Source organism: Colletes latitarsis, unplaced genomic scaffold (genome assembly GCF_051014445.1).
Source record: "Colletes latitarsis isolate SP2378_abdomen unplaced genomic scaffold, iyColLati1 scaffold0006, whole genome shotgun sequence".
NCBI lineage: Eukaryota > Metazoa > Arthropoda > Insecta > Hymenoptera > Colletidae > Colletes > Colletes latitarsis.
Window position 1 is genome coordinate 15,383,847 of NW_027488366.1, and position 72,089 is coordinate 15,455,935.

The window sequence follows — 72,089 nt, forward strand, 5'->3', positions numbered from 1 at the left end:
AAACTGCGAAAGTATGACCCTGATGAGGGCAAATCCCAGGCCTAACCTAGGCCTAACATGCGTTATCTTCTAAAATATTGAGCGAAACCAGGTTTAATTGACTGTTTCAGTGTGGTACCACATTACTACGTGATACAATCCAGAAATAGCCCAGGATCTAGCCATGAAGTATGAGAAAAATGCGAAAGTATGAGCCTGATGAGTGAAAATCCCAGACCTAACCTAGACCTAACATGCGTTATCCTCAAAAATATTGTTCGAAACCAGGTTTAATCGACTGTTTCAGTGTGGTACCACACTACTACGTGACCCAAACAGGAAAAAACCCAGGATCTGTTCAACAAGTATGTGAAAAACGCGAAAGTATGAGCCTGATGAGGGCAAATCCCAGACCTATCCCAGACCTAACTTGCGTTATCCTCAAAAATATTGATAGAAACCTGGTTAAATCGACTGTTTCAGTGTGGTACCACATTACTACGTGATCCAATCCAGAAATAGCCCAGGATCTAGCCATGAAGTATGAGAAATATGCGAAAGTATGAGCCTGACGAGGGCAAATCCTAGACCAAACCCAGACCTAACATGCGTTATCCTCTAAAATATTTATCAAGACCAGGTTTAATTGATTGTTTCAGTGTGGTCCCACATTACTACGTGATCCAAACCAGAAAAAACCCAGGATCCGTTCAACAAGTATGTGAAGAATGCGAAAGTATGAGTCTGAAGAGTGAAAATCCCAGGCCTAACCTAGACCTGACATGCGTTATCCTCAAAAATATTGATCGAAACCTGGTTTAATCGACTGTTTCAGTGTGGTACCACATTACTATGTGATCCAAACCAGAAAATAACCCAGGATCTGTTCAAGGAGTATGTGAGGCGTGCGAAAGTATGAGTCTGATGAATGCAAATCCCAGACCTATCCCAGACCTAACATGCGTTATCCTCTAAAATATTTATCAAGACCAGGTTTAATTGAATGTTTCAGTGTGGTACCACATTACTACGTGATCCAAACCAGTAAAAACCCAGCATCCGTTCGACAAGTATGTGAAGAGTGCGAAAGTATGAGTCTGATGAGTGAAAATCCCCGGCCTAACCTAGACCTAACATGCGTTATCCTAAAAAATATTGTTCGAAACCAGGTTTAATCGACTGTTTCAGTGTGGTACCACACTACTACGTGACCCAAACCGGAAGAAACCCAGGATCTAGCCATCAAGTATGAGAAATATGCGAAAGTATGAGCCTGATGAGGGCGAATCCCAGACCTATCCCAGACCTAACTTGCGTTATCCTCTAAAATATTGATCGAAATCAGGTTTAATTGACTGTTTCAGCGTGGTACCACATTACTACGTGATACAATCCAGAATCAGCCCAGGGTCTAGCCATGAAGTATGAGAGATATGCGAAAGTATGAGCCTGATGAGGGCAAATCCAAGACCTAACCCAAACCTAACATGCGTTATCCTCTAAAATATTTATCAAGACCAGGTTTAATTGAATGTTTCAGTGTGGTACCACATTACTACGTGATCCAAACCAGAAAAAACCCAGGATCCGTTCAACAAGTACGTGAAGAATGCGAAAGTATGAGTCTGAAGAGTGAAAATCCCAGGCCTAACCTAGACCTGACATGCGTTATCCTCAAAAATATTGATCCAAACCAGGTTTAATGGACTGTTTCAGTGTGGTACCACTTTACTGCGTGATCCAAAGCAGAAAAAACCCTCGATCAGGTCAACATGTATGTTAAAACTGCGAAAGTATGACCCTGATGAGGGCAAATCCCAGGCCTAACCTAGACCTAACATGCGTTATCTTCTAAAATATTGAGCGAAACCAGGTTTAACTGACTGTTTCAGTGTGGTACCACATTACTACGTGATCCAAACCAGAAAAAAACCAGGATCTGTTCAACAAGTATGTGAAAAACGCGAAAGTATGAGCCTGATGAGGGCAAATCCCAGACCTATCCCAGACCTAACTTGCATTGTCTTCTAAAATAGTGTTCGAAACCAGGTTTAATCGACAGTTTCAGTGTGGTACCACATTACTACGTGATCCAAACCAGAAAAAAACCCAGGATCTTGTCAACGAGTATGTGAAGTGTGCGAAAGTATGAGTCTGATGAGGGATAATCCCAGACCTATCCCAGACCTAACATGCGTTATCCTCTAAAATAGTGATCGAAACCTGGTTTAATTGACTGTTTTAGTTGTGGTACCACTTTACTACGTGATCCAAAGCAGAAAAAACCCTCGATCAGGTCAACATGCATGTTAAAACTGCGAAAGTATGACCCTGATGAGGGCAAATCCCAGGCCTAACCTAGACCTAACATGCGTTATCTTCTAAAATATTGAGCGAAACCAGGTTTAATTGACTGTTTCAGTGTAGTACCACATTACTACGTGATCCAATCCAGAAATAGCCCAGGATCTAGCCATGAAGTATGAGAAATATGCGAAAGTATGAGCCTGATGGGGGCAAATCCTAGACCTAACCCAGACCTAACATACGTTGTCCTCTAAAATATTTATCAAGACCAGGTTTAATTGATTGTTTCAGTGTGGTCCCACATTACTACGTGATCCAAACCAGAAAGAACCCAGGATCCGTTCAACAAGTATGTGAAGAATGCGAAAGTGTGAGTCTGATGAGTGAAAATCCCAGGCCTAACCTAGACCTAACATGCTTTATCCTCAAGAATATTGATCCAAACAAGGTTTAATGGACTGTTTCAATGTGGTACCACTTTACTACGTGATCCAAAGCAGAAAAAACCCTCGATCACGTCAACATGTATGTTAAAACTGCGAAAGTATGACCCTGATAAGGCAAATCCCAGGCCTAACCTAGGCCTAACATGCGTTATCTTCTAAAATATTGAGCGAAACCAGGTTTAATTGACTGTTTCAGTGTAGTACCACATTACTACGTGATCCAATCCAGAAATAGCCCAGGATCTAGCCATGAAGTATGAGAAATATGCGAAAGTATGAGCCTGATGGGGGCAAATCCTAGACCTATCCCAGACCTAACATACGTTGTCCTCTAAAATATTTATCAAGACCAGGTTTAATTGATTGTTTCAGTGTGGTCCCACATTACTACGTGATCCAAACCAGAAAGAACCCAGGATCCGTTCAACAAGTATGTGAAGAATGCGAAAGTGTGAGTCTGATGAGTGAAAATCTCGGGGCTAACCTAGACCTAACATTCGTTATCCTCTAAAATATTGATGCAAACCAGGTTTAATGGACTGTTTCAGTGTGGTACCACTTTACTACGTGATCCAAAGCAGAAATAGCCCAGGATCCAGCCATGAAGTGATGAGAAATATGAGAAAGTATGAGCCTGATGTGGGCAAATCCTAGACCTGACCTAGACCTAACATGCGTTATCCTCAATAATATTGATCGAAACCAGGTTTAATCGACTGTTTCAGTGTGTTACCACATTACTACGTGATCCAAACCAGAAAAAAACCCAGGATCTGTTCAACGAGTATGTGAAGTGTGCGAAAGTATGAGTCTGATGAGGGCTAATCCCAGACCTACCCCAGACCTAACTTGCGTTATCCTCTAAAATATTTATCCAGACCAGGTTTCATTGAATGTTTCAGTGTGGTACCACATTACTACGTGATCCAAACCAGAAAAAAACCCAGGATTTGATCAACGAGTATGTCAAGTGTGCGAAAGTATGAGTCTGATGAGGGCAAATCCCAGACCTATCCCAGACCTAACTTGCGATATCCTCTAAAATATTGATCAAAACCAGGTTTAATTGACTGTTTTATTGTGGTACCACACTACTACGGGATCAAAACCAGAAAAAACCCAGGATCTGTTCAACAAGTATGTGAAGAACGCGAAAGTATGAGCCTGATGAGGGCAAATCCCAGACCTATCCCAGACCTAACTTGCGTTATCCTCCAAAATATTTATCAAGGCCAGGTTCAATTGAATGTTTCAGTGTGGTACCACATTACTATGTGATCCAAAGCAGAAAAAACCCTCGATCAGGTCAACATGTATGTTAAAACTGCGAAAGTATGACCCTGATCAGGGCAAATCCCCGGCCTAACCTAGTCCTAACATGCGCTGTCCTCTAAAATATTGATGGAAACCAGGTTTAATTGACTGTTTCAGTGTTGTACTTCATTACTACGTGATCCACTCCAGAAAAAACCCAGGATCTGTTCAACGAGAATGTGAAGTGTGCGTAGGTATGAGTCTGATGAGTGAAAATCCCAGGCCTAACCTAGACCTAACATGCGTTGTCCTCAAAAATAGTGATCGAAACCTGGTTTAATCGACTGTTTCAGTGTGGTACCACATTACTATGTGATCCAAACCAGAAAATAACCCAGGATCTGTTCAACGAGTATGTGAAGTGTGCGAAAGTATGAGTCTGATGAGGGCAAATCCCAGACCTATCACAGACCTAACATGCGTTATCCTCTAAAATATTTATCAAGACCAGGTTTAATTGATTGTTTCAGTGTGGACCCACATTACTACGTGATCCAAACCAGAAAAAACCCAGGATCCGTTCAACAAGTATGTGAAGAATGCGAAAGTATGAGTCTGATGAGTGAAAATCCCAGGCCTAACCTAGACCTAACATGCGTTATCCTCAAAAATATTGATCGAAACCTGGTTTAATCGACTGTTTCAGTGTGGTACCACATTACTATGTGATCCAAACCAGAAAATAACCCAGGATCTGTTCAACGAGTATGTGAAGTGTGCGAAAGTATGAGTCTGATGAGGGCAAGTCCCAGACCTATCCCAGACCTAACACGCGTTATCCTCTAAAATATTTATCAAGACCAGGTTTAATTGATTGTTTCAGTGTGGACCCACATAACTACGTGATCCAAACCAGAAAAAACCCAGGATCCGTTCAACAAGTATGTGAAGAATGCGAATGTATGAGTCTGATCAGTGAAAATCTCAGGCCTTACCTAGACCTAACTTGCGTTGTCCTCTAAAATATTGATGGAAACCAGGTTTCATTGACTGTTTCAGTGTGGTACTACATTACTACGTGATGCAATCCAGAAAAAGCTCAGGATCTAGCCATCAAGTATGAGAAATATGCGAAAGAATGAGCCTGATGAGAGCAAATCCCAGACCTATCCCAGACCTAACTTGCGTTATCCTCCAAAATATTTATCAAGGCCAGGTTCAATTGAATGTTTCAGTGTGGTACCACATTACTATGTGATCCAAACCAGAAAATAATGCAGGATCTGTTCAACGAGTATGTGAAGTGTGCGAAAGTGTGAGTCTGATGAGGGCAAATCCCAGACCTATCACGGACCTAACATGCGTTATCCTCTAAAATATTTATCAAGACCAGGTTTAATTGATTGTTTCAGTGTGGACCCACATTACTACGTGAACCAAACCAGAAAAAACCTAGGATCCGTTCAACAAGTATGTGAAAAACGCGAAAGTATGAGCCTGATGAGGGCAAATCCCAGACCTGTCCCAGACCTAACTTGCGTTATCCTCTAAAATATTGATCGAAGCCAAGTTTAATCGACTGTTTCAGTGTGGAACCACATTACTACGTGATCCAAGCCAGAAAAAAACCCAGGATCTTGTCAACGAGTATGTGAAGTGTGCGAAAGTATGAGTCTGATGAGGGATAATCCCAGACCTATCCCAGACCTAACTTGCGTTATCCTCTAAAATAGTGATCGAAACCAGGTTTAATTGACTGTTTTAGTTGTAGTACCACTTTACTACGTGATCCAAAGCAGAAAAAACCCTCGATCAGGTCAACATGCATGTTAAAACTGCGAAAGTATGACCCTGATGAGGGCAAATCCCAGGCCTAACCTAGACCTAACATGCGTTATCTTCTAAAATATTGAGCGAAACCAGGTTTAATTGACTGTTTCAGTGTGGTACCACATTACTACGTGATCCAATCCAGAAATATCCCAGGATCTAGCCATGAAGTATGAGAAATATGCGAAAGTATGAGCCTGATGAGAGCAAATCCTAGACCTAACCCAGACCTAACATGGGTTGTCCTCTAAAATATTTATCAAGGTCAGGTTTAATTGATTGTTTCAGTGTGGTCCCACATTACTACGTGATCCAAACCAGAAAGAACCCAGGATCCGTTCAACAAGTATGTGAAGAATGCGAAAGTGTGAGTCTGATGAGTGAAAATCTCGGGGCTAACCTAGACCTAACATGCGTTATCCTCTAAAATATTGATGCAAACCAGGTTTAATGGACTGTCTCAGTGTGGTACCACTTTACTACGTGATCCAAAGCAGAAATAGCCCAGGATCCAGCCATGAAGTATGAGAAATATGAGAAAGTATGAGCCTGATGAGGGCAAATCCTAGACCTGACCTAGACCTAACATGCGTTATCCTCAATAATACTGATCGAAACCAGGTTTAATCGACTGTTTCAGTGTGTTACCACATTACTACGTGATCCAAACCAGAAAAAAACCCAGGATCTGTTCAACGAGTATGTGAAGTGTGCGAAAGTATGGGTCTGATGAGGGCTAATCCCAGACCTACCCCAGACCTAACTTGCGTTATCCTCTAAAATATTTATCCAGACCAGGTTTCATTGAATGTTTCAGTGTGGTACCACATTACTACGTGATCCAATCCAGAAAAAACCCAGGATCCGTTCAACAAGTATGTGAAGAATGCGAAAGTATGAGTCTGATGAGTGAAAATCCCAGACCAAACCTAGACCTAACATGCGTTATCCTCAAAAATATTGATCGAAACCTGGTTTAATCGACTGTTTCAGTGTGGTACCACATTACTATGTGATCCAAACCAGAAAATAACACAGGATCTGTTCAACGAGTATGTGAAGAAAGCGAAAGTATGAGTCTGATGAGGGCTAATCCCAGACCTATCCCAGACCTAACTTGCGTTATCCTCTAAAATATTTATCCAGACCTGGTTTCATTGAATGTTTCAGTGTGGTACCACATTACTACGTGATCCAAACCAGAAAAAAACCCAGGATTTGATCAGCGAGTATGTCAAGTGTGCAAAAGTATGAGTCTGATGAGGGCAAATCCCAGACCTATCCCAGACCTAACTTGCGATATCCTCTAAAATATTGATCGAAACCAGGTTTAATTGACTGTTTTATTGTGGTACCACACTACTACGGGATCAAAACCAGAAAAAACCCAGGATCTGTTCAACAAGTATGTGAAGTGTGCGAAAGTATGAGTCTGATGTGGGCAAATCCCAGACCTATCCCAGACCTAACACGCGTTATCCTCTAAAATATTTATCAAGGCCAGGTTCAATTGAATGTTTCAGTGTGGTACCACATTACTATGTGATCCAAAGCAGAAAAAACCCTCGATCAGGTCAACATGTATGTTAAAACTGCGAAAGTATGACCCTGATCAGGGCAAATCCCCGGCCTAACCTAGTCCTAACATGCGCTGTCCTCTAAAATATTGATGGAAACCAGGTTTAATTGACTGTTTCAGTGTTGTACTTCATTACTACGTGATCCACTCCAGAAAAAACCCAGGATCTGTTCAACGAGAATGTGAAGTGTGCGTAGGTATGAGTCTGATGAGTGAAAATCCCAGGCCTAACCTAGACCTAACATGCGTTGTCCTCAAAAATAGTGATCGAAACCTGGTTTAATCGACTGTTTCAGTGTGGTACCACATTACTATGTGATCCAAACCAGAAAATAACCCAGGATCTGTTCAACGAGTATGTGAAGTGTGCGAAAGTATGAGTCTGATGAGGGCAAATCCCAGACCTATCACAGACCTAACATGCGTTATCCTCTAAGATATTTATCAAGACCAGGTTTAATTGATTGTTTCAGTGTGGACCCTCATTACCACGTGATCCAAACCAGAAAAAACCCAGGATCCGTTCAACAAGTATGTGAAGAATGCGAAAGTATGAGTCTGATGAGTGAAATTCCCAGGCCTAACCTAGACCTAACATGCGTTATCCTCAAAAATATTGATCGAAACCTGGTTTAATCGACTGTTTCAGTGTGGTACCACATTACTATGTGATCCAAACCAGAAAATAACCCAGGATCTGTTCAACGAGTATGTGAAGTGTGCGAAAGTATGAGTCTGATGTGGGCAAATCCCAGACCTATCCCAGACCTAACACGCGTTATCCTCTAAAATATTTATCAACACCAGGTTTAATTGATTGTTTCAGTGTGGACCCACATAACTACGTGATCCAAACCAGAAAAAACCCAGGATCCGTTCAACAAGTATGTGAAGAATGCGAATGTATGAGTCTGATCAGTGAAAATCTCAGGCCTTACCTAAACCTAACTTGCGTTGTCCTCTAAAATATTGATGGAAACCAGGTTTCATTGACTGTTTCAGTGTGGTACTACATTACTACGTGATGCAATCCAGAAAAAGCTCAGGATCTAGCCATCAAGTATGAGAAATATGCGAAAGAATGAGCCTGATGAGAGCAAATCCCAGACCTATCCCAGACCTAACTTGCGTTATCCTCCAAAATATTTATCAAGGCCAGGTTCAATTGAATGTTTCAGTGTGGTACCACATTACTATGTGATCCAAACCAGAAAATAATGCAGGATCTGTTCAACGACTATGTGAAGTGTGCGAAAGTGTGAGTCTGATGAGGGCAAATCCCAGACCTATCACGGACCTAACACGCGTTATCCTCTAAAATATTTATCAACACCAGGTTTAATTGATTGTTTCAGTGTGGACCCACATAACTACGTGATCCAAACCAGAAAAAACCCAGGATCCGTTCAACAAGTATGTGAAGAATGCGAATGTATGAGTCTGATCAGTGAAAATCTCAGGCCTTACCTAAACCTAACTTGCGTTGTCCTCTAAAATATTGATGGAAACCAGGTTTCATTGACTGTTTCAGTGTGGTACTACATTACTACGTGATGCAATCCAGAAAAAGCTCAGGATCTAGCCATCAAGTATGAGAAATATGCGAAAGAATGAGCCTGATGAGAGCAAATCCCAGACCTATCCCAGACCTAACTTGCGTTATCCTCTAAAATATTTATCAAGACCAGGTTTAATTGATTGTTTCAGTGTGGACCCACATTACTACGTGAACCAAACCAGAAAAAACCTAGGATCCGTTCAACAAGTATGTGAAAAACGCGAAAGTATGAGTCTGATGAGGGCAAACCCCAGACCTGTCCCAGACCTAACTTGCGTTATCCTCTAAAATATTGATCGAAGCCAAGTTTAATCGACTGTTTCAGTGTGGAACCACATTACTACGTGATCCAAGCCAGAAAAAAACCCAGGATCTTGTCAACGAGTATGTGAAGTGTGCGAAAGTATGAGTCTGATGAGGGCTAATCCCAGACCTATCCCAGACCGAGCTTGCGTGATCCTGTAAAATATAGATCGAAACCAGGTTTAATTGACTGTTTTAGTGTGGTACCACATTACTACGTGATCCAATCCAGAAATAGCCCAGGATCTAGCCACGAAGTATGAGAAATATGCGATAGTAAGAGCCTGATGAGGGCAAATCCTAGACCTATCCCAGACCTAACTTGCGTTATCCTCTAAAATATTTATCAAGACCAGGTTTAATTGAATGTTTCAGTGAGGTACCACATTACTACGTGATCCAAACCAGAAAAAACCCAGGATCCGTTCAACAAGTATGTGAAGAATGCGAAAGTGTGAGTCTGATGAGTGAAAATCTCGGGGCTACCCTAGACCTAACATGCGTTATCCTCTAAAATATTGATGCAAACCAGGTTTAATGGACTGTTTCAGTGTGGACCCACATTACTACGTGATCCAAAGCAGAAATAGCCCAGGATCCAGCCATGAAGTATGAGAAATATGAGAAAGTATGAGCCTGATGTGGGCAAATCCTAGACCTGACCTAGACCTAACATGCGTTATCCTCAATAATATTGATCGAAACCAGGTTTAATCGACTGTTTCAGTGTGTTACCACATTACTACGTGATCCAAACCAGAAAAAAACCCAGGATCTGTTCAACGAGTATGTGAAGTGTGCGAAAGTATGAGTCTGATGAGGGCTAATCCCAGACCTACCCCAGACCTAACTTGCGTTATCCTCTAAAATATTTATCCAGACCAGGTTTCATTAAATGTTTCAGTGTGGTACCACATTACTACGTGATCCAATCCAGAAAAAGCCCAGGATCCGTTCAACAAGTATGTGAAGAATGCGAAAGTATGAGTCTGATGAGTGAAAATCCCAGACCAAACCTAGACCTAACATGCGCTATCCTCAAAAATATTGATCGAAACCTGGTTTAATCGACTGTTTCAGTGTGGTACCACATTACTATGTGATCCAAACCAGAAAATAACACAGGATCTGTTCAACGAGTATGTGAAGAAAGCGAAAGTATGAGTCTGATGAGGGCTAATCCCAGACCTATCCCAGACCTAACTTGCGTTATCCTCTAAAATATTTATCCAGACCTGGTTTCATTGAATGTTTCAGTGTGGTACCACATTACTACGTGATCCGAACCAGAAAAAAACCCAGGATTTGATCAACGAGTATGTCAAGTGTGCGAAAGTATGAGTCTGATGAGGGCAAATCCCAGACCTATCCCAGACCTAACTTGCGATATCCTCTAAAATATTGATCGAAACCAGGTTTAATTGACTGTTTTATTGTGGTACCACACTACTACGGGATCAAAACCAGAAAAAACCCAGGATCTGTTCAACAAGTATGTGAAGAACGCGAAAGTATGAGCCTGATGAGGGCAAATCCCAGACCTATCCCAGACCTAACTTGCGTTATCCTCCAAAATATTTATCAAGGCCAGATTCAATTGAATGTTTCAGTGTGGTACCACATTACTATGTGATCCAAAGCAGAAAAAACCCTCGATCAGGTCAACATGTATGTTAAAACTGCGAAAGTATGACCCTGATCAGGGCAAATCCCCGGCCTAACCTAGTCCTAACATGCGCTGTCCTCTAAAATATTGATGGAAACCAGGTTTAATTGACTGTTTCAGTGTTGTACTTCATTACTACGTGATCCACTCCAGAAAAAACCCAGGATCTGTTCAACGAGAATGTGAAGTGTGCGTAGGTATGAGTCTGATGAGTGAAAATCCCAGGCCTAACCTAGACCTAACATGCGTTGTCCTCAAAAATAGTGATCGAAACCTGGTTTAATCGACTGTTTCAGTGTGGTACCACATTACTATGTGATCCAAACCAGAAAATAACCCAGGATCTGTTCAACGAGTATGTGAAGTGTGCGAAAGTATGAGTCTGATGAGGGCAAATCCCAGACCTATCACAGACCTAACATGCGTTATCCTCTAAAATATTTATCAAGACCAGGTTTAATTGATTGTTTCAGTGTGGACCCACATTACTACGTGATCCAAACCAGAAAAAACCCAGGATCCGTTCAACAAGTATGTGAAGAATGCGAAAGTATGAGTCTGATGAGTGAAAATCCCAGGCCTAACCTAGACCTAACATGCGTTATCCTCAAAAATATTGATCGAAACCTGGTTTAATCGACTGTTTCAGTGTGGTACCACATTACTATGTGATCCAAACCAGAAAATAACCCAGGATCTGTTCAACGAGTATGTGAAGTGTGCGAAAGTATGAGTCTGATGAGGGCAAGTCCCAGACCTATCCCAGACCTAACACGCGTTATCCTCTAAAATATTTATCAAGACCAGGTTTAATTGATTGTTTCAGTGTGGACCCACATAACTACGTGATCCAAACCAGAAAAAACCCAGGATCCGTTCAACAAGTATGTGAAGAATGCGAATGTATGAGTCTGATCAGTGAAAATCTCAGGCCTTACCTAGACCTAACTTGCGTTGTCCTCTAAAATATTGATGGAAACCAGGTTTCATTGACTGTTTCAGTGTGGTACTACATTACTACGTGATGCAATCCAGAAAAAGCTCAGGATCTAGCCATCAAGTATGAGAAATATGCGAAAGAATGAGCCTGATGAGAGCAAATCCCAGACCTATCCCAGACCTAACTTGCGTTATCCTCCAAAATATTTATCAAGGCCAGGTTCAATTGAATGTTTCAGTGTGGTACCACATTACTATGTGATCCAAACCAGAAAATAATGCAGGATCTGTTCAACGAGTATGTGAAGTGTGCGAAAGTGTGAGTCTGATGAGGGCAAATCCCAGACCTATCACGGACCTAACATGCGTTATCCTCTAAAATATTTATCAAGACCAGGTTTAATTGATTGTTTCAGTGTGGACCCACATTACTACGTGAACCAAACCAGAAAAAACCTAGGATCCGTTCAACAAGTATGTGAAAAACGCGAAAGTATGAGCCTGATGAGGGCAAATCCCAGACCTGTCCCAGACCTAACTTGCGTTATCCTCTAAAATATTGATCGAAGCCAAGTTTAATCGACTGTTTCAGTGTGGAACCACATTACTACGTGATCCAAGCCAGAAAAAAACCCAGGATCTTGTCAACGAGTATGTGAAGTGTGCGAAAGTATGAGTCTGATGAGGGATAATCCCAGACCTATCCCAGACCTAACTTGCGTTATCCTCTAAAATAGTGATCGAAACCAGGTTTAATTGACTGTTTTAGTTGTGGTACCACTTTACTACGTGATCCAAAGCAGAAAAAACCCTCGATCAGGTCAACATGCATGTTAAAACTGCGAAAGTATGACCCTGATGAGGGCAAATCCCAGGCCTAACCTAGACCTAACATGCGTTATCTTCTAAAATATTGAGCGAAACCAGGTTTAATTGACTGTTTCAGTGTGGTACCACATTACTACGTGATCCAATCCAGAAATATCCCAGGATCTAGCCATGAAGTATGAGAAATATGCGAAAGTATGAGCCTGATGAGAGCAAATCCTAGACCTAACCCAGACCTAACATGGGTTGTCCTCTAAAATATTTATCAAGACCAGGTTTAATTGATTGTTTCAGTGTGGCCCCACATTACTACGTGATCGAAACCAGAAAAACCCAGGATCCGTTCAACAAGTATGTGAAGAATGCGAAAGTATGTGTCTGATGAGTGAAAATCCCAGGCCTAACCTAGACCTAACATGCTTTATCCTCAAGAATATTGATCCAAACAAGGTTTAATGGACTGTTTCAATGTGGTACCACTTTACTACGTGATCCAAAGCAGAAAAAACCCTCGATCACGTCAACATGTATGTTAAAACTGCGAAAGTATGACCCTGATAAGGCAAATCCCAGGCCTAACCTAGGCCTAACATGCGTTATCTTCTAAAATATTGAGCGAAACCAGGTTTAATTGACTGTTTCAGTGTAGTACCACATTACTACGTGATCCAATCCAGAAATAGCCCAGGATCTAGCCATGAAGTATGACAAATATGCGAAAGTATGAGCCTGATGGGGGCAAATCCTAGACCTAACCCAGACCTAACATACGTTGTCCTCTAAAATATTTATCAAGACCAGGTTTAATTGATTGTTTCAGTGTGGTCCCACATTACTACGTGATCCAAACCAGAAAGAACCCAGGATCCGTTCAACAAGTATGTGAAGAATGCGAAAGTGTGAGTCTGATGAGTGAAAATCTCGGGGCTAACCTAGACCTAACATGCGTTATCCTCTAAAATATTGATGCAAACCAGGTTTAATGGACTGTCTCAGTGTGGTACCACTTTACTACGTGATCCAAAGCAGAAATAGCCCAGGATCCAGCCATGAAGTATGAGAAATATGAGAAAGTATGAGCCTGATGAGGGCAAATCCTAGACCTGACCTAGACCTAACATGCGTTATCCTCAATAATACTGATCGAAACCAGGTTTAATCGACTGTTTCAGTGTGTTACCACATTACTACGTGATCCAAACCAGAAAAAAACCCAGGATCTGTTCAACGAGTATGTGAAGTGTGCGAAAGTATGGGTCTGATGAGGGCTAATCCCAGACCTACCCCAGACCTAACTTGCGTTATCCTCTAAAATATTTATCCAGACCAGGTTTCATTGAATGTTTCAGTGTGGTACCACATTACTACGTGATCCAATCCAGAAAAAACCCAGGATCCGTTCAACAAGTATGTGAAGAATGCGAGAGTATGAGTCTGATGAGTGAAAATCCCAGACCAAACCTAGACCTAACATGCGTTATCCTCAAAAATATTGATCGAAACCTGGTTTAATCGACTGTTTCAGTGTGGTACCACATTACTATGTGATACAAACCAGAAAATAACACAGGATCTGTTCAACGAGTATGTGAAGAAAGCGAAAGTATGAGTCTGATGAGGGCTAATCCCAGACCTATCCCAGACCTAACTTGCGTTATCCTCTAAAATATTTATCCAGACCTGGTTTCATTGAATGTTTCAGTGTGGTACCACATTACTACGTGAACCAAACCAGAAAAAAACCCAGGATTTGATCAACGAGTATGTCAAGTGTGCAAAAGTATGAGTCTGATGAGGGCAAATCCCAGACCTATCCCAGACCTAACTTGCGATATCCTCTAAAATATTGATCGAAACCAGGTTTAATTGACTGTTTTATTGTGGTACCACACTACTACGGGATCAAAACCAGAAAAAACCCAGGATCTGTTCAACAAGTATGTGAAGGACGCGAAAGTATGAGCCTGATGGGGGCAAATCCCAGACCTATCCCAGACCTAACTTGCGTTATCCTCCAAAATATTTATCAAGGCCAGGTTCAATTGAATGTTTCAGTGTGGTACCACATTACTATGTGATCCAAAGCAGAAAAAACCCTCGATCAGGTCAACATGTATGTTAAAACTGCGAAAGTATGACCCTGATCAGGGCAAATCCCCGGCCTAACCTAGTCCTGACATGCGCTGTCCTCTAAAATATTGATGGAAACCAGGTTTAATTGACTGTTTCAGTGTTGTACTTCATTACTACGTGATCCACTCCAGAAAAAACCCAGGATCTGTTCAACGAGAATGTGAAGTGTGCGTAGGTATGAGTCTGATGAGTGAAAATCCCAGGCCTAACCTAGACCTAACATGCGTTGTCCTCAAAAATAGTGATCGAAACCTGGTTTAATCGACTGTTTCAGTGTGGTACCACATTACTATGTGATCCAAACCAGAAAATAACCCAGGATCTGTTCAACGAGTATGTGAAGTGTGCGAAAGTATGAGTCTGATGAGGGCAAATCCCAGACCTATCACAGACCTAACATGCGTTATCCTCTAAGATATTTATCAAGACCAGGTTTAATTGATTGTTTCAGTGTGGACCCACATTACTACGTGATCCAAACCAGAAAAAACCCAGGATCCGTTCAACAAGTATGTGAAGAATGCGAAAGTATGAGTCTGATGAGTGAAAATCCCAGGCCTAACCTAGACCTAACATGCGTTATCCTCAAAAATATTGATCGAAACCTGGTTTAATCGACTGTTTCAGTGTGGTACCACATTACTATGTGATCCAAACCAGAAAATAACCCAGGATCTGTTCAACGAGAATGTGAAGTGTGCGTAGGTATGAGTCTGATGAGTGAAAATCCCAGACCAATCCCAGACTTAACTTGCGTTATCCTCTAAAATATTGATCGAAACCAGGTTTAATCGACTGTTTCAGTGTGGTACCACTTTACTACGTGATCCAAAGCAGAAAAAACCCTCGATCACGTCAACATGTATGTTAAAACTGCGAAAGTATGACCCTGATAAGGCAAATCCCAGGCCTAACCTAGGCCTAACATGCGTTATCTTCTAAAATATTGAGCGAAACCAGGTTTAATTGACTGTTTCAGTGTAGTACCACATTACTACGTGATCCAATCCAGAAATAGCCCAGGATCTAGCCATGAAGTATGACAAATATGCGAAAGTATGACCCTGATGGGGGCAAATCCTAGACCTAACCCAGACCTAACATACGTTGTCCTCTAAAATATTTATCAAGACCAGGTTTAATTGATTGTTTCAGTGTGGTCCCACATTACTACGTGATCCAAACCAGAAAGAACCCAGGATCCGTTCAACAAGTATGTGAAGAATGCGAAAGTGTGAGTCTGATGAGTGAAAATCTCGGGGCTAACCTAGACCTAACATGCGTTATCCTCTAAAATATTGATGCAAACCAGGTTTAATGGACTGTCTCAGTGTGGTACCACTTTACTACGTGATCCAAAGCAGAAATAGCCCAGGATCCAGCCATGAAGTATGAGAAATATGAGAAAGTATGAGCCTGATGAGGGCAAATCCTAGACCTGACCTAGACCTAACATGCGTTATCCTCAATAATACTGATCGAAACCAGGTTTAATCGACTGTTTCAGTGTGTTACCACATTACTACGTGATCCAAACCAGAAAAAAACCCAGGATCTGTTCAACGAGTATGTGAAGTGTGCGAAAGTATGGGTCTGATGAGGGCTAATCCCAGACCTACCCCAGACCTAACTTGCGATATCCTCTAAAATATTTATCCAGACCAGGTTTCATTGAATGTTTCAGTGTGGTACCACATTACTACGTGATCCAATCCAGAAAAAACCCAGGATCCGTTCAACAAGTATGTGAAGAATGCGAAAGTATGAGTCTGATGAGTGAAAATCCCAGACCAAACCTAGACCTAACATGCGTTATCCTCAAAAATATTGATCGAAACCTGGTTTAATCGACTGTTTCAGTGTGGTACCACATTACTATGTGATCCAAACCAGAAAATAACACAGGATCTGTTCAACGAGTATGTGAAGAAAGCGAAAGTATGAGTCTGATGAGGGCTAATCCCAGACCTATCCCAGACCTAACTTGCGTTATCCTCTAAAATATTTATCCAGACCTGGTTTCATTGAATGTTTCAGTGTGGTACCACATTACTACGTGATCCAAACCAGAAAAAAACCCAGGATTTGATCAACGAGTATGTCAAGTGTGCAAAAGTATGAGTCTGATGAGGGCAAATCCCAGACCTATCCCAGACCTAACTTGCGATATCCTCTAAAATATTGATCGAAACCAGGTTTAATTGACTGTTTTATTGTGGTACCACACTACTACGGGATCAAAACCAGAAAAAACCCAGGATCTGTTCAACAAGTATGTGAAGGACGCGAAAGTATGAGCCTGATGGGGGCAAATCCCAGACCTATCCCAGACCTAACTTGCGTTATCCTCCAAAATATTTATCAAGGCCAGGTTCAATTGAATGTTTCAGTGTGGTACCACATTACTATGTGATCCAAAGCAGAAAAAACCCTCGATCAGGTCAACATGTATGTTAAAACTGCGAAAGTATGACCCTGATCAGGGCAAATCCCCGGCCTAACCTAGTCCTAACATGCGCTGTCCTCTAAAATATTGATGGAAACCAGGTTTAATTGACTGTTTCAGTGTTGTACTTCATTACTACGTGATCCACTCCAGAAAAAACCCAGGATCTGTTCAACGAGAATGTGAAGTGTGCGTAGGTATGAGTCTGATGAGTGAAAATCCCAGGCCTAACCTAGACCTAACATGCGTTGTCCTCAAAAATAGTGATCGAAACCTGGTTTAATCGACTGTTTCAGTGTGGTACCACATTACTATGTGATCCAAACCAGAAAATAACCCAGGATCTGTTCAACGAGTATGTGAAGTGTGCGAAAGTATGAGTCTGATGAGGGCAAATCCCAGACCTATCACAGACCTAACATGCGTTATCCTCTAAGATATTTATCAAGACCAGGTTTAATTGATTGTTTCAGTGTGGACCCACATTACTACGTGATCCAAACCAGAAAAAACCCAGGATCCGTTCAACAAGTATGTGAAGAATGCGAAAGTATGAGTCTGATGAGTGAAAATCCCAGGCCTAACCTAGACCTAACATGCGTTATCCTCAAAAATATTGATCGAAACCTGGTTTAATCAACTGTTTCAGTGTGGTACCACATTACTATGTGATCCAAACCAGAAAATAACCCAGGATCTGTTCAACGAGTATGTGAAGTGTGCGAAAGTATGAGTCTGATGTGGGCAAATCCCAGACCTATCCCAGACCTAACACGCGTTATCCTCTAAAATATTTATCAACACCAGGTTTAATTGATTGTTTCAGTGTGGACCCACATAACTACGTGATCTAAACCAGAAAAAACCCAGGATCCGTTCAACAAGTATGTGAAGAATGCGAAAGTATGAGCAAGATGATTGCAAATACCAGAACTAACCCAGACATAGCCAGCGTTATCCTCTAAAACACTAATCGGAACCAGCTTTTATTGACTGTTTCAGTGAGGTACCTCATTACTACGTGGTACAAACTAGAAAAAACCCAGCATCTGGCCAACAAGTATGCGAAAACAGCGAAAGTATGAGCAAGATGATTGCAAATACCAGAACTAACCCAGACATAGCCAGCGTTATCCACTAAAATACTATTCGGAACCAGCTTCTATTGACTGTTTCAGTGTAGTACCACATTACTACGTGATACAAACCAGAAAAAGGCCAGGATCTGGCCAACAAGTATGCGAGAAATGCGAAGGTACGAGCCAGATGAGGGCAAATCCCAGACCTAACCAAGACAAAACCGGCGTTATCCTCTAAAATATTAATCGCAACCAGGTTTAATTGACTGTTTCGGTGTGGAACCTCATTACTACGGGATCCAAACCAGAAAAAACCCAGGATGTTGCCAACAAATATGCGAAAAACGCGAAAGTATGAGCCAGATGATTGCGAATACCAGAACTAACCCAGACATAACCAGCGTTATCCTCTAAAACACTAATCGGAACCAGCTTTTATTGACCGTTTCAGTGAGGTACCTCATTACTACGTGGTCCAAACCAGAAAAAACCCAGGATCTGGCCAACAAGTATGCGAAAAATGCGAAAGTACGGGCCAGATGAGGGCCAATCCCAGACCTAACCGAGACATAACCAGCGTTGTCCTCTAAAATACTATTCGGAACTAGCTTCTATTGACTGTTTCAGTGTGGTACCACATTACTACGTGATCCAAACCAGAAAAAGCCCAGGATCTGGTCAACAAGTATGCGAAAAATGCGAAAGTACGGGCCAGATGAGGGCCAATCCCAGACCTAACCGAGACATAACCAGCGTTGTCCTCTAAAATACTATTCGGATCTAGCTTCTATTGACTGCTTCAGTGTGGTACCACATTACTACGTGATACAAACCAGAAAAAGCCCAGGATCTGGCCAACAAGTATGCGAAAAATGCGAAAGTACGAGCCAGATGAGGGCAAATCCCAGACCTAACCAAGACATAACCGGCGTTATCCTCTAAAATATTAATCGCAACCAGGTTTAATTGACTGTTTCGGTGTGGAACCTAATTACTACGGGATCCAAACCAGAAAAAACCCAGGATCTTCCCAACAAATATGAGAAAAACGCGAAAGTATGAGCCAGATGATTGCAAATACCAGAACTAACCCAGACATAGCCAGCGTTATCCTCTAAAATACTATTCGGAACCAGCTTCTATTGACTGTTTCAGTGTGGTACCACATTACTACGTGATACAAACCAGAATAAGGCCAGGATATGGCCAACAAGTATGCGAAAAATGCGCAGGTACGAGCCTGATGAGGGCAAATCCCGGATCTAACCGAGATATAACCGGCGTTATCCTCTAACATATTAATCGAAACCAGGTTTAATTGGCTGTTTCGGTGTGGAACGTCATTATTACGGGATCCAAACCAGAAAAAACCCAGCATCTGGCCAACAAATATGCGAAAAACGCGAAAGTATGGGCCAGGTGATTGCAAATACCAGAACTAACCCAGACATAGCCAGCGTTATCCTCTAAAATACTATTCGGAACCAGCTTCTATTGACTGTTTCAGTGTGGTACCACATAACTACGTGATCCAAATCAGCAAAAAGCCTAGGATCTGGCCAACAAGAATGCCAAAATGCGAAAGTACGGGCCAGATGAGGGCAAATCCCAGACCTAACCGAGATATAACCGGCGTTATCCTCTAAAATATTAATCGCAACCAGGTTTAATTGACTGTTTCGGTGTGGAACTTCATTACTACGGGATCCCAACCAGAAAAAACCCAGGATCTGGCCAATAAATATGCGAAAAACGCGAAAGTATGGGCCAGATGATTGCAAATACCAGAACTAACCCAGACATAGCCAGCGTAATCCTCTAAAATACTATTCGGAACCAGCTTCTATTGACTGTTTCAGTGTGGTACCACATTACTACGTGATCCAAATCAGCAAAAAGCCTAGGATCTGGCCAACAAGAATGCAAAAATGCGAAACTACGGGCCAGGTGAGGGCAAATCCCAGACCTAACCGAGACATAACCAGCGTTATCCTCTAAAATATTAATCGCAACCAGGTTTAATTGACTGTTTCGGTGTAATACCGCATTACTACGGGATCCTAACCAGAAAAAACCCAGCATCTGGCAAACAAGTATGCGAAAAAAGCGAAAGTATGAGCCAGATGATTGCGAATACCAGAACTAACCCAGACATAACCAGCGTTATCCTCTAAAACACTAATCGGAACCAGCTTTTATTGACCGTTTCAGTGAGGTACCTCATTACTACGTGGTCCAAACCAGAAAAAACCCAGGATCTGGCCAACAAGTATGCGAAAAATGCGAAAGTACGGGCCAGATGAGGGCCAATCCCAGACCTAACCGAGACATAACCAGCGTTGTCCTCTAAAATACTATTCGGAACTAGCTTCCATTGACTGTTTCAGTGTGGTACCACATTACTACGTGATCCAAACCAGAAAAAGCCCAGGATCTGGCCAACAAGTATGCGAAAAATGCGAAAGTACGGGCCAGATGAGGGCCAATCCCAGACCTCACCGAGACATAACCAGCGTTGTCCTTTAAAATACTATTCGGAACTAGCTTCTATTGACTGTTTCAGTGTGGTACCACATTACTACGTGATACAAACCAGAAAAAGCCCAGGATCTGGCCAACAAGTATGCGAAAAATGCGAAAGTACGAACCAGATGAGGGCAAATCCCAGACCTAACCAAGACATAACCGGCGTTATCCTCTAAAATATTAATCGCAACCAGGTTTAATTGACTGTTTCGGTGTGGAACCTCATTACTACGGGATCCAAACCAGAAAAAACCCAGGATCTTGCCAACAAATATGCGAAAAACGCGAAAGTATGGGCCAGATGATTGCAAATACCAGAACTAACCCAGACATAGCCAGCGTTATCCTCTAAAATACTATTCGGAACCAGCTTCTATTGACTGTTTCAGTGTGGTACTACATAACTACGTGATCCAAATCAGCAAAAAGCCTAGGATCTGGCCAACAAGAATGCAAAAATGCGAAAGTACGGGCCAGATGAGGGCAAATCCCAGACCTAACCGAGACATAACCGGCGTTATCCTCTAAAATATTAATCGCAACCAGGTTTAATTGACTGTTTCGGTGTGGAGCCTCATTACTACGGGATCCTAACCAGAAAAAACCCAGGATCTGGCCAATAAATATGCGAAAAACGCGAAAGTATGGGCCAGATGATTGCAAATACCAGAACTAACCCAGACATAGCCAGCGTTATCCTCTAAAATACTATTCGGAACCAGCTTTTATTGACCGTTTCAGTGAGGTACCTCATTACTACGTGGTCCAAACCAGAAAAAACCCAGGATCTGGCCAACAAGTATGCGAAAAATGCGAAAGTACGGGCCAGATGAGGGCCAATCCCAGACCTAACCGAGACATAACCAGCGTTGTCCTCTAAAATACTATTCGGAACTAGCTTCCATTGACTGTTTCAGTGTGGTACCTCATTACTACGTGGTCCAAACCAGAAAAAACCCAGGATCTGGCCAACAAGTATGCGAAAAATGCGAAAGTACAGGCCAGATGAGGGCCAATCCCAGACCTAACCGTGACATAACCAGCGTTGTCCTCTAAAATACTATTCGGAACTAGCTTCCATTGACTGTTTCAGTGTGGTACCACATTACTACGTGATCCAAACCAGAAAAAGCCCAGGATCTGGCCAACAAGTATGCGAAAAATGCGAAAGTACGGGCCAGATGAGGGCCAATCCCAGACCTAACCGAGACATAACCAGCGTTGTCCTCTAAAATACTATTCGGAACCAGCTCCTATTGACTGTTTCAGTGTGGTACCACATTACTACGTGATCCAAATCAGCAAAAAGCCTAGGATCTGGCCAACAAGAATGCAAAAATGCGAAACTACGGGCCAGGTGAGGGCAAATCCCAGACCTAAACGAGACATAACCAGCGTTATCCTCTAAAATATTAATCGCAACCAGGTTTAATTGACTGTTTCGGTGTAGTACCGTATTACTACGGGATCCTAACCAGAAAAAACCCAGCATCTGGCCAATAAATATGCGAAAAACGCGAAAGTATGGGCCAGATGATTCCAAATACCAGAACTAACCCAGACATAGCCAGCGTTATCCTCTAAAATACTATTCGGAACCAGCTTCTATTGACTGTTTTAGTGTGGTACCACATTACTACGCGATCCAAATCAGCAAAAAGCCTAGGATCTGGCCAACAAGAATGCAAAAATGCGAAACTACGGGCCAGGTGAGGGCAAATCCCAGACCTAACCGAGACATAACCAGCGTTATCCTCTAAAATATTAATCGCAACCAGGTTTAATTGACTGTTTCGGTGTAGTACCGCATTACTACGTGATACAAACCAGAAAAAGGCCAGAATCTTGCCAATAAGTATGCGAAAATTGCGAAAGTACGAGCCAGATGAGGGCAAATCCCAGACCTAACCGAGACATAACCGGCGTTATCCTCTAAAATATTAATCGCAACCGGGTTCAATTGACTGTTTCGGTGTGGAACCTCGTTACTACGGGATCCTAACCAGAAAAAAACCCAGGATCTGGCCAACAAATATGCGAAAAACGCGAAAGTATGAGCCAGATGATTGCAAATACCAGAACTAACGCGGGAATAGCCAGCGTTGTCCTCTAAAATACTATTCGGGTCCAGCTTTTATTGACTGTTTTAGTGTGGTACCACATTACTACGTGATCCAAACCAGAAAAAGCCCAGAATCTGGCCAACAAGTCCGCGAAAAATGCGAAGGTACGAGCCAGATGATTGCAAATACCAGAACTAACCGAGACATAACCTGCGTTATCCTCTAAAATTTTAATCGCAACCAGGTTTAATTGACTGTTTCAGTGTAGTACCACATTACTACGTGATCCTAACAATAGAAAAACACAGGATCTGGCCATTCAAGTATGCGAAAAATGCGAAAGTACGAGCCAGATGAAGGCAAATCCCAGAACTAACCGAGACATAACCAGCGTTATCCTCTAAAACACTAATCGGAACCAGCTTCTATTGACTGTTTCAGTGTAGTACCACATTAGTACGTGATACAAACCAGAAAAAGGCGAGGATCTGGCCAACAAGTATGCGAGAAATGCGACGGTACGAGCCAGATGAGGGCAAGTCCCAGACCTAACCGAGATATAACCGGCAATATCCTCTAAAATATTAATCGAAACTAGGTTTAATTGACTGTTTCGGTGTGGAACGTCATTATTACGTGATCCAAACCAGAAAAAACCCAGCATCTGGCCAACAAGTATGCGAGAAATGCGAAAGTACGAGCCAGATGATTGCAAATACCAGAACTAACCCAGACATAACCAGCGTTATCCTCTAAAACACTAATCGGAACCAGCTTCTATTGACTGTCTCAGTGTAGTACCACATTACTACGTGATACAAACCAGAAAAAGGCCAGAATCTGGCCAACAAGTATGCGAGAAATGCGAAAGTACGAACCAGATGAGGGCAAATCCCAGACCTAACCGAGACAAAGCCGGCGTTATCCTCTAAAATATTAATCGCAACCAGGTTTAATTGACTGTTCAGGTGTGGAACCTCATTACTACGGGATCCAAACCAGAAAAAACCCAGCATCTGGCAAACAAGTATGCGAAAAAAGCGAAAGTATGAGCCAGATGATTGCGAATACCAGAACTAACCCAGACATAACCAGCGTTATCCTCTAAAACACTAATCGGAACCAGCTTTTATTGACCGTTTCAGTGAGGTACCTCATTACTACGTGGTCCAAACCAGAAAAAACCCAGGATCTGGCCAACAAGTATGCGAAAAATGCGAAAGTACGGGCCAGATGAGGGCCAATCCCAGACCTAACCGAGACATAACCAGCGTTGTCCTCTAAAATACTATACGGAACTAGCTTCTATTGACTGTTTCAGTGTGGTACCACATTACTACGTGATCCAAACCAGAAAGAGCCCAGGATCTGGCCAACATGTATGCGAAAAATGCGAAAGTACGGGCCAGATGAGGGCCAATCCCAGACCTAACCGAGACATAACCAGCGTTGTCCTCTAAAATACTATTCGGAACTAGATCCTATTGACTGTTTCAGTGTGGTACCACATTACTACGTGATACAAACCAGAAAAAGCCCAGGATCTGGCCAACAAGTATGCGAAAAATGCGAAAGTACGAGCCAGATGAGGGCAAATCCCAGACCTAACCAAGACATAACCGGCGTTATCCTCTAAAATATTAATCGCAACCAGGTTTAATTGACTGTTTCGGTGTGGAACCTCATTGCTACGGGATCCAAACCAGAAAAAACCCAGGATCTTCCCAACAAATATGCGAAAAACGCGAAAGTATGAGCCAGATGATTGCAAATACCAGAACTAACCCAGACATAGCCAGCGTTATCCTCTAAAATACTATTCGGAACCAGCTTCTATTGACTGTTTCAGTGTGGTACCACATTACTACGTGATACAAACCAGAATAAGGCCAGGATATGGCCAACAAGAATGCAAAAATGCGAAAGTACGGGCCAGATGAGGGCAAATCCCAGACCTAACCGAGATATAACCGGAGTTATCCTCTAAAATATTAATCGCAACCAGGATTAATTGACTGCTTCGGTGTGGAACCTCATTACTACGGGATCCTAACCAGAAAAAACCCAGGATCTGGCCAATAAATATGCGAAAAACGCGAAAGTATGGGCCAGATGATTGCAAATACCAGAACTAACCCAGACATAGCTAGCCTTATCCTCTAAAATACTATCCGGAACCAGCTTCTATTGACTGTTTCAGTGTGGTACCACATAACTACGTGATCCAAATCAGCAAAAAGCCTAGGATCGTGCCAACAAGAATGCAAAAATGCGAAACTACGGGCCAGGTGAGGGCAAATCCCAGACCTAACCGAGACATAACCAGCGTTATCCTCTAAAATATTAATCGCAACCAGGTTTAATTGACTGTTTCGGTGTAGTACCGCATTACTACGGGATCCTAACCAGAAAAAACCCAGGATCTGGCCAATAAATATGCGAAAAACGCGAAAGTATGGGCCAGATGATTGCAAATACCAGAACTAACCCAGACATAGCCAGCGTAATCCTCTAAAATACTATTCGGAACCAGCTTCTATTGACTGTTTCAGTGTGGTACCACATTACTACGTGATCCAAATCAGCAAAAAGCCTAGGATCTGGCCAACAAGAATGCAAAAATGCGAAACTACGGGCCAGGTGAGGGCAAATCCCAGACCTAACCGAGACATAACCAGCGTTATCCTCTAAAATATTAATCGCAACCAGGTTTAATTGACTGTTTCAGTGTGGTACCACATTACTACGTGATCCAAACCAGAAAAAGCCCAGGATCTGGCCAACAAGTATGCGAAAAATGCGAAAGTACGGGCCAGATGAGGGCCAATCCCAGACCTCACCGAGACATAACCAGCGTTGTCCTTTAAAATACTATTCGGAACTAGCTTCTATTGACAGTTTCAGTGTGGTACCACATTACTACGTGATACAAACCAGAAAAAGCCCAGGATCTGGCCAACAAGTATGCGAAAAATGCGAAAGTACGAACCAGATGAGGGCAAATCCCAGACCTAACCAAGACATAACCGGCGTTATCCTCTAAAATATTAATCGCAACCAGGTTTAATTGACTGTTTCGGTGTGGAACCTCATTACTACGGGATCCAAACCAGAAAAAACCCAGGATCTTGCCAACAAATATGCGAAAAACGCGAAAGTATGGGCCAGATGATTGCAAATACCAGAACTAACCCAGACATAGCCAGCGTTATCCTCTAAAATACTATTCGGAACCAGCTTCTATTGACTGTTTCAGTGTGGTACCACATAACTACGTGATCCAAATCAGCAAAAAGCCTAGGATCTGGCCAACAAGAATGCAAAAATGCGAAAGTACGGGCCAGATGAGGGCAAATCCCAGACCTAACCGAGACATAACCGGCGTTATCCTCTAAAATATTAATCGCAACCAGGTTTAATTGACTGTTTCGGTGTGGAGCCTCATTACTACGGGATCCTAACCAGAAAAAACCCAGGATCTGGCCAATAAATATTCGAAAAACGCGAAAGTATGGGCCAGATGATTGCAAATACCAGAACTAACCCAGACATAGCCAGCGTTATCCTCTAAAATACTATTCGGAACCAGCTTTTATTGACCGTTTCAGTGAGGTACCTCATTACTACGTGGTCCAAACCAGAAAAAACCCAGGATCTGGCCAACAAGTATGCGAAAAATGCGAAAGTACGGGCCAGATGAGGGCCAATCCCAGACCTAACCGAGACATAACCAGCGTTGTCCTCTAAAATACTATTCGGAACTAGCTTCCATTGACTGTTTCAGTGTGGTACCTCATTACTACGTGGTCCAAACCAGAAAAAACCCAGGATCTGGCCAACAAGTATGCGAAAAATGCGAAAGTACAGGCCAGATGAGGGCCAATCCCAGACCTAACCGTGACATAACCAGCGTTGTCCTCTAAAATACTATTCGGAACTAGCTTCCATTGACTGTTTCAGTGTGGTACCACATTACTACGTGATCCAAACCAGAAAAAGCCCAGGATCTGGCCAACAAGTATGCGAAAAATGCGAAAGTACGGGCCAGATGAGGGCCAATCCCAGACCTAACCGAGACATAACCAGCGTTGTCCTCTAAAATACTATTCGGAACTAGCTTCTATTGACTGTTTCAGTGTGGTACCACATTACTACGTGATACAAACCAGAAAAAGCCCAGGATCTGGCCAACAAGTATGTGAAAAATGCGAAAGTACGAACCAGATGAGGGCAAATCCCAGACCTAACCAAGACATAACCGGCGTTATCCTCTAAAATATTAATCGCAACCAGGTTTAATTGACTGTTTCGGTGTGGAACCTCATTACTACGGGATCCAAACCAGAAAAAACCCAGGATCTTGCCAACAAATATGCGAAAAACGCGAAAGTATGAGCCAGTTGATTGCAAATACCAGAACTAAGCCAGACATATCCAGCGTTATCCTCTAAAATACTATTCGGAACCAGCTTCTATTGACTGTTTCAGTGTGGTACCACATTACTACGTGATACAAACCAGAATAAGGCCAGGATATGGCCAACAAGTATGCGAAAAATGCGCAGGTACGAGCCAGATGAGGGCAAATCCCGGATCTAACCGAGATATAACCGGCGTTATCCTCTAACATATTAATCGAAACCAGGTTTAATTGGCTGTTTCGGTGTGGAACGTCATTATTACGGGATCCAAACCAGAAAAAACCCAGCATCTGGCCATCAAATATGCGAAAAACGCGAAAGTATGGGCCAGATGATTGCAAATACCAGAACTAACCCAGACATAGCCAGCGTTATCCTCTAAAATACTATTCGGAACCAGCTTCTATTGACTGTTTCAGTGTGGTACCACATAACTACGTGATCCAAATCAGCAAAAAGCCTAGGATCTGGCCAACAAGAATGCAAAAATGCGAAAGTACGGGCCAGATGAGGGCAAATCCCAGACCTAACCGAGACATAACCGGCGTTATCCTCTAAAATATTAATCGCAACCAGGTTTAATTGACTGTTTCGGTGTGGAACCTCATTACTACGGGATCCTAACCAGAAAAAACCCAGGATCTGGCCAATAAATATGCGAAAAACGCGAAAGTACGAGCCAGATGAGGGCAAATCCCAGAACTAACCGAGACATAACCAGCGTTATCCTCTAAAACACTAATCGGAACCAGCTTCTATTGACTGTTTCAGTGTAGTACCACATTAGTACGTGATACAAACCAGAAAAAGGCGAGGATCTGGCCAACAAGTATGCGAGAAATGCGACGGTACGAGCCAGATGAGGGCAAGTCCCAGACCTAACCGAGATATAACCGGCAATATCCTCTAAAATATTAATCGAAACTAGGTTTAATTGACTGTTTCGGTGTGGAACGTCATTATTACGTGATCCAAACCAGAAAAAACCCAGCATCTGGCCAACAAGTATGCGAGAAATGCGAAAGTACGAGCCAGATGATTGCAAATACCAGAACTAACCCAGACATAACCAGCGTTATCCTCTAAAACACTAATCGGAACCAGCTTCTATTGACTGTCTCAGTGTAGTACCACATTACTACGTGATACAAACCAGAAAAAGGCCAGAATCTGGCCAACAAGTATGCGAGAAATGCGAAAGTACGAACCAGATGAGGGCAAATCCCAGACCTAACCGAGACAAAGCCGGCGTTATCCTCTAAAATATTAATCGCAACCAGGTTTAATTGACTGTTCAGGTGTGGAACCTCATTACTACGGGATCCAAACCAGAAAAAACCCAGCATCTGGCAAACAAGTATGCGAAAAAAGCGAAAGTATGAGCCAGATGATTGCGAATACCAGAACTAACCCAGACATAACCAGCGTTATCCTCTAAAACACTAATCGGAACCAGCTTTTATTGACCGTTTCAGTGAGGTACCTCATTACTACGTGGTCCAAACCAGAAAAAACCCAGGATCTGGCCAACAAGTATGCGAAAAATGCGAAAGTACGGGCCAGATGAGGGCCAATCCCAGACCTAACCGAGACATAACCAGCGTTGTCCTCTAAAATACTATACGGAACTAGCTTCTATTGACTGTTTCAGTGTGGTACCACATTACTACGTGATCCAAACCAGAAAGAGCCCAGGATCTGGCCAACAAGTATGCGAAAAATGCGAAAGTACGGGCCAGATGAGGGCCAATCCCAGACCTAACCGAGACATAACCAGCGTTGTCCTCTAAAATACTATTCGGAACTAGATCCTATTGACTGTTTCAGTGTGGTACCACATTACTACGTGATACAAACCAGAAAAAGCCCAGGATCTGGCCAACAAGTATGCGAAAAATGCGAAAGTACGAGCCAGATGAGGGCAAATCCCAGACCTAACCAAGACATAACCGGCGTTATCCTCTAAAATATTAATCGCAACCAGGTTTAATTGACTGTTTCGGTGTGGAACCTCATTGCTACGGGATCCAAACCAGAAAAAACCCAGGATCTTCCCAACAAATATGCGAAAAACGCGAAAGTATGAGCCAGATGATTGCAAATACCAGAACTAACCCAGACATAGCCAGCGTTATCCTCTAAAATACTATTCGGAACCAGCTTCTATTGACTGTTTCAGTGTGGTACCACATTACTACGTGATACAAACCAGAATAAGGCCAGGATATGGCCAACAAGAATGCAAAAATGCGAAACTACGGGCCAGATGAGGGCAAATCCCAGACCTAACCGAGATATAACCGGAGTTATCCTCTAAAATATTAATCGCAACCAGGATTAATTGACTGCTTCGGTGTGGAACCTCATTACTACGGGATCCTAACCAGAAAAAACCCAGGATCTGGCCAATAAATATGCGAAAAACGCGAAAGTATGGGCCAGATGATTGCAAATACCAGAACTAACCCAGACATAGCTAGCCTTATCCTCTAAAATACTATCCGGAACCAGCTTCTATTGACTGTTTCAGTGTGGTACCACATAACTACGTGATCCAAATCAGCAAAAAGCCTAGGATCGTGCCAACAAGAATGCAAAAATGCGAAACTACGGGCCAGGTGAGGGCAAATCCCAGACCTAACCGAGACATAACCAGCGTTATCCTCTAAAATATTAATCGCAACCAGGTTTAATTGACTGTTTCGGTGTAGTACCGCATTACTACGGGATCCTAACCAGAAAAAACCCAGCATCTGGCAAACAAGTATGCGAAAAAAGCGAAAGAATGAGCCAGATGATTGCGAATATCAGAACTAACCCAGACATAACCAGCGTTATCCTCTAAAACACTAATCGGAACCAGCTTTTATTGACCGTTTCAGTGAGGTACCTCATTACTACGTGGTCCAAACCAGAAAAAGCCTAGGATCTGGCCAACAAGTATGCGAAAAATGCGAAAGTACGGGCCAGATGATGGACAATCCCAGACCTAACCGAGACATAACCAGCGCTGTCCTCTAAAATACTATTCGGAACTAGCTTCTATTGACTGTTTCAGTGTGGTACCACATTACTACGTGATCCAAACCAGAAAAAGCCCAGGATCTGGCCAACAAGTATGCGAAAAATGCGAAAGTACGGGCCAGATGAGGGCCAATCCCAGACCTAACCGAGACATAACCAGCGTTGTCCTCTAAAATACTATTCGGAACTAGCTTCTATTGACTGTTTCAGTGTGGTACCACATAACTACGTGATCCAAATCAGCAAAAAGCCTAGGATCTGGCCAACAAGAATGCAAAAATGCGAAAGTACGGGCCAGATGAGGGCAAATCCCAGACCTAACCGAGACATAACCGGCGTTATCCTCTAAAATATTAATCGCAACCAGGTTTAATTGACTGTTTCGGTGTGGAACCTCATTACTACGGGATCCTAACCAGAAAAAACCCAGGATCTGGCCAATAAATATGCGAAAAACGCGAAAGTATGAGCCAGATGATTGCAAATACCAGAACTAACCCAGACATAGCCAGCGTTATCCTCTAAAATACTATTCGGAACCAGATTCTATTGACTGTTTCAGTGTGGTACCACATTACTACGCGATCCAAATCAGCAAAAACCCTAGGATCTGGCCAACAAGAATGCAAAAATGCGAAACTACGGGCCAGGTGAGGGCAAATCCCAGACCTAACCGAGACATAACCAGCGTTATCCTCTAAAATATTAATCGCAACCAGGTTTAATTGACTGTTTCGGTGTAGTACCGCATTACTACGTGATACAAACCAGAAAAAGGCCAGGATCTTGCCAACAAGTATGCGAGAAATGCGAAAGTACGAACCAGATGAGGGCAAATCCCAGACCTAACCGAGACAAAACCGGCGTTATCCTCTAAAATATTAATCGCAACCAGGTTTAATTGACTGTTCAGGTGTGGAACCTCATTACTACGGGATCCAAACCAGAAAAAACCCAGCATCTGGCAAACAAGTATGCGAAAAAAGCGAAAGTATGAGCCAGATGATTGCGAATACCAGAACTAACCCAGACATAACCAGCGTTATCCTCTAAAACACTAATCGGAACCAGCTTTTATTGACCGTTTCAGTGAGGTACCTCATTACTACGTGGTCCAAACCAGAAAAAACCCAGGATCTGGCCAACAAGTATGCGAAAAATGCGAAAGTACGGGCCAGATGAGGGCCAATCCCAGACCTAACCGAGACATAACCAGCGTTGTCCTCTAAAATACTATTCGGAACTAGCTTCTATTGACTGTTTCAGTGTGGTACCACATTACTACGTGATCCAAACCAGAAAAAGCCCAGGATCTGGCCAACAAGTATGCGAAAAATGCGAAAGTACGGGCCAGATGAGGGCCAATCCCAGACCTAACCGAGACATAACCAGCGTTGTCCTCTAAAATACTATTCGGAACTAGCTTCTATTGACTGTTTCAGTGTGGTACCACATTACTACGTGATACAAACCAGAAAAAGCCCAGGATCTGGCCAACAAGTATGCGAAAAATGCGAAAGTACGAGCCAGATGAGGGCAAATCCCGGATCTAACCTAGATATAACCGGCGTTATCCTCTAACATATTAATCGAAACCAGGTTTAATTGGCTGTTTCGGTGTGGAACGTCATTATTACGGGATCCAAACCAGAAAAAACCCAGCATCTGGCCAACAAATATGCGAAAAACGCGAAAGTATGGGCCAGATGATTGCAAATACCAGAACTAACCCAGACATAGCCAGCGTTATCCTCTAAAATACTATTCGGAACCAGCTTCTATTGACTGTTTCAGTGTGGTACCACATAACTACGTGATCCAAATCAGCAAAAAGCCTAGGATCTGGCCAACAAGAATGCAAAAATGCGAAAGTACGGGCCAGATGAGGGCAAATCCCAGACCTAACCGAGACATAACCGGCGTTATCCTCTAAAATATTAATCGCAACCAGGTTTAATTGACTGTTTCGGTGTGGAACCTCATTACTACGGGATCCTAACCAGAAAAAACCCAGGATCTGGCCAATAAATATGCGAAAAACGCGAAAGTATGGGCCAGATGATTGCAAATACCAGAACTAACCCAGACATAGCCAGCGTTATCCTCTAAAATACTATTCGGAACCAGCTCCTATTGACTGTTTCAGTGTGGTACCACATTACTACGTGATCCAAATCAGCAAAAGCCTAGGATCTGGCCAACAAGAATGCAAAAATGCGAAACTACGGGCCAGGTGAGGGCAAATCCCAGACCTAAACGAGACATAACCAGCGTTATCCTCTAAAATATTAATCGCAACCAGGTTTAATTGACTGTTTCGGTGTAGTACCGTATTACTACGGGATCCTAACCAGAAAAAACCCAGCATCTGGCCAATAAATATGCGAAAAACGCGAGAGTATGGGCCAGATGATTCCAAATACCAGAACTAACCCAGACATAGCCAGCGTTATCCTCTAAAATACTATTCGGAACCAGCTTCTATTGACTGTTTTAGTGTGGTACCACATTACTACGCGATCCAAATCAGCAAAAAGCCTAGGATCTGGCCAACAAGAATGCAAAAATGCGAAACTACGGGCCAGGTGAGGGCAAATCCCAGACCTAACCGAGACATAACCAGCGTTATCCTCTAAAATATTAATCGCAACCAGGTTTAATTGACTGTTTCGGTGTAGTACCGCATTACTACGTGATACAAACCAGAAAAAGGCCAGAATCTTGCCAATAAGTATGCGAAAATTGCGAAAGTACGAGCCAGATGAGGGCAAATCCCAGACCTAACCGAGACATAACCGGCGTTATCCTCTAAAATATTAATCGCAACCGGGTTCAATTGACTGTTTCGGTGTGGAACCTCGTTACTACGGGATCCTAAACAGAAAAAAACCCAGGATCTGGCCAACAAATATGCGAAAAACGCGAAAGTATGAGCCAGATGATTGCAAATACCAGAACTAACGCGGGAATAGCCAGCGTTGTCCTCTAAAATACTATTCGGGTCCAGCTTTTATTGACTGTTTTAGTGTGGTACCACATTACTACGTGATCCAAACCAGAAAAAGCCCAGAATCTGGCCAACAAGTCCGCGAAAAATGCGAAGGTACGAGCCAGATGATTGCAAATACCAGAACTAACCGAGACATAACCTGCGTTATCCTCTAAAATTTTAATCGCAACCAGGTTTAATTGACTGTTTCAGTGTAGTACCACATTACTACGTGATCCTAACAATAGAAAAACACAGGATCTGGCCATTCAAGTATGCGAAAAATGCGAAAGTACGAGCCAGATGAGGGCAAATCCCAGAACTAACCGAGACATAACCAGCGTTATCCTCTAAAACACTAATCGGAACCAGCTTCTATTGACTGTTTCAGTGTAGTACCACATTAGTACGTGATACAAACCAGAAAAAGGCGAGGATCTGGCCAACAAGTATGCGAGAAATGCGACGGTACGAGCCAGATGAGGGCAAGTCCCAGACCTAACCGAGATATAACCGGCAATATCCTCTAAAATATTAATCGAAACTAGGTTTAATTGACTGTTTCGGTGTGGAACGTCATTATTACGTGATCCAAACCAGAAAAAACCCAGCATCTGGCCAACAAGTATGCGAGAAATGCGAAAGTACGAGCCAGATGATTGCAAATACCAGAACTAACCCAGACATAACCAGCGTTATCCTCTAAAACACTAATCGGAACCAGCTTCTATTGACTGTCTCAGTGTAGTTACACATTACTACGTGATACAAACCAGAAAAAGGCCAGAATCTGGCCAACAAGTATGCGAGAAATGCGAAAGTACGAACCAGATGAGGGCAAATCCCAGACCTAACCGAGACAAAGCCGGCGTTATCCTCTAAAATATTAATCGCAACCAGGTTTAATTGACTGTTCAGGTGTGGAACCTCATTACTACGGGATCCAAACCAGAAAAAACCCAGCATCTGGCAAACAAGTATGCGAAAAAAGCGAAAGTATGAGCCAGATGATTGCGAATACCAGAACTAACCCAGACATAACCAGCGTTATCCTCTAAAACACTAATCGGAACCAGCTTTTATTGACCGTTTCAGTGAGGTACCTCATTACTACGTGGTCCAAACCAGAAAAAACCCAGGATCTGGCCAACAAGTATGCGAAAAATGCGAAAGTACGGGCCAGATGAGGGCCAATCCCAGACCTAACCGAGACATAACCAGCGTTGTCCTCTAAAATACTATACGGAACTAGCTTCTATTGACTGTTTCAGTGTGGTACCACATTACTACGTGATCCAAACCAGAAAGAGCCCAGGATCTGGCCAACAAGTATGCGAAAAATGCGAAAGTACGGGCCAGATGAGGGCCAATCCCAGACCTAACCGAGACATAACCAGCGTTGTCCTCTAAAATACTATTCGGAACTAGATCCTATTGACTGTTTCAGTGTGGTACCACATTACTACGTGATACAAACCAGAAAAAGCCCAGGATCTGGCCAACAAGTATGCGAAAAATGCGAAAGTACGAGCCAGATGAGGGCAAATCCCAGACCTAACCAAGACATAACCGGCGTTATCCTCTAAAATATTAATCGCAACCAGGTTTAATTGACTGTTTCGGTGTGGAACCTCATTGCTACGGGATCCAAACCAGAAAAAACCCAGGATCTTCCCAACAAATATGCGAAAAACGCGAAAGTATGAGCCAGATGATTGCAAATACCAGAACTAACCCAGACATAGCCAGCGTTATCCTCTAAAATACTATTCGGAACCAGCTTCTATTGACTGTTTCAGTGTGGTACCACATTACTACGTGATACAAACCAGAATAAGGCCAGGATATGGCCAACAAGAATGCAAAAATGCGAAAGTACGGGCCAGATGAGGGCAAATCCCAGACCTAACCGAGATATAACCGGAGTTATCCTCTAAAATATTAATCGCAACCAGGATTAATTGACTGCTTCGGTGTGGAACCTCATTACTACGGGATCCTAACCAGAAAAAACCCAGGATCTGGCCAATAAATATGCGAAAAACGCGAAAGTATGGGCCAGATGATTGCAAATACCAGAACTAACCCAGACATAGCTAGCCTTATCCTCTAAAATACTATCCGGAACCAGCTTCTATTGACTGTTTCAGTGTGGTACCACATAACTACGTGATCCAAATCAGCAAAAAGCCTAGGATCGTGCCAACAAGAATGCAAAAATGCGAAACTACGGGCCAGGTGAGGGCAAATCCCAGACCTAACCGAGACATAACCAGCGTTATCCTCTAAAATATTAATCGCAACCAGGTTTAATTGACTGTTTCGGTGTAGTACCGCATTACTACGGGATCCTAACCAGAAAAAACCCAGCATCTGGCAAACAAGTATGCGAAAAAAGCGAAAGAATGAGCCAGATGATTGCGAATATCAGAACTAACCCAGACATAACCAGCGTTATCCTCTAAAACACTAATCGGAACCAGCTTTTATTGACCGTTTCAGTGAGGTACCTCATTACTACGTGGTCCAAACCAGAAAAAGCCTAGGATCTGGCCAACAAGTATGCGAAAAATGCGAAAGTACGGGCCAGATGATGGACAATCCCAGACCTAACCGAGACATAACCAGCGCTGTCCTCTAAAATACTATTCGGAACTAGCTTCTATTGACTGTTTCAGTGTGGTACCACATTACTACGTGATCCAAACCAGAAAAAGCCCAGGATCTGGCCAACAAGTATGCGAAAAATGCGAAAGTACGGGCCAGATGAGGGCCAATCCCAGACCTAACCGAGACATAACCAGCGTTGTCCTCTAAAATACTATTCGGAACTAGCTTCTATTGACTGTTTCAGTGTGGTACCACATAACTACGTGATCCAAATCAGCAAAAAGCCTAGGATCTGGCCAACAAGAATGCAAAAATGCGAAAGTACGGGCCAGATGAGGGCAAATCCCAGACCTAACCGAGACATAACCGGCGTTATCCTCTAAAATATTAATCGCAACCAGGTTTAATTGACTGTTTCGGTGTGGAACCTCATTACTACGGGATCCTAACCAGAAAAAACCCAGGATCTGGCCAATAAATATGCGAAAAACGCGAAAGTATGAGCCAGATGATTGCAAATACCAGAACTAACCCAGACATAGCCAGCGTTATCCTCTAAAATACTATTCGGAACCAGATTCTATTGACTGTTTCAGTGTGGTACCACATCACTACGCGATCCAAATCAGCAAAAAGCCTAGGATCTGGCCAACAAGAATGCAAAAATGCGAAACTACGGGCCAGGTGAGGGCAAATCCCAGACCTAACCGAGACATAACCAGCGTTATCCTCTAAAATATTAATCGCAACCAGGTTTAATTGACTGTTTCGGTGTAGTACCGCATTACTACGTGATACAAACCAGAAAAAGGCCAGGATCTTGCCAACAAGTATGCGAGAAATGCGAAAGTACGAACCAGATGAGGGCAAATCCCAGACCTAACCGAGACAAAACCGGCGTTATCCTCTAAAATATTAATCGCAACCAGGTTTAATTGACTGTTCAGGTGTGGAACCTCATTACTACGGGATCCAAACCAGAAAAAACCCAGCATCTGGCAAACAAGTATGCGAAAAAAGCGAAAGTATGAGCCAGATGATTGCGAATACCAGAACTAACCCAGACATAACCAGCGTTATCCTCTAAAACACTAATCGGAACCAGCTTTTATTGACCGTTTCAGTGAGGTACCTCATTACTACGTGGTCCAAACCAGAAAAAACCCAGGATCTGGCCAACAAGTATGCGAAAAATGCGAAAGTACGGGCCAGATGAGGGCCAATCCCAGACCTAACCGAGACATAACCAGCGTTGTCCTCTAAAATACTATTCGGAACTAGCTTCTATTGACTGTTTCAGTGTGGTACCACATTACTACGTGATCCAAACCAGAAAAAGCCCAGGATCTGGCCAACAAGTATGCGAAAAATGCGAAAGTACGGGCCAGATGAGGGCCAATCCCAGACCTAACCGAGACATAACCAGCGTTGTCCTCTAAAATACTATTCGGAACTAGCTTCTATTGACTGTTTCAGTGTGGTACCACATTACTACGTGATACAAACCAGAAAAAGCCCAGGATCTGGCCAACAAGTATGCGAAAAATGCGAAAGTACGAGCCAGATGAGGGCAAATCCCGGATCTAACCTAGATATAACCGGCGTTATCCTCTAACATATTAATCGCAACCAGGTTTAATTGACTGTTTCGGTGTGGAACCTCATTACTACGGGATCCAAACCAGAAAAGACCCAGGATCTTCCCAACAAATATGCGAAAAACGCGAAAGTATGAGCCAGATGATTGCAAATACCAGAACTAACCCAGACATAGCCAGCGTTATCCTCTAAAATACTATTCGGAACCAGCTTCTATTGACTGTTTCAGTGTGGTACCACATAACTACGTGATCCAAATCAGCAAAAAGCCTAGGATCTGGCCAACAAGAGTGCAAAAATGCGAAAGTACGGGCCAGATGAGGGCAAATCCCAGACCTAACCGAGACATAACCAGCGTTATCCTCTAAAATATTAATCGCAACCAGGTTTAATTGACTGTTTCGGTGTAGTACCGCATTACTACGTGATACAAACCAGAAAAAGGCCAGGATCTTGCCAACAAGTATGCGAGAAATGCGAAAGTACGAACCAGATGAGGGCAAATCCCAGACCTAACCGAGACAAAACCGGCGTTATCCTCTAAAATATTAATCGCAACCAGGTTTAATTGACTGTTCAGGTGTGGAACCTCATTACTACGGGATCCAAACCAGAAAAAACCCAGCATCTGGCAAACAAGTATGCGAAAAAAGCGAAAGTATGAGCCAGATGATTGCGAATACCAGAACTAACCCAGACATAACCAGCGTTATCCTCTAAAACACTAATCGGAACCAGCTTTTATTGACCGTTTCAGTGAGGTACCTCATTACTACGTGGTCCAAACCAGAAAAAACCCAGGATCTGGCCAACAAGTATGCGAAAAATGCGAAAGTACGGGCCAGATGAGGGCCAATCCCAGACCTAACCGAGACATAACCAGCGTTGTCCTCTAAAATACTATTCGGAACTAGCTTCTATTGACTGTTTCAGTGTGGTACCACATTACTACGTGATCCAAACCAGAAAAAGCCCAGGATCTGGCCAACAAGTATGCGAAAAATGCGAAAGTACGGGCCAGATGAGGGCCAATCCCAGACCTAACCGAGACATAACCAGCGTTGTCCTCTAAAATACTATTCGGAACTAGCTTCTATTGACTGTTTCAGTGTGGTACCACATTACTACGTGATACAAACCAGAAAAAGCCCAGGATCTGGCCAACAAGTATGCGAAAAATGCGAAAGTACGAGCCAGATGAGGGCAAATCCCGGATCTAACCTAGATATAACCGGCGTTATCCTCTAACATATTAATCGCAACCAGGTTTAATTGACTGTTTCGGTGTGGAACCTCATTACTACGGGATCCAAACCAGAAAAGACCCAGGATCTTCCCAACAAATATGCGAAAAACGCGAAAGTATGAGCCAGATGATTGCAAATACCAGAACTAACCCAGACATAGCCAGCGTTATCCTCTAAAATACTATTCGGAACCAGCTTCTATTGACTGTTTCAGTGTGGTACCACATAACTACGTGATCCAAATCAGCAAAAAGCCTAGGATCTGGCCAACAAGAGTGCAAAAATGCGAAAGTACGGGCCAGATGAGGGCAAATCCCAGACCTAACCGAGACATAACCGGCGTTATCCTCTAAAATATTAATCGCAACCAGGTTTAATTGACTGTTTCGGTGTGGAACCTCATTACTACGGGATCCTAACCAGAAAAAACCCAGGATCTGGCCAATAAATATGCGAAAAACGCGAAAGTATGGGCCAGATGATTGCAAATACCAGAACTAACCCAGACATAGCCAGCGTTATCCTCTAAAATACTATTCGGAACCAGATTCTATTGACTGTTTCAGTGTGGTACCACATTACTACGCGATCCAAATCAGCAAAAAGCCTAGGACCTGGCCAACAAGTATGCGAAAAATGCGAAAGTACGGGCCAGATGAGGGCCAATCCCAGACCTAACCGAGACATAACCAGCGTTGTCCTCTAAAATACTATTCGGAACTAGCTTCTATTGACTGTTTCAGTGTGGTACCACATTACTACGTGATCCAAATCAGCAAGAAGCCTAGGATCTGGCCAACAAGAATGCAAAAATGCGAAACTACGGGCCAGGTGAGGGCAAATCCCAGACCTAACCGAGACATAACCAGCGTTATCCTCTAAAATATTAATCGCAACCAGGTTTAATTGACTGTTTCGGTGTAGTACCGCATTACTACGGGATCCTAACCAGAAAAAACCCAGCATCTGGCAAACAAGTATGCGAAAAAAGCGAAAGAATGAGCCAGATGATTGCGAATACCAGAACTAACCCAGACATAACCAGCGTTATCCTCTAAAACACTAATCGGAACCAGCTTTTATTGACCGTTTCAGTGAGGTACCTCATTACTACGTGGTCCAAACCAGAAAAAACCCAGGATCTGGCCAACAAGTATGCGAGAAATGCGAAAGTACGAGCCAGATGAGGGCAAATCCCAGACCTTCCCGAGACAAAACCGGCGTTATCCTCTAAAATATTAATAGAAACCAGGTTTAATTGACTGTTTCAGTGTAGTACCACATTACTACGTGATCCTAACAATAGAAAAACACAGGATCTGGCCATTCAAGTATGCGAAAAATGCGAAAGTACGGGCCAGATGAGGGCAAATCCCAGACCTAACCGAGACATAACCAGCGTTATCCTCTAAAATATTAATCGCAACCAGGTTTAATTGACTGTTTCAGTGTGGTCCCACATTACTACTTGGTCCAAGCCAGAACAAGGCCAGGATCTGGCCAACAAGTATGCGAGAAATGCGAAGGTACGAGCCAGATGAGGGCAAATCCCAGACCTAACCGAGATATAACCGGCAATATCCTCTAAAATATTAATCGAAACTAGGTTTAATTGACTGTTTCGGTGTGGAACGTAATTATTACGTGATCCAAACCAGAAAAAACCCAGCATCTGGCCAACAAGTATGCGAAAAAAGCGAAAGTATGAGCAAGATGATTGCAAATACCAGAACTAACCCAGACATAGCCAGCGTTATCCTCTAAAATACTATTCGGAACCAGCTTCTATTGACTGTTTCAGTGTAGTACCACATTACTACGTGATACAAACCAGAAAAAGGCCAGGATCTGGCCAACAAGTATGCGAGAAATGCGAAAGTACGAACCAGATGAGGGCAAATCCCAGACCTAACCGAGACAAAACCGGCGTTATCCTCTAAAGTATTAATCGCAACCAGGTTTAATTGACTGTTCAGGTGTGGAACATCATTACTACGGAATCCAAACCAGAAAAAACCCAGCATCTGGCAAACAAGTATGCGAAAAAAGCGAAAGTATGAGCCAGATGATTGCGAATACCAGAACTAACCCAGACATAACCAGCGTTATCCTCTAAAACACTAATCGGAACCAGCTTTTATTGACCGTTTCAGTGAGGTACCTCATTACTACGTGGTCCAAACCAGAAAAAACCCAGGATCTGGCCAACAAGTATGCGAAAAATGCGAAAGTACGGGCCAGATGAGGGCCAATCCCAGACCTAACCGAGACATAACCAGCGTTGTCCTCTAAAATACTATTCGGAACTAGCTTCTATTGACTGTTTCAGTGTGGTACCACATTACTACGTGATACAAACCAGAAAAAGCCCAGGATCTGGCCAACAAGTATGCGAAAATGCGAAAGTACGAGCCAGATGAGGGCACATCCCAGACCTAACCAAGACATAACCGGCGTTATCCTCTAAAATATTAATCGCAACCAGGTTTAATTGACTGTTTCAGTGTGGTACCACATTACTACGTGATACAAACCAGAAAAAGCCCAGGATCTGGCCAACAAGTATGCGAAAATGCGAAAGTACGAGCCAGATGAGGGCACATCCCAGACCTAACCAAGACATAACCGGCGTTATCCTCTAAAATATTAATCGCAACCAGGTTTAATTGACTGTTTCAGTGTGGTACCACATTACTACGTGATACAAACCAGAATAAGGCCAGGATATGGCCATCAAGTATGCGAAAAATGCGCAGGTACGAGCCAGATGAGGGCAAATCCCGGATCTAACCAAGATATAACCGGCGTTATCCTCTAACATATTAATCGAAACCAGGTTTAATTGGCTGTTTCGGTGTGGAACGTCATTATTACGGGATCCAAAACAGAAAAAACCCAGCATCTGGCCAACAAATATGCGAAAAACGCGAAAGTATGGGCCAGATGATTGCAAATACCAGAACTAACCCAGACATAGCCAGCGTTATCCTCTAAAATACTATTCGGAACCAGCTTCTATTGACTGTTTCAGTGTGGTACCACATTACTACGTGATCCAAATCAGCAAAAAGCCTAGGATCTGGCCAACAAGAATGCAAAAATGCGAAACTACGGGCCAGGTGAGGGCAAATCCCAGACCTAACCGAGACATAACCAGCGTTATCCTCTAAAATATTAATCGCAACCAGGTTTAATTGACTGCTTCGGTGTAGTACCGCATTACTACGTGATACAAACCAGAAAAAGGCCAGGATCTTGCCAATAAGTAAGCGAAAATTGCGAAAGTACGAGCCAGATGAGGGCAAATCCCAGACCTAACCGAGACATAACCGGCGTTATCCCCTAAAATATTAATCGCAACCAGGTTCAATTGACTCTTCCGGTGTGGAACCTCGTTACTACGGGATCCTAACCAGAAAAAACCCAGGATCTGGCCAACAAATATGCGAAAAACGCGAAAGTATGAGCCAGATGATTGCGAATACCAGAACTAACCCAGACATAACCAGCGTTATCCTCTAAAACACTAATCGGAACCAGCTTTTATTGACCGTTTCAGTGAGGTACCTCATTACTACGTGGTCCAAACCAGAAAAAACCCAGCATCTGGCCAACAAGTGGGCGAAAAAAGCGAAAGTATGAGCAAGATGATTGCAAATACCAGAACTAACCCAGACATAACCAGCGTTATCCTCTAAAACACTAATCGGAACCAGCTTTTATTGACTGTTTCAGTGTGGTACCACATTACTGCGTGATCCAAACCAGAAAAAGCCCAGGATCTGGCCAACAAGTATGCGAAAAATGCGAAAGTACGGGCCAGATGAGGGCAAATCCCAGACCTAACCGAGACATAACCAGCGTGATCCTCTAAAATACTATTCGGAACTAGCTTCTATTGACTGGTTCAGTGTGGTACCACATTACTACGTGATACAAACCAGAAAAAGCCCAGGATCTGGCCAACAAGTATGCGAAAAATGCGAAAGTACGAGCCAGATGAGGGCAAATCCCAGACCTAACCGAGACATAACCGGCGTTATCCTCTAAAATATTAATCGCAACCAGGTTTAATTGACTGTTTCGGTGTGGAACCTCATTACTACGGGATCCAAACCAGAAAAAACCCAGGATCTTGCCAACAAATATGCGAAAAACGCGAAAGTATGAACCTGATGATTGCAAATACCAGAACTAACCCAGACATAGCCAGCGTTATCCTCTAAAATTCTACTCGGAACCAGCTTCTATTGACTGTTTCAGTGTGGTACCACATTACTACGTGATACAAACCAGAATAAGGCCAGGATATGGCCAACAAGTATGCGAAAAATGCGCAGTTACGAGCCAGATGAGGGCAAATCCCGGATCTAACCGAGATATAACCGGCGTTAACCTCTAACATATTAATCGAAACCAGGTTTAATTGGCTGTTTCGGTGTGGAACGTCATTACTACGGGATCCTAACCAGAAAAAACCCAGGATCTGGCCAATAAATATGCGAAAAACGCGAAAGTATGGGCCAGATCATTGCAAATACCAGAACTAACCCAGACATAGCCAGCGTTATCCTCTAAAATACTATTCGGAACCAGCTTCTGTTGACTGTTTCAGTGTGGTACCGCATTACTACGTGATCCAAATCAGCAATAAGCCTAGGATCTGGCCAACAAGAATGCAAAAATGCGAAACTACGGGTCAGGTGAGGGCAAATCCCAGACCTAACCGAGACATAACCAGCGTTATCCTCTAAAATATTAATCGCCACCAGGTTTAATTGACTGTTTCGGTGTAGTACCGCATTACTACGTGATACAAACCAGAGAAAGGCCAGGAACTTGCCAATAAGTATGCGAAAATTGCGGAAGTACGGGACAGATGAGGGCAAATCCCAGACCTAACCGAGAAATAACCGGAGATATCCTCTAAAATATTAATCGAAACCAGGTTTAATTGACTGTTTCAGTGTGGTCCCACATTACTACGTGATCCAAAGCAGAAGAAGCCCAGGATCTGGCCAGCAAGTATGCGGAAAATGCGAAAGTACGAGCCGGATGAGGGCAAATCCCAGACCTAACCGAGACATAACCGGCGTTATCCTCTAAAATATTAATCGCAACCAGGTTTAATTGACTGTTTCGGTGTGGAACCTCGTTACTACGGGATCCTAACCAGAAAAAACCCAGGATCTGGCCAACAAATATGCGAGAAATGCGAAAGTACGAGCCAGATGAGGGCAAATCCCAGCCCTAACCGAGACATAACCGGCTTTATCCTCTAAAATATTAATCGCAACCGGGATTAATACCCTGCTCGGTGTGGTACCACATTACTACGTGGTCCGAGCCAGAAAAAGGCCAGGATCTGGCCAACAAGTACGCGAAAAATGCGAAGGTACGAGCCAGATGAGGGCAAATCCCAGACATAACCGAGATATAACCGGCGTTATCCTCTAAAATACTATTCGGAACCAGCTTCTATTGACTGTTTCAGTGTGGTACCACATTACTGCGTGATACAAACCAGAAAAAGCCCAGGATATGGCCAACAAGTATGCGAAAAATGCGAAAGTACGGGCCAGATGACGGCAAAACCCAGACCTAACCGAGACATAACCCGCGTTATCCTCTAAAATATTAATCGCAACCAGGTTTAATTGACTGATTCGTTGTGGTAGCGCATTACTACGTGACACAAACCAGAAAAAGCCCAGGATCTTGAAAACAAGTATGAGCCAGATGATTGCAAATACCAGAACTAACCGAGACATAACCTGCGTTATCCTCTAAAATTTTAGTCGCAACCAGGTTTAATTGACTGTTTCAGTGTGGTACCACATTACTACGTGATCCTAACAATAGAAAAACACAGGATCTGGCCATTCAAGTATGCGAAAAATGCGAAAGTACGGGCCAGATGAGGGCAAATCCCAGACCTAACCGGGATATAACCGGCAATATCCTCTAAAATATTAATCGAATCCGGGTTTAATTGACTGTTTCGGTGAGGTATGCCATTATTACGGGATACAAACCAGGAAAAACCCAGGATCTGGTCAACAAGTATGCGAAAAATGCGAAAGTTCGAGCCAGATGAGGACAAATCCCAGACCTAACCGAGACATAACCAGCGTTATCCTCTAAAATATTAATCGCAACCAGGTTTAATTGACTGTTTCAGTGTGGTCCCACATTACTACTTGGTCCAACCCAGAAAAAGGCCAGGATCTGGCCAACAAATATGCGAAAAATGCGAAAGTACGGATCAGATGAGGGCAAATCCCCGACCTAACCGAGACATAACCAGCGTTATCCTCTAGAATATTAATCGCAACCAGATTTAATTGACAGTTTCGGTGTAGTACCGCATTACTACGTGATACAAACCTGAAAAAGGCCAGGATCTTGCCAATAAGTATGCGAAAATTGCGGAAGTACGTGACAGATGAGGGCAAATCCCAGACCTAACCGAGAAATAACCGGAGTAATCCTCTAAAATATTAATCGCAACCAGGTTTAATTGACTGTTTCGGTGTGGAACCTCATTACTACGGGATCCTAACCAGAAAAAACCCAGGATCTGGCCAACATATATGCGAAAAAAGCGAAAGTATGAGCAAGATGATTGCAAATACCAGAACTAACCCAGACATAGCCAGCGTTATCCTCTAGAATACTATTCGGAACCGGCTTCTATTGACTGTTTCAGTGAGGTACCTCATTACTACGTGATACAAACCAGAAAAAGGCCAGGATCTGGCCAACAAGTATGCGAAAAATGCGAAAGTACGAGCCAGATGAGGGCAAATCCCAGACCTAACCGAGACATAACCGGCGTAATCCTCTAAAATATTAATCGCAAACTGGTTCAATTGACTGTTCAGGTGTGGAACCTCATTACTACGGGATCCAAACCAGAAAAAACCCAGGATCTGGCCAACAAATATGCGAAAAACGCGAAAGTATGAGCCAGATGATTGCAAATACCAGAACTAACCCAGACATAGCCAGCGTTATCCTCTAAAATACTATTCGGAACCAGCTTCTATTGACTGTTTCAGTGTGGTACCACATTACTACGTGATACAAACCAGAAAAAGGCCAGGATCTGGCCAACAAGTATGCGAAAAATGCGAAGGTACGAACCAGATGAGTGCAAATCCCAGACCTAACCGAGATATAACCGGCGTTATCCTCTAAAACACTAATCGGAACCAGCTTTTATTGACTGTTTCAGTGAGGTACCTCATTACTACGTGGTCCAAACCAGAAAAAACCGAGCATCTGGCCAACAAGTATGCGAAAAAAGCGAAAGTATGAGCAAGATGATTGCAAATACCAGAACGAACCCAGACATAACCAGAGTTATCCTCTAAAATACTATTCGGAACCAGCTTTTATTGACTGTTTCAGTGAGGTACCTCATAACTACGTGATACAAACCAGAAAAAGGCCAGGATCTGGCCAACAAGTATGCGAAAAATGCGAAAGTACGAGCCAGATGAGGGCAAATCCCAGACCTAACCGAGACATAAACGGCGTTATCCTCTAAAATATTAATCGCAACCAGGTTTAATTGACTGTTTCAGTGTGGTCCCACATAACTACTTGGTCCAAGCCAGAAAAAGGCCAGGATCTGGCCAACAAGTATGGGAAAAATGCGAAGGTACGAGCCAGATGAGGGCAAATCCGAGACCTAACCGAGATATAACCGGCGTTATCCTCTAAAACACTAATCGGAACCAGCTTTTATTGACCGTTTCAGTGAGGTACCTCATTACTACGTGGTCCAAACCAGAAAAAACCCAGCATCTGGCCAACAAGTATGCGAAAAAAGCGAAAGTATGAGCAAGATGATTGCAAATACCAGAACTAACCCAGACATAACCAGCGTTATCCTCTAAAACACTAATCGGAACCAGTTTTTATTGACTGTTTCACTGTGGTACCACATTACTACGTGATCCAAACCAGAAAAAGCCCAGGATCTTGCGAACAAGTATGCGAGAAACGCGAAAGTACGGGCCAGATGAGGGCAAATCCCAGAACTAACCGAGATATAACCTGCGTTATCCTGTAAAATTTAAGTCGCAACCAGGTTTAATTGACTGTTTCGGTGTGGAACCTCATTACTACGGGATCCAAACCAGAAAAAACCCAGGATCTTGCCAACAAATATGCGAAAAACGCGAAAGTATGAACCAGATGATTGCAAATACCAGAACTAACCCAGATATAGCCAGCGTTATCCTCTAAAATACTATTCGGGTCCAGCTTTTATTGACTGTTTCAGTGTGGTACCACATTACTACGTGATCCAAAACAGAAAAAGCCCAGGATCTGGCCAACAAGAATGCAAAAATGCGAAACTACGGGCCAGGTGAGGGCAAATCCCAGACCTAACCGAGACATAACCAGCGTTATCCTCTAAAATATTAATTGCCACCAGGTTTAATTGACTGTTTCGGTGTAGTACCGCATTACTACGTGATACAAACCAGAGAAAGGCCAGGAACTTGCCAATAAGTATGCGAAAATTGCGGAAGTACGAGACAGATGAGGGCAAATCCCAGACCTAACCGAGAAATAACCGGAGTTATCCTCTAAAATATTAATCGAAACCAGGTTTAATTGACTGTTTCAGTGTGGTCCCACATTACTACGTGATCCAAACCAGAAGAAGCCCAGGATCTGGCCAGCAAGTATGCGAAAAATGCGAAAGTACGAGCCGGATGAGGGCAAATCCCAGACCTAACCGAGACATAACCGGCGTTATCCTCTAAAATATTAATCGCAAACAGGTTTAATTGACTGTTTCGGTGTGGAACCTCGTTACTACGGGATCCTAACCAGAAAAAACCCAGGATCTGGCCAACAAATATGCGAAAAACGCGAAAGTATGAGCCAGATGATTGCAAATACCAGAACTAACCCAGATATAGCCAGCGTTATCCTCTAAAATACTATTCGGGTCCAGCTTTTATTGACTGTTTCAGTGTGATACCACATTACTACGTGATCCAAAACAGAAAAAGCCCAGGATCTGGCCAACAAGTATGCGAGAAATGCGAAAGTACGAGCCAGATGAGGGCAAATCCCAGCCCTAACCGAGACATAACCGGCTTTATCCTCTAAAATATTAATCGCAACCGGGATTAATACCCTGTTCGGTGTGGTACCACATTACTACGTGGTCCGAGCCAGAAAAAGGCCAGGATCTGGCCAGCAAGTACGCGAAAAATGCGAAGGTACGAGCCAGATGAGGGCAAATCCCAGACCTAACCGAGATATAACCGGCGTTATCCTCTAAAATACTATTCGGAACCAGCTTCTATTGACTGTTTCAGTGTGGTACCACATTACTGCGTGATACAAACCAGAAAAAGCCCAGGATCTGGCCAACAAGTATGCGAAAAATGCGAAAGTACGAGCCAGATGAGGGCAAAACCCAGACCTAACCGAGACATAACCCGCGTTATCCTCTAAAATATTAATCGCAACCAGGTTTAATTGACTGATTCGTTGTGGTACCGCATTACTACGTGACACAAACCAGAAAAAGCCCAGGATCTTGCGAACAAGTATGAGCCAGATGATTGCAAATACTAGAACTAACCGAGACATAACCTGCGTTATCCTCTAAAATTTTAGTCGCAACCAGGTTTAATTGACTGTTTCAGTGTGGTACCACATTACTACGTGATCCTAACAATAGAAAAACTCAGGATCTGGCCATTCAAGTATGCGAAAAATGCGAAAGTACGGGCCAGATGAGGGCAAATCCCAGACCTAACCGAGATATAACCGGCAATATCCTCTAAAATATAAATCGAAACCGGGTTTAATTGACTGTTTCGGTGAGGTATGCCATTATTACGGGATACAAACCAGGAAAAACCCAGGATCTGGTCAACAAGTATGCGAAAAATGCGAAAGTTCGAGCCAGATAAGGACAAATCCCAGACCTAACCGAGACATAACCGGCGTTATCCTCTAAAATATTAATCGCAACCAGGTTTAATTGACTGTTTCAGTGTGGTCCCACATTACTACTTGGTCCATCCCAGAAAAAGGCCAGGATCTGGCCAACAAGTATGCGAAAAATGCGAAAGTACGGATCAGATGAGGGCAAATCCCAGACCTAACCGAGACATAACCAGCGTTATCCTCTAGAATATTAATCGCAACCAGATTTAATTGACAGTTTCGGTGTAGTACCGCATTACTACGTGATACAAACCTGAAAAAGGCCAGGAACTTGCCAATAGGTATGCGAAAATTGCGGAAGTACGTGACAGATGATGGCAAATCCCAGACCTAACCGAGAAATAACCGGAGTAATCCTCTAAAATATTAATCGAAACCAGGTTTAATTGACTGTTTCAGTGCGGTCCCACATTACTACGTTATCCAAACCAGAAGAAACCCAGGATCTGGCCAACAAGTATGCGAAAAATGCGAATGTACGAGCCAGATGAGGGCAAATGCCAGACCTAACCGAGACATAACCGGCGTTATCCTCTAAAATATTAATCGCAACCAGGTTTAATTGACTGTTTCGGTGTGGAACCTCATTACTACGGGATCCTAACCAGAAAAAACCCAGGATCTGGCCAACATATATGCGAAAAACGCGAAAGTATGAGCCAGATGATTGCAAATACCATTACTAACCCAGACATAACCAGCGTTATCCTCTAAAATACTATTCGGAACCAGCTTTTATTGACTGTTTCAGTGTGGTACCACATTACTACGTGATCCTAACAATAGAAGAACACAGGATCTGGCCATTCAAGTATGCGAAAAATGCGAAAGTACGCGCCAGATGAGGGCAAATCCCAGACCTAACCGAGATATAACCGGCACTATCCTCTAAAATATTAATAGAAACCAGGTTTAATTGACTGTTTCGGTGTGGAACGTCATTATTACGTGATCCAAACCAGAAAAAACCCAGCATCTGGCCAACAAGTATGCGAGAAATGCGAAAGTACGAGCCAGATGAGGGCAAATCTCTGCCCTAACCGAGACATAACCGGCGTTATCCTCTAAAATATTAATCGCAACCAGGTTTAATTGACTGTTTCGGTGTGGCACCTCATTACTACGGAATCCAAACCAGAAAAAACCCAGGATCTGGCCAACAAGTATGCGAAAAATGCGAAAGTACGAGCCAGATGAGGGCAAATCCCAGACCTAACCGAGACATAAACGGCGTTATCCTCTAAAATATTAATCGCAACCAGGTTTAATTGACTGTTTCAGTGTGGTCCCATATTACTACTTGGTCCAAGCCAGAAAAAGGCCAGGATCTGGCCAACAAGTATGGGAAAAATGCGAAGGTACGAGCCAGATGAGGGCAAATCCGAGACCTAACCGAGATATAACCGGCGTTATCCTCTAAAACACTAATCGGAACCAGCTTTTATTGACCGTTTCAGTGAGGTACCTCATTACTACGTGGTCCAAACCAGAAAAAACCCAGCATCTGGCCAACAAGTATGCGAAAAAAACGAAAGTATGAGCAAGATGATTGCAAATACCAGAACTAACCGAGACATAACCAGCGTTATCCTCTAAAACACTAATCGGAACCAGTTTTTATTGACTGTTTCACTGTGGTACCACATTACTACGTGATCCAAACCAGAAAAAGCCCAGGATCTGGCCAACAAGTATGCGAAAAATGCGGAAGTACGAGCCAGATGAGGGCAAATCCCAGACCTAACCGAGATATAACTGGCAATATCCTCTAAAATATTAATCGAAACCGGGTTTAATTGACTGTTTCAGTGAGGTACCTCATGACTACGTGGTCCAAACCAGAAAAAACCCAGCATCTGGCCAACAAGTATGCGAAAAAAGCGAAAGTATGAGCAAGATGATTGCAAATACCAGAACTAACCCAGACATAACCAGCGTTATCCTCTAAAACACTAATCGGAACCAGTTTTTATTGACTGTTTCACTGTGGTACCACATTACTACGTGATCCAAACCAGAAAAAGCCCAGGATCTGGCCAACAAGTATGCGAAAAATGCGAAAGTACGAGCCAGATGAGGGCAAAACCCAGACCTAACCGAGACATAACCGGCGTTATCCTCTAAAATATTAATCGCAACCAGGTTTAGTTGACTGTTCAGGTGTGGAACCTCATTACTACGGGATCCACACCAGAAAAAACCCAGGATCTGGCCAACAAATATGCGAAAAACGCGAAAGTATGAGCCAGATGATTGCAAATACCAGAACTAACCCAGACGTAGCCAGCGTTATCCTCTAAAATACTATTCGGAACCAGTTTCTATTGACTGTTTCAGTGTGGTACCACATTACTACGTGATACAAACCAGAAAAAGGCCAGGATCTGGCCAACAAGTATGCGAAAAATGCGAAAGTACGAGCCAGATGAGGGCAAAACCCAGACCTAACCGAGACATAACCTGCGTTATCCTCTAAAATATTAATCGCAACCAAGGTTTAATTGACTGTTTCGGTGTGGAATGTCATTATTACGGGATACAAACCTGGAAAACCCCAGGATCTGGCCAACAAGTATGCGAAAAATGCGAAAGTACGAGCCAGATGAGGGCAAATCCCAGACCTAATCGAGACATAACCAGCGTTATCCTCTAAAATATTAATCGCAACCAAGGTTTAATTGACTGTTTCGGTGTGGTACCGCATTACTACTTGGTCCAAGCCAGAACAAGGCCAGGATCTGGCCAACAAGTATGCGAGAAATGCGAAAGTACGAACCAGATGAGGGCAAATCCCAGACCTAACCGAGACAAAACCGGCGTTATCCTCTAAAATATTAATCGCAACCAGGTTTAATTGACTGTTCAGGTGTGGAACCTCATTACTACGGGATCCAAACCAGAAAAAACCCAGCATCTGGCAAACAAGTATGCGAAAAAAGCGAAAGTATGAGCCAGATGATTGCGAATACCAGAACTCACCCAGACATAACCAGCGTTATCCTCTAAAACACTAATCGGAACCAGATTCTATTGACTGTTTCAGTGTAGTACCACATTACTACGTGATCCAAACCAGAAAAAGCCCAGGATCTGGCCAACAAGTATGCGAAAAATGCGAAAGTACGGGCCAGATGAGGGCAAATCCCAGACCTAACCGAGACATAACCAGCGTTATCTTCTAAAATATTAATCGCAACCAGGTTTAATTGACTGTTTCGGTGTGGAACCTCATTACTACGGGATCCAAACCAGAAAAAACCCAGGATCTTGCCAACAAATATGCGAAAAACGCGAAAGTATGAACCAGATGATTGCAAATACCAGAACTAACCCAGACATAGCCAGCGTTATCCTCTAAAATTCTATTCGGAACCAGCTTCTATTGACTGTTTCAGTGTGGTACCACATTACTACGTGATACAAACCAGAATAAGGCCAGGATATGGCCAACAAGTATGCGAAAAATGCGCAGTTACGAGCCAGATGAGGGCAAATCCCGGATCTAACCGAGTTATAACCGGCGTTATCCTCTAACATATTAATCGAAACCAGGTTTAATTGGCTGTTTCGGTGTGGAACGTCATTACTACGGGATCCTAACCAGAAAAAACCCAGGATCTGGCCAATAAATATGCGAAAAACGCGAAAGTATGGGCCAGATGATTGCAAATACCAGAACTAACCCAGACATAGCCAGCGTTATCCTCTAAAATACTAATCGGAACCAGCTTCTGTTGACTGTTTCAGTGTGGTACCACATTACTGCGTGATCCAAATCAGCAAAAAGCCTAGGATCTGGCCAACAAGAATGCAAAAATGCGAAACTACGGGCCAGGTGAGGGCAAATCCCAGACCTAACCGAGACATAACCAGCGTTATCCTCTAAAATATTAATTGCCACCAGGTTTAATTGACTGTTTCGGTGTAGTACCGCATTACTACGTGATACAAACCAGAGAAAGGCCAGGAACTTGCCAATAAGTATGCGAAAATTGCGGAAGTACGAGACACATGAGGGCAAATCCCAGACCTAACCGAGAAATAACGGGAGTTATCCTCTAAAATATTAATCGAAACCAGGTTTAATTGACTGTTTCAGTGTGGTCCCACATTACTACGTGATCCAAACCAGAAGAAGCCCAGGATCTGGCCAGCAAGTATGCGAAAAATGCGAAAGTACGAGCCGGATGAGGGCAAATCCCAGACCTAACCGAGACATAACCGGCGTTATCCTCTAAAATATTAATCGCAACCAGGTTTAATTGACTGTTTCGGTTTGGAACCTCGTTACTACGGGATCCTAACCAGAAAAAACCCAGGATCTGGCGACAAATATGCGAAAAACGCGAAAGTATGAGCCAGATGATTGCAAATACCAGAACTAACCCAGATATAGCCAGCGTTATCCTCTAAAATACTATTCGGGTCCAGCTTTTATTGACTGTTTCAGTGTGGTACCACATTACTACGTGATCCAAAACAGAAAAAGCCCAGGATCTGGCCAACAAGTATGCGAGAAATGCGAAAGTACGAGCCAGATGAGGGCAGATCCCAGCCCTAACCGAGACATAACCGGCTTTATCCTCTAAAATATTAATCGCAACCGGGATTAATACCCTGTTCGGTGTGGTACCACATTACTACGTGGTCCGAGCCAGAAAAAGGCCAGGATCTGGCCAGCAAGTACGCGAAAAATGCGAAGGTACGAGCCAGATGAGGGCAAATCCCAGACCTAACCGAGATATAACCGGCGTTATCCTCTAAAATACTATTCGGAACCAGCTTTTATTGACTGTTTCAGTGAGGTACCTCATAACTACGTGATACAAACCAGAAAAAGGCCAGGATCTGGCCAACAAGTATGCGAAAAATGCGAAAGTACGAGCCAGATGAGGGCAAATCCCAGACCTAACCGAGACATAAACGGCGTTATCCTCTAAAATATTAATCGCAACCAGGTTTAATTGACTGTTTCAGTGTGGTCCCACATTACTACTTGGTCCAAGCCAGAAAAAGGCCAGGATCTGGCCAACAAGTATGGGAAAAATGCGAAGGTACGAGCCAGATGAGGGCAAATCCGAGACCTAACCGAGATATAACCGGCGTTATCCTCTAAAACACTAATCGGAACCAGCTTTTATTGACCGTTTCAGTGAGGTACCTCATTACTACGTGGTCCAAACCAGAAAAAACCCAGCATCTGGCCAACAAGTATGCGAAAAAAACGAAAGTATGAGCAAGATGATTGCAAATACCAGAACTAACCCAGACATAACCAGCGTTTTCCTCTAAAACACTAATCGGAACCAGTTTTTATTGACTGTTTCACTGTGGTACCACATTACTACGTGATCCAAACCAGAAAAAGCCCAGGATCTTGCGAACAAGTATGCGAGAAACGCGAAAGTACGGGCCAGATGAGGGCAAATCCCAGAACTAACCGAGACATAACCTGCGTTATCCTGTAAAATTTAAGTCGCAACCAGGTTTACTTGACTGTTTCAGTGTGGTACCCCATTACTACGTGATCCTAACAATAGTAGAACACAGGATCTGGCCATTCAAGTATGCGAACAATGCGAAAGTACGGGCCAGATGAGGGCAAATCCCAGACCTAACCGAGATATAACCGGCAATATCCTCTAAAATATTAATCGAAACCGGGTTTAATTGACTGTTTCAGTGAGGTACCTCATGACTACGTGGTCCAAACCAGAAAAAACCCAACATCTGGCCAACAAGTATGCGAAAAAAGCGAAAGTATGAGCAAGATGATTGCAAATACCAGAACTAACCCAGACATAACCAGCGTTATCCTCTAAAACACTAATCGGAACCAGTTTTTATTGACTGTTTCACTGTGGTACCACATTACTACGTGATCCAAACCAGAAAAAGCCCAGGATCTGGCCAACAAGTATGCGAAAAATGCGAAAGTACGAGCCAGATGAGGGCAAAACCCAGACCTAACCGAGACATAACCGGCGTTATCCTCTAAAATATTAATCGCAACCAGGTTTAGTTGACTGTTCAGGTGTGGAACCTCATTACTACGGGATCCACACCAGAAAAAACCCAGGATCTGGCCAACAAATATGCGAAAAACGCGAGAGTATGAGCCAGATGATTGCAAATACCAGAACTAACCCAGACGTAGCCAGCGTTATCCTCTAAAATACTATTCGGAACCAGTTTCTATTGACTGTTTCAGTGTGGTACCACATTACTACGTGATACAAACCAAAAAAAGGCCAGGATCTGGCCAACAAGTATGCGAAAAATGCGAAAGTACGAGCCAGATGAGGGCAAAACCCAGACCTAACCGAGACATAACCTGCGTTATCCTCTAAAATATTAATCGCAACCAAGGTTTAATTGACTGTTTCGGTGTGGAATGTCATTATTACGGGATACAAACCTGGAAAACCCCAGGATCTGGCCAACAAGTATGCGAAAAATGCGAAAGTACGAGCCAGATGAGGGCAAATCCCAGACCTAATCGAGACATAAACGGCGTTATCCTCTAAAATATTAATCGCAACCAGGTTTAATTGACTGTTTCAGTGTGGTCCCACATTAATACTTGGTCCAAGCCAGAAAAAGGCCAGGATCTGGCCAACAAGTATGGGAAAAATGCGAAGGTACGAGCCAGATGAGGGCAAATCCCGGATCTAACCGAGATATAACCGGCCTTATCCTCTTACATATTAATCGAAACCAGGTTTAATTGGCTGTTTCGGTGTGGAACGTCATTATTACGGGATCCAAGCCAGAAAAAACCCAGCATCTGGCTAACAAGTATGCGAAAAAAGCGAAAGTATGAGCAAGATGATTGCAAATACCAGAACGAACCCAGACATAACCAGAGTTATCCTCTAAAATACTATTCGCAACCAGCTTTTATTGACTGTTTCAGTGAGGTACCTCATTACTACGTGATACAAACCAGAAAAAGGCCAGGATCTGGCCAACAAGTATGCGAAAAATGCGAAAGTACGAGCCAGATGAGGGCAAATCCCAGACCTAACCGAGACATAAACGGCGTTATCCTCTAAAATATTAATCGCAACCAGGTTTAATTGACTGTTTCAGTGTGGTCCCACATTACTACTTGGTCCAAGCCAGAAAAAGGCCAGGAACTTGCCAATAAGTATGCGAAAATTGCGGAAGTACGAGACAGATGAGGGCAAATCCCAGACCTAACCGAGAAATAACGGGAGTTATCCTCTAAAATATTAATCGAAACCAGGTTTAATTGACTGTTTCAGTGTGGTCCCACATTACTACGTGATCCAAACCAGAAGAAGCCCAGGATCTGGCCAGCAAGTATGCGAAAAATGCGAAAGTACGAGCCGGATGAGGGCAAATCCCAGACCTAACCGAGACATAACCGGCGTTATCCTCTAAAATATTAATCGCAACCAGGTTTAATTGACTGTTTCGGTTTGGAACCTCGTTACTACGGGATCCTAACCAGAAAAAACCCAGGATCTGGCCAACAAATATGCGAAAAACGCGAAAGTATGAGCCAGATGATTGCAAATACCAGAACTAACCCAGATATAGCCAGCGTTATCCTCTAAAATACTATTCGGGTCCAGCTTTTATTGACTGTTTCAGTGTGGTACCACATTACTACGTGATCCAAAACAGAAAAAGCCCAGGATCTGGCCAACAAGTATGCGAGAAATGCGAAAGTACGAGCCAGATGAGGGCAGATCCCAGCCCTAACCGAGACATAACCGGCTTTATCCTCTAAAATATTAATCGCAACCGGGATTAATACCCTGTTCGGTGTGGTACCACATTACTACGTGGTCCGAGCCAGAAAAAGGCCAGGATCTGGCCAGCAAGTACGCGAAAAATGCGAAGGTACGAGCCAGATGAGGGCAAATCCCAGACCTAACCGAGATATAACCGGCGTTATCCTCTAAAATACTATTCGGAACCAGCTTTTATTGACTGTTTCAGTGAGGTACCTCATAACTACGTGATACAAACCAGAAAAAGGCCAGGATCTGGCCAACAAGTATGCGAAAAATGCGAAAGTACGAGCCAGATGAGGGCAAATCCCAGACCTAACCGAGACATAAACGGCGTTATCCTCTAAAATATTAATCGCAACCAGGTTTAATTGACTGTTTCAGTGTGGTCCCACATTACTACTTGGTCCAAGCCAGAAAAAGGCCAGGATCTGGCCAACAAGTATGGGAAAAATGCGAAGGTACGAGCCAGATGAGGGCAAATCCGAGACCTAACCGAGATATAACCGGCGTTATCCTCTAAAACACTAATCGGAACCAGCTTTTATTGACCGTTTCAGTGAGGTACCTCATTACTACGTGGTCCAAACCAGAAAAAACCCAGCATCTGGCCAACAAGTATGCGAAAAAAACGAAAGTATGAGCAAGATGACTGCAAATACCAGAACTAACCCAGACATAACCAGCGTTTTCCTCTAAAACACTAATCGGAACCAGTTTTTATTGACTGTTTCACTGTGGTACCACATTACTACGTGATCCAAACCAGAAAAAGCCCAGGATCTTGCGAACAAGTATGCGAGAAATGCGAAAGTACGAGCCAGATGAGGGCAAATCCCAGAACTAACCGAGACATAACCTGCGTTATCCTGTAAAATTTAAGTCGCAACCAGGTTTACTTGACTGTTTCAGTGTGGTACCCCATTACTACGTGATCCTAACAATAGAAGAACACAGGATCTGGCCATTCAAGTATGCGAACAATGCGAAAGTACGGGCCAGATGAGGGCAAATCCCAGACCTAACCGAGATATAACCGGCAATATCCTCTAAAATATTAATCGAAACCGGGTTTAATTGACTGTTTCAGTGAGGTACCTCATGACTACGTGGTCCAAACCAGAAAAAACCCAGCATCTGGCCAACAAGTATACGAAAAAAGCGAAAGTATGAGCAAGATGATTGCAAATACCAGAACTAACCCAGACATAACCAGCGTTATCCTCTAAAACACTAATCGGAACCAGTTTTTATTGACTGTTTCACTGTGGTACCACATTACTACGTGATCCAAACCAGAAAAAGCCCAGGATCTGGCCAACAAGTATGCGAAAAACGCGAAAGTACGAGCCAGATGAGGGCAAAACCCAGACCTAACCGAGACATAACCGGCGTTATCCTCTAAAATATTAATCTCAACCAGGTTTAGTTGACTGTTCAGGTGTGGAACCTCATTACTACGGGATCCACACCAGAAAAAACCCAGGATCTGGCCAACAAATATGCGAAAAACGCGAAAGTATGAGCCAGATGATTGCAAATACCAGAACTAACCCAGACATAGCCAGCGTTATCCTCTAAAATACTATTCGGAACCAGCTTCTATTGACTGTTTCAGTGTGGTACCACATTACTACGTGATACAAACCAGAAAAAGGCCAGGATCTGGCCAACAAGTAAGCGAAAAATGCGAAAGTACGAGCCAGATGAGGGCAAAACCCAGACCTAACCGAGACATAACCTGCGTTATCCTCTAAAATATTAATCGCAACCAAGGTTTAATTGACTGTTTCGGTGTGGTACCGCATTACTACGTGACACAAACCAGAAAAAGCCCAGGATCTTGCGAACAAGTATGCGAGAAACGCGAAAGTATGAGCCAGATGATTGCAAATACCAGAACTAACCGAGTCATAACCTGCGTTATCCTGTAAAATTTTAGTCGCAACCAGGTTTAATTGACTGTTTCAGTGTGGTACCACATTACTATGTGATCCAAACCAGAAAATAGCCCAGGATCTATCCATGAAGTATAAGAAATATGCGAAAGTATGAGCCTGATGAGGGCAAATCCTAGACCTAACCCAGACCTAACATGCGTTATCCTCAAAAATATTTATCAAGACCAGGTTTAACTGAATGCTTCAGTGTGGTACCACATTACTGCGTGATCCATACCAGAGAAAACCCAGGATCTGTTCAACAAGTATGTGAAAAATGCGAACGTATGACCCTGATGTGGGCAAATCCCAGACCTATCCCAGACCTAACTTGCATTGTCCTCTAAAATATTGATGGAAACCAGGTTTAATTGACTGTTTCAGTGTGGTACCACATTACTACGTGATCCAATCCAGAAATAGCCCAGGATCTAGCCACGAAGTATGAGAAATATGCGAAAGTATGAGCCTGATGAGAGCAAATCCTAGACCTAACCCAGACCTAACATGAATTATTCTCTAAAATATTGATCGAAACCTGGTTTAATCGACTGTTTCAGTGTGGTACCACAATACTACGTGATGCAATCCAGAAAAAGCCCAGGATCTAGCCATCAAGTATGAGAAATATGCGAAAGAATGAGCCTGATGAGGGCAAATCCTAGACCTAACCTAGACATAACATGAATTATTCTCTAAAATATTGATCATGACCAGGTTTAATTGATTGTTTCAGTGTGGTCCCATATTACTACGTGATCCAAACCAGAAAAAACCCAGGATCCGTTCAACAAGTATGTGAAGAATGCGAAAGTATGAGCCTGATGAGGGCAAATCCCAGACCTATCCCAGACCAAACTTGCGTTATCCTCTAAAATATTGATCGAAACCAGGTTTAATCGACTGCTTCAGTGTGGTTCCACATTGCTACGTGATCCAAACCAGAAAAAACCCAGGACCAGTTCAACAAGTATGTGAAAAACGCGAAAGTATGAGCCTGATGAGGGCGAATCCCAGACCTATCCCAGACCTAACTTGCGTTATCCTCTAAAATATTGATGGAAACCAGGTTTAATTGACTGTTTCAGTGTGGTCCCACATTTCTACTTGGTCCAAGCCAGAAAAAGGCCCGGATCTGGCCAACAAGTATGGGAAAAATGCGAAGGTACGAGCCAGATGAGGGCAAATCCGAGACCTAACCGAGATATAACCGGCGTTATCCTCTAAAACTCTAATCGGAACCAGCTTTTATTGACCGTCTCAGTGAGGTACCTCATTACTACGGGATTCAAACCAGAAAAAACCCAGGATCTGGCCAACAAATATGCGAAAAACGCGAAAGTATGAGCCAGATGATTGCAAATACCAGAACTAACCCAGACATAGCCAGCGTTATCCTCTAAAATACTATTCGGAACCAGCTTCTATTGACTGTTTCAGTGTGGTACCACATTACTACGTGATACAAACCAGAAAAAGGCGAGGATCTGGCCAACAAGTATGCGAAAAATGCGAAGGTACGAACCAGATGAGTGCAAATCCCAGACCTAACCGAGATATAACCGGCGTTATCCTCTAAAACACTAATCGGAACCAGCTTTTATTGACTGTTCCAGTGAGGTACCTCATTACTACGTGGTCCAAACCAGAAAAAAACCCAGGATCTGGCCAACAAGTATGCGAAAAATGCGAAAGTACGAGCCAGATGAGGGCAAATCCCAGACCTAACCGAGACATAACCGGCGTTATCCTCTACAATATTAATCGCAAACAGGTTCAATTGACTCTTCAGGTGTGGAACCTCATTACTACGGGATCCAAACCAGAAAATACCCAGGATCTGGCCAACAAATATGCGAAAAACGCGAAAGTATGAGCCAGATGATTGCAAATACCAGAACTAACCCAGACATAGCCAGCGTTATCCTCTAAAATACTATTCGGAACCAGCTTCTATTGACTGTTTCAGTGTGGTACCACATTACTACGTGATACAAAACCAGAAAAAGGCCAGGATCTGGCCAACAAGTATGCGAAAAATGCGAAGGTACGAAACAGATGAGTGCAAATCCCAGACCTAACCGAGATATAACCGGCGTTATCCTCTAAAACACTAATCGGAACCAGCTTTTATTGACTGTTTCAGTGAGGTACCTCATTACTTCGTGGTCCAAACCAGAAAAAACCCAGCATCTGGCCAACAAGTATGCGAAAAAAGCGAAAGTATGAGCAAGATGATTGCAAATACCAGAACTAACCCAGACATAACCAGCGTTATCCTCTAAAACAATAATCGGAACCAGTTTTTATTGACTGTTTCAGTGTGGTACCACATTACTACGTGATCCAAACCAGAAAAAGCCCAGGATCTGGCCAACAAGTATGCGAAAAATGCGAAAGTACGAGCCAGATGAGGGCAAAACCCAGACCTAACCGAGACATAACCGGCGTTATCCTCTAAAATATTAATCGCAACCAGGTTTAGTTGACTGTTCAGGTGTGGAACCTCATTACTACGGGATCCAAACCAGAAAAAACCCAGGATCTGGCCAACAAATATGCGAAAAACGCGAAAGTATGAACCAGATGATTGCAAATACCAGAACTAACCCAGACATAGCCAGCGTTATCCTCTAAAATACTATTCGGAACCAGCTTCTATTGACTGTTTCAGTGTGGTACCACATTACTACGTGATACAAACCAGAAAAAGGCCAGGATCTGGCCAACAAGTAAGCGAAAAATGCGAAAGTACGAGCCAGATGAGGGCAAAACCCAGACCTAACCGAGACATAACCTGCGTTATCCTCTAAAATATTAATCGCAACCAAGGTTTAATTGACTGTTTCGGTGTGGTACCGCATTACTACGTGACACAAACCAGAAAAAGCCCAGGATCTTGCGAACAAGTATGCGAGAAACGCGAAAGTATGAGCCAGATGATTGCAAATACCAGAACTAACCGAGTCATAACCTGCGTTATCCTGTAAAATTTTAGTCGCAACCAGGTTTAATTGACTGTTTCAGTGTGGTACCACATTACTATGTGATCCAAACCAGAAAATAGCCCAGGATCTATCCATGAAGTATAAGAAATATGCGAAAGTATGAGCCTGATGAGGGCAAATCCTAGACCTAACCCAGACCTAACATGCGTTATCCTCAAAAATATTTATCAAGACCAGGTTTAACTGAATGCTTCAGTGTGGTACCACATTACTGCGTGATCCATACCAGAGAAAACCCAGGATCTGTTCAACAAGTATGTGAAAAATGCGAACGTATGACCCTGATGTGGGCAAATCCCAGACCTATCCCAGACCTAACTTGCATTGTCCTCTAAAATATTGATGGAAACCAGGTTTAATTGACTGTTTCAGTGTGGTACCACATTACTACGTGATCCAATCCAGAAATAGCCCAGGATCTAGCCACGAAGTATGAGAAATATGCGAAAGTATGAGCCTGATGAGAGCAAATCCTAGACCTAACCCAGACCTAACATGAATTATTCTCTAAAATATTGATCGAAACCTGGTTTAATCGACTGTTTCAGTGTGGTACCACAATACTACGTGATGCAATCCACAAAAAGCCCAGGATCTAGCCATCAAGTATGAGAAATATGCGAAAGAATGAGCCTGATGAGGGCAAATCCTAGACCTAACCTAGACATAACATGAATTATTCTCTAAAATATTGATCATGACCAGGTTTAATTGATTGTTTCAGTGTGGTCCCATATTACTACGTGATCCAAACCAGAAAAAACCCAGGATCCGTTCAACAAGTATGTGAAGAATGCGAAAGTATGAGCCTGATGAGGGCAAATCCCAGACCTATCCCAGACCAAACTTGCGTTATCCTCTAAAATATTGATCGAAACCAGGTTTAATCGACTGCTTCAGTGTGGTTCCACATTGCTACGTGATCCAAACCAGAAAAAACCCAGGACCAGTTCAACAAGTATGTGAAAAACGCGAAAGTATGAGCCTGATGAGGGCGAATCCCAGACCTATCCCAGACCTAACTTGCGTTATCCTCTAAAATATTGATGGAAACCAGGTTTAATTGACTGTTTCAGTGTGGTACCACATTACTACGTGATCCAATCCAGAAATAGCCCAGGATCCAGCCATGAAGTATGAGAAATATGCGAAAGTATGAGCCTGATGAGGGCAAATCCTAGACCTAACCCAAACCTAACATGCGTTATCCTCAAAAATATTGATCGAAACCTGGTTTAATCGACTGTTTCAGTGTGGTACCACATTACTACGTGATCCAATCCAGAAATAGCCCAGGATCTAGCCATGAAGTATGAGAAATATGCGAAAGAATGAGCCTGATGAGAGCAAATCCCAGACCTAACCTAGACCTAACATGAAATATTCTCTAAAACATTGATCGAAACCAGGTTTAATTGACTGTTCCAGTGTGGTCCCACATTACTACCTGATCCAAACCAGGAAAAACCCAGGATCTGTTCAACAAGTATGTGAAAAACGCGAAAGTATGAGCCTGATGAGGGCAAATCCCAGACCTATCCCAGACCTAACTTGCGTTATCCTCTAAAATATTGATCGAAACCAGGTTTAATCGACTGCTTCAGTGTGGTACCACACTACTACGTGACCCAAACAGGAAAAAACCCAGGATCTGATCAACAAGTATGTGAAAAACGCGAAAGTATGAGCCTGATGAGGGCAAATCCCAGACCTATCCCAGACCTAACTTGCGTTATCCTCTAAAATATTGAACGAAACCAGGTTTAATTGACTGTTTCAGCGTGGTACCACATTAGTACGTGACCCAAACCGGAAAAAACCCAGGATCTGTTCAACAAGTATGTGAAAAACGCGAAAGTATGAGCCTGATGAGGGCAAATCCCAGACCTATCCCACACCTAACTTGCGTTATCCTCAAAAATATTGATAGAAACCTGGTTTAATCGACTGTTTGAGTGTGTTACCACATTACTACGTGATCCAATCCAGAAATAGCCCAGGATCCAGCCATGAAGTATGAGAAATATGCGAAAGTATGAGCCTGATGAGGGCAAATCCTAGACCTAACCCAAAGCTAACATGCGTTATCCTCAAAAATATTGATCGAAACCTGGTTTAATCGACTGTTTCAGTGTGGTACCACATTACTACGTGATGCAATCCAGAAAAAGCCCAGGATCTAGCCATCAAGTATGAGAAATATGCGAAAGAATGAGCCTGATGAGGGCAAATCCTAGACCTAACCTAGACATAACATGAATTATTCTCTAAAATATTGATCATGACCAGGTTTAATTGATTGTTTCAGTGTGGTCCCATATTACTACGTGATCCAAACCAGAAAAAACCCAGGATCCGTTCAACAAGTATGTGAAGAATGCGAAAGTATGAGCCTGATGAGGGCAAATCCCAGACCTATCCCAGACCAAACTTGCGTTATCCTCTAAAATATTGATCGAAACCAGGTTTAATCGACTGCTTCAGTGTGGTTCCACATTGCTACGTGATCCAAACCAGAAAAAACCCAGGACCAGTTCAACAAGTATGTGAAAAACGCGAAAGTATGAGCCTGATGAGGGCGAATCCCAGACCTATCCCAGACCTAACTTGCGTTATCCTCTAAAATATTGATGGAAACCAGGTTTAATTGACTGTTTCAGTGTGGTACCACATTACTACGTGATCCAATCCAGAAATAGCCCAGGATCCAGCCATGAAGTATGAGAAATATGCGAAAGTATGAGCCTGATGAGGGCAAATCCTAGACCTAACCCAAACCTAACATGCGTTATCCTCAAAAATATTGATCGAAACCTGGTTTAATCGACTGTTTCAGTGTGGTACCACATTACTACGTGATCCAATCCAGAAATAGCCCAGGATCTAGCCATGAAGTATGAGAAATATGCGAAAGAATGAGCCTGATGAGAGCAAATCCCAGACCTAACCTAGACCTAACATGAAATATTCTCTAAAACATTGATCGAAACCAGGTTTAATTGACTGTTCCAGTGTGGTCCCACATTACTACCTGATCCAAACCAGGAAAAACCCAGGATCTGTTCAACAAGTATGTGAAAAACGCGAAAGTATGAGCCTGATGAGGGCAAATCCCAGACCTATCCCAACCCTAACTTGCGTTATCCTCTAAAATATTGATCGAAACCAGGTTTAATCGACTGCTTCAGTGTGGTACCACACTACTACGTGACCCAAACAGGAAAAAACCCAGGATCTGTTCAACAAGTATGTGAAAAACGCGAAAGTATGAGCCTGATGAGGGCAAATCCCAGACCTATCCCAGACCTAACTTGCGTTATCCTCTAAAATATTGAACGAAACCAGGTTTAATTGACTGTTTCAGCGTGGTACCACATTAGTACGTGACCCAAACCGGAAAAAACCCAGGATCTGTTCAACAAGTATGTGAAAAACGCGAAAGTATGAGCCTGATGAGGGCAAATCCCAGACCTATCCCAGACCTAACTTGCGTTATCCTCAAAAATATTGATAGAAACCTGGTTTAATCGACTGTTTGAGTGTGGTACCACATTACTACGTGATCCAATCCAGAAATAGCCCAGGATCTAGCCATGAAGTATGAGAAATATGCGAAAGAATGAGCCTGATGAGAGCAAATCCCAGACCTAACCTAGACCTAACATGAAATATTCTCTAAAACATTGATCGAAACCAGGTTTAATTGACTGTTCCAGTGTGGTCCCACATTACTACCTGATCCAAACCAGGAAAAACCCAGGATCTGTTCAACAAGTATGTGAAGAATGCGAAAGTATGAGCCTGATGAGGGCAAATTCCAGACCTATCCCAGACCAAACTTGCGTTATCCTCTAAAATATTGATCGAAACCAGGTTTAATCGACTGCTTCAGTGTGGTACCACACTACTACGTGACCCAAACAGGAAAAAACCCAGGATCTGTTCAACAAGTATGTGAAAAACGCGAAAGTATGAGCCTGATGAGGGCAAATCCCAGACCTATCCCAGACCTAACTTGCGTTATCCTCAAAAATATTGATAGAAACCTGGTTTAATCGACTGCTTCAGTGTGGTACCACACTACTACGTGACCCAAACAGGAAAAAACCCAGGATCTGTTCAACAAGTATGTGAAAAACGCGAAAGTATGAGCCTGATGAGGGCAAATCCCAGACATATCCCAGACCTAACTTGCGTTATCCTCAAAAATATTGATAGAAACCTGGTTTAATCGACTGTTCCAGTGTGGTACCACATTACTACGTGATCCAATCCAGAAATAGCCCAGGATCTAGCCATGAAGTATGAGAAATATGCGAAAGAATGAGCCTGATGAGAGCAAATCCCAGACCTAACCTAGACATAACATGAAATATTCTCTAAAACATTGATCGAAACCAGGTTTAATTGACTGTTCCAGTGTAGTCCCACATTACTACCTGATCCAAACCAGGAATAACCCAGGATCTGTTCAACAAGTATGTGAAAAACGCGAAAGTATGAGCCTGATGAGGGCAAATCCCTGGGCTAACCTAGACCTAACACGCGTTATCCTCAAAAATATTGATCGAAACCTGGTTTAATCGACAGTTTCAGTGTGGTACCACATTACTACGTGATCCAATCCAGAAATAACCCAGGATCTAGCCATGAAGTATGAGAAATATGCGAAAGTATGAGCCTGACGATGGCAAATCCTAGACCTAACGCAGACCTAACATGCGTTATCCTCTAAAATATTTATCAAGGCCAGGTTTATTTGATTGTTTCAGTGTGGTCCCACATTAATACGTAATCCAAACCAGAAAAAACCCAGGATCCGTTCAACAAGTATGTGAAGAATGCGAAAGTATGAGTCTGATGAGTGAAAATCCCCGGCCTAACCTAGACCTAACATGCGTTATCCTCAAAAATATTGATCGAAACCAGGTTTAATGTACTGTTTCAGTGTGGTACCACACTACTACGTGATCCAAACCAGAAAAAACCCAGGATCTGTTCAACAAGTATGTGAAAAACGCGAAAGTATGAGCCTGATGAGGGCAAATCCCAGACCTATCCCAGATCTAACTTGCGTTGTCCTCTAAGATATTGATCGAAACCAGGTTTAATTGACTGTTTCAGTGTTGTACTTCATTACTACATGATGCAATCCAGAAAAAGCCCAGGATCTAGCCATCAAGTATGAGAAATATGCGAAAGTATGAGCCTGATGAGGGCGAATCCCAGACCTATCCCAGACCTAACATGCGTTATCCTCTAAAACATTAATCGAAACCAGGTTTAATCGACTGTTTCAGTGTGGTACCACATTACTACGTGATCCAAACAAGAAAAAAAGCCAGGATCTTGTCAACGAGTATGTGAAGTGTGCGAAAGTATGAGTCTGATGAGGGCTAATCCCAGACCTAACCTAGACCTAACATGAATTATTCTCTAAAATATTGATGGAAACCAGGTTTAATTGACTGTTTTAGTTGTGGTACCACTTTACTACGTGATCCAAAGCAGAAAAAACCCTCGATCAGGTCAACATGCATGTTAAAACTGCGAAAGTATGAGCCTGATGAGGGCTAATCCCAGACCTATCCCAGACCTAACATGCGTTATCCTCTAAAATAGTGATCGAAACCAGGTTTAATTGACTGTTTTAGTTGTGGTACCACTTTACTACGTGATCCAAAGCAGAAAAAACACTTGATCAGGTCAACATGCATGTTAAAACTGCGAAAGTATGACCCTGATGAGGGCAAATCCCAGGCCTAACCTAGGCCTAACATGCGTTATCTTCTAAAATATTGAGCGAAACCAGGTTTAATTGACTGTTTCAGTGTGGTACCACATTACTACGTGACCCAAACCGGAAAAAACCCAGGATCTGTTCAACAAGTATGTGAAAAACGCGAAAGTATGAGCCTGATGAGGGCAAATCCCAGACCAATCCCAGACCTAACTTGCATTATCCTCTAAAATATTGATCCAAACCAGGTTTAATGGACTGTTTCAGTGTGGTACCTTTCTACTACGTGATACAAAGCAGAAAAAACCCTCGATCACGTCAACATGTATGTTAAGACTGCGAAAGTATGACCCTGATGAGGGCAAATCCCAGGCCTAACCTAGACCTAACATGCGTTGTCCTCTAAAATATTGATGGAAACCAGTCTTAATTGACTGTTTCAGTGTTGCACTTCATTACTACGTGATGCAATCCAGAAAAAGCCCAGGATCTAGGTATCAAGTATGAGAAATATGCGAAAGAATGAGCCCGACGAGAGCAAATCCCAGAACTAACCTGGACCTAACATGAATTATTCTCTAAAATATTGATCAAAACCGGGCTTAATTGACTGTTTCAGTGTGGTACCACATTACTACGTGACCCAATCCAGAAATAGCCCAGGATCCAGCCATGAAGTATGAGAAATATGCGAAAGTATAAGCCTGATGGGGGCAAATCCTAGACCTAACCCAGACCTAACATGCGTTATCCTCTAAAATATTTATCAAGACCAGGTTTAATTGAATGTTTCAGTGAGGTACCACATTACTACATGATACAATCCAGAAATAGCCTAGGATCTAGCCATGAAGTATGAGAAAAATGCGAAAGTATGAGCCTGATGAGTGAAAATCCCAGACCTAACCTAGACCTAACATGCGTTATCCTCAAAAATATTGATCGAAACCAGGTTTAATCGACTGTTTCAGTGTGGTACTACACTACTACGTGGCCCAAACAGGAAAAAACCCAGGATCTTTTCAACAAGTATGTGAAAAACGCGAAAGTATGAGCCTGATGAGGGCAAATCCCAGACCAATCCCAGACCTAACTTGCATTATCCTCTAAAATATTGATCCAAACCAGGTTTAATGGACTGTTTCAGTGTGGTACCTTTTTACTACGTGATACAAAGCAGAAAAAACCCTCGATCACGTCAACATGTATGTTAAGACTGCGAAAGTATGACCCTGATGAGGGCAAATCCCAGGCCTAACCTAGACCTAACATGCGTTGTCCTCTAAAATATTGATGGAAACCAGTCTTAATTGACTGTTTCAGTGTTGCACTTCATTACTACGTGATGCAATCCAGAAAAAGCCCAGGATCTAGGTATCAAGTATGAGAAAAATGCGAAAGAATGAGCCCGACGAGAGCAAATCCCAGACCTAACCTGGACCTAACATGAATTATTCTCTAAAATATTGATCAAAACCAGGCTTAATTGACTGTTTCAGTGTGGTACCACATTACTACGTGACCCAATCCAGAAATAGCCCAGGATCCAGCCATGAAGTATGAGAAATATGCGAAAGTATAAGCCTGATGGGGGCAAATCCTAGACCTAACCCAGACCTAACATGCGTTATCCTCTAAAATATTTATCAAGACCAGGTTTAATTGAATGTTTCAGTGAGGTACCACATTACTACATGATACAATCCAGAAATAGCCTAGGATCTAGCCATGAAGTATGAGAAAAATGCGAAAGTATGAGCCTGATGAGTGAAAATCCCAGACCTAACCTAGACCTAACATGCGTTATCCTCAAAAATATTGATCGAAACCAGGTTTAATCGACTGTTTCAGTGTGGTACCACACTACTACGTGGCCCAAACAGGTAAAAACCCAGGATCTTTTCAACAAGTATGTGAAAAACGCGAAAGTATGAGCCTGATGAGGGCAAATCCCAGACCTATTCCAGACCTATCTTGCGTTATCCTCAAAAATATTGATAGAAACCTGGTTTAATCGACTGTTCCAGTGTGGTACCACATTACTACGTGATCCAATCCAGAAATAGCCCAGGATCTAGCCATGAAGTATGAGAAATATGCGAAAGAATGAGCCTGATGAGAGCAAATCCCAGACCTAACCTTGACATAACATGAAATATTCTCTAAAACATTGATCGAAACCAGGTTTAATTGACTGTTCCAGTGTAGTCCCACATTACTACCTGATCCAAACCAGGAAAAACCCAGGATCTGTTCAACAAGTATGTGAAAAACGCGAAAGTATGAGCCTGATGAGGGCAAATCCCTGGGCTAACCTAGACCTAACACGCGTTATCCTCAAAAATATTGATCGAAACCTGGTTTAATCGACAGTTTCAGTGTGGTACCACATTACTACGTGATCCAATCCAGAAATAACCCAGGATCTAGCCATGAAGTATGAGAAATATGCGAAAGTATGAGCCTGACGATGGCAAATCCTAGACCTAACGCAGACCTAACATGCGTTATCCTCTAAAATATTTATTAAGGCCAGGTTTATTTGATTGTTTCAGTGTGGTCCCACATTAATACGTAATCCAAACCAGAAAAAACCCAGGATCCGTTCAACAAGTATGTGAAGAATGCGAAAGTATGAGTCTGATGAGTGAAAATCCCCGGCCTAACCTAGACCTAACATGCGTTATCCTCAAAAATATTGATCGAAACCAGGTTTAATGTACTGTTTCAGTGTGGTACCACACTACTACGTGATCCAAACCAGAAAAAACCAAGGATCTGTTCAACAAGTATGTGAAAAACGCGAAAGTATGAGCCTGATGAGGGCAAATCCCAGACCTATCCCAGACCTAACTTGCGTTGTCCTCTAAGATATTGATCGAAACCAGGTTTAATTGACTGTTTCAGTGTTGTACTTCATTACTACATGATGCAATCCAGAAAAAGCCCAGGATCTAGCCATCAAGTATGAGAAATATGCGAAAGTATGAGCCTGATGAGGGCGAATCCCAGACCTATCCCAGACCTAACATGCGTTATCCTCTAAAACATTAATCGAAACCAGGTTTAATCGACTGTTTCAGTGTGGTACCACATTACTACGTGATCCAAACAAGAAAAAAACCCAGGATCTTGTCAACGAGTATGTGAAGTGTGCGAAAGTATGAGTCTGATGAGGGCTAATCCCAGACCTAACCTAGACCTAACATGAATTATTCTCTAAAATATTGATCGAAACCAGGTTTAATTGACTGTTTTAGTTGTGGTACCACTTTACTACGTGATCCAAAGCAGAAAAAACCCTCGATCAGGTCAACATGCATGTTAAAACTGCGAAAGTATGAGCCTGATGAGGGCTAATCCCAGACCTATCCCAGACCTAACTTGCGTTATCCTCTAAAATAGTGATCGAAACCAGGTTTAATTGACTGTTTTAGTTGTGGTACCACTTTACTACGTGATCCAAAGCAGAAAAAACACTTGATCAGGTCAACATGCATGTTAAAACTGCGAAAGTATGACCCTGATGAGGGCAAATCCCAGGCCTAACCTAGGCCTAACATGCGTTATCTTCTAAAATATTGAGCGAAACCAGGTTTAATTGACTGTTTCAGTGTGGTACCACATTACTACGTGACCCAAACCGGAAAAAACCCAGGATCTGTTCAACAAGTATGTGAAAAACGCGAAAGTATGAGCCTGATGAGGGCAAATCCCAGACCAATCCCAGACCTAACTTGCATTATCCTCTAAAATATTGATCCAAACCAGGTTTAATGGACTGTTTCAGTGTGGTACCTTTTTACTACGTGATACAAAGCAGAAAAAACCCTCGATCACGTCAACATGTATGTTAAGACTGCGAAAGTATGACCCTGATGAGGGCAAATCCCAGGCCTAACCTAGACCTAACATGCGTTGTCCTCTAAAATATTGATGGAAACCAGTCTTAATTGACTGTTTCAGTGTTGCACTTCATTACTACGTGATGCAATCCAGAAAAAGCCCAGGATCTAGGTATCAAGTATGAGAAATATGCGAAAGAATGAGCCCGACGAGAGCAAATCCCAGACCTAACCTGGACCTAACATGAATTATTCTCTAAAATATTGATCAAAACCAGGCTTAATTGACTGTTTCAGTGTGGTACCACATTACTACGTGACCCAATCCAGAAATAGCCCAGGATCCAGCCATGAAGTATGAGAAATATGCGAAAGAATGAGCCTGATGAGAGCAAATCCTAGACCTAACCCAGACCTAACATGCGTTATCCTCTAAAATATTTATCAAGACCAGGTTTAATTGAATGTTTCAGTGAGGTACCACATTACTACATGATACAATCCAGAAATAGCCTAGGATCTAGCCATGAAGTATGAGAAAAATGCGAAAGTATGAGCCTGATGAGTGAAAATCCCAGACCTAACCTAGACCTAACATGCGTTATCCTCAAAAATATTGATCGAAACCAGGTTTAATCGACTGTTTCAGTGTGGTACCACACTACTACGTGGCCCAAACAGGAAAAAACCCAGGATCTTTTCAACAAGTATGTGAAAAACGCGAAAGTATGAGCCTGATGAGGGCAAATCCGAGACCTAACCCAAACCTAACATGCGTTATCCTCTAAAATATTGATCCAAACCAGGTTTAATGGACTGTTCCAGTGTGGTACCACATTACTACGTGATCCAATCCAGAAATAGCCCAGGATCTAGCCATGAAGTATGAGAAATATGCGAAAGTATGAGCCTGACGAGGGCAAATCCTAGACCAAACCCAGACCTGACATGCGTTATCCTCTAAAATATTTATCATGACC